The sequence below is a fragment of the Dasypus novemcinctus genome, chromosome 14, assembly GCF_030445035.2.
Source record: "Dasypus novemcinctus isolate mDasNov1 chromosome 14, mDasNov1.1.hap2, whole genome shotgun sequence".
Taxonomy (NCBI): domain Eukaryota; kingdom Metazoa; phylum Chordata; class Mammalia; order Cingulata; family Dasypodidae; genus Dasypus; species Dasypus novemcinctus.
Window position 1 is genome coordinate 5,546,415 of NC_080686.1, and position 72,089 is coordinate 5,618,503.

General features: G+C 42.6%; 1 protein-coding gene across 1 annotated transcript; it reads right to left on the minus strand.

The window, feature by feature from the left end:
• Positions 1 to 34,460: 34,460 nt before the first annotated feature.
• Positions 34,461 to 37,176, minus strand: LOC101446380 (olfactory receptor 13A1-like). The gene is made up of 3 exons (XM_004479171.2): positions 37,118 to 37,176; positions 36,024 to 36,096; positions 34,461 to 35,420 (listed from the first exon to the last, which is right to left on the minus strand). Exons 1-3 carry the CDS (start codon positions 37,174 to 37,176, stop codon positions 34,461 to 34,463), a joined length of 1,092 nt encoding a protein of 363 aa, XP_004479228.2.
• Between the last annotated feature and the right edge of the window lie 34,913 nt (positions 37,177 to 72,089).

Here is a 72,089-nt window from a genome sequence, read left to right on the forward strand (position 1 = left end):
TTGGGGATTAATTAGTTGTTGTTCATGCGTAAGTGTTATGTCTTCTTTTTGTCACTTTGTTCTTCTTACTCTATTTTCTTGTTGCTGGCTAAATTCACTTTGAAGGAAAATATTAGGACCAGGGAAAGCAAAATGAGTAAGAAAAGAAAATGTATAAAGTAGTGTTGGTAATAAATGTTAACACAGCAACAATGTGAGATCTGGGAGAATGGATATTAGACTCATGTAAGTTGTGTAGAGTTGTAACATTAAGTACAGTACCTATAATGATACAGCCAACTGAATATGGGGAGGAATATAGTATGAATTAAAAAGCCAGTGTTTTCATGAGAGAGGGAAAGAGAAAAGAAAGACAATAATATCAAGAGTGGATAATAGAGAGAAAACAGAACAAAGGTATTAGAAATAAGATGTCAGACAATTTGGGGGCCAAGGAAAAGGAGGTGGAATATAAGAGAAACAGTAGATGATGGAGGATAGAAAGATGTAGGGGAAAGGGAATACTGTAGGTGGCCCAAATCAATACACACACAATAGAGGAAATTGAGGATGAGAAAACACAGCAAATGTGAAGTATTCCCTGCAGCATCTATTATATAAGAAAAATAAAATAATAAAGTAGAAAAAGAGAGAAAAGGGAAAAAAGAGAAGAGAAAAGGTGGGCAAAGAAAAAGGAGAAAACAAGCAAGAAAAAGGGACAAAAACTATATAAATGAAAAAGGACCTTGGGGGAGAAAATGAGAGAAAAGACCAGGAGACAATGCAATATTAGTAACCACGATGTAAAAAAAGAACCAACGTTTCAACCTAGGGATCCTCTTTGCAGTTAAATAAAACGCTAAGGGATCTGACCTCTTCCCTTTCTCCCTTCCTCACTTCTCTCTCCCAGGGCAGCAGGAAAGCTGCCTGAGAGGTCCGGTAGGAGATTCAAGTGGGTCCTTATTGAACCAATTCAACACAGAAGACTATGACTCTTTATTTCCAGCATGAGAGCATTTAAACCTCACCAGAAACCCCAAATACGCTATTGGAAGCTTGGATAGCACCTCCTATAGCCCTCCCCCTTAGGTGTGCTAGGGCAGGTCTAATTGATTTTCTGACTCCACCTTCTCCCAGACCAAGTTTCCTATCCCAGGACGTTTAGGTAAATTGGGCTTCTTCAGCAGATTTGCCTCTCCTTTCTTCCAGACTCTCCCCAAGTCAGCTGGTACACTCCTCCAAGCTCAGGGAGAGAAAAAAACAACAACACAAAATGCAGAGGACTAGGGTAATCAAGGACCTCAGGAGGACTTCAGGGCACAGTGGATTCAGGGTTGGGAATTCTGTGATTTGCATACTCAAGATGTGTGTGTCTCTGGAGCATGGGTCTCCAGGGTTTAGGGGACATAGACCTGGGAACCACACATCCGGTCAACACAGGGTCTGGGAACACCACAGCACAACAAAGCCTTCAGGAATCACAGTGGCTGGGCCACCAGCCCTAGGAGGAGGGGTCCCACCCACAACTTCTAACCTCCATGTCAGAAACCCAAAATTTCACCTCTCACAAGAATCTCTTCTGTCACTGTCTCACCAAATCAACATCCAGACACCTCCTGCCCTGCAAGCCCTGGAAACAGCCCACTCAGGGTTTGGGAACACCTCAGCAAAACAAAGTTTTCAGGAATTGCCACAGGTGGGCCACCAGCTCTAGGGGGAAGGGTCCCCCCCACAACTTCTGACCTCTGTGTAAGAGACCCAAAATTCTACCTCTTACAAAAATCTCTTCTGTCACTGTCTCACCAAATCAATGTCCGGACACCTCCTGCCCTGTAAGCATCTGAAACAGCCCAGTCCAGCAGTACTCTCACCCTACTCAGCCACTTCTTCGCAGGAGAGATAATGAGGTGTACTCACTTAAGTGCCATCTTGCCCCACCTCTCCATTAAGCTTTTATTTAGCAGTTTAGACAAACAGTTAATACACATTTTTTGGATTACTACTCTTGAAGATTACAATGAGACTTGACTTCAGGAGTAAGCTATTAATTCAAAACTGAAAATTCCTTGTAACAACCTGATAAAATTTTGTATTAATTTTATTAATTTGGCTAAAGAGACCCAATCAAAATCAGTATGGAAACAAACAGAACACCAGTGTTGCCACATTTTCCTCCTCTTCCAGGCGCTTAATTCTATTAGCCCACAGCCACATTTCATGTAGGTAGCAGGGAGTTTGTATAGTTGCTGCCCAGACATTTTCTTTTTCTTAGTCAACACTTTAACAGAGAATTTTCTTACAAGCATGATTTCACTAACAAGGGCCTTATTTAGCACTTTTGCCTGTATGGGACATTATATTTGTGACGTAACCTCTCCTTGCACAAGCAGTTTAACATGATTTCCCTTTGTTCTAGCTTTCAAGGTGCCCTGTTGTAAAGCTGACAACTTTGGCTGTCGTTATTTGAGTACAGGAGGAGGAGGAGGTGTTGGCAGAGTGGAAAGTGACTTTCTGAAGACAATTAATGGAGGAGGTGAAGGCAAAACTTTAGATTTAGTATCAAAACATGTTTAATAATAGTCCAAATGGGCCAAATAATAAGAGGGAGCAAGACACCTTGTACATTTAATTTTTAAACTTTTTTCTACTCTTTCCTAATCTTCTAATTCTAAACTTCCTATTGCTGGGAACTATGAACAATATTTTTCTATACTCTGTAACAGTTCTAAAATAGGAGACTCACTGGTCTTGGCTCCTCTTGCCTTGAGGAGCTGTTTTAGGAGACAAACATATGGGTGAACTGTCTCCATTTCCCATTGTAACGCTGCTAATTTATCCAAGAGTGTCCTTATTCACTGAGGACTTGGAAGGCCTTCTAAACCAGTCAGGGCTCTGCACTGTGACAACACCTTTAGTTTCACACAAAACAATTCTTCTTCCCCTCAAGTCCCTGTTCAGGCACTAATTGCTGAGACCAACTCAGCAATAGGTTTGCATAAAGGGAAGGTGATGCAGAACTGAAGAAATAAAAGGACAGAAAGAAAAACACGAGAGAAAATAAAGATGGGACCAGGGGACTCAACTTCTAGAACTGAGAGCCTCAACCCTAGTTTCCATGTCATATTTATTAGAAATTACAAAGCAGTAGTTATCTATGTTTATTTTCAAGGCTGCTTGTTATTAAAGTTGTAAGACCAGCAATGCTAGGGAGCAGGCCACAACAAAGTTCAAACGTCTCCACATGCAAACAGTTTTCGTGCTGATCAGACAGCACTCCGTCTAGTTAGGGCCAGTGTTCCTAAGCCCACACTTCTTATCTGCGTTATGGAAATGTTTCAACTTCAAGCCAGCTTCTCACATTCAAATTCAAGCTATTTTCCCACATTGTTTCTTTGACAATGACTATTGTAAGTTTTGCTGTTATGTATCAATCCTTATGACATGTGCATTATCTGTCACTAATTCTTGGAGCTTACTATATTATCACTGAAATTGATACAGGTACTGAAGAAATGAGGCTGGAAGCAGAATCTTTCTTTCCCAAAAGCAGGGGAGGGGATGTGGCCTGTCAACAATTACTGCTGCCGATTGGCACATTCAGTACCTGGATTCCAGTCTTGAGCACAACTGAAATTTAAACCTGCCCAAGTCACCAAGAAGGCAGCAGCATTTGTGCTGTCTCCATCCCTGGCAGGAGTGGAATCAGAGGAGACTGAAAACATACCAGTCACCTGGAACAGTAGGGATTAGGCCCAGCATACCCTGTTTGAAAAGCCACTGCTTAGGGGCCCACACCCAACAGGACTAGAAATTGGGTACAATTTGAACACTTTCTTGGGGAAGAGCAGGCAGATTCACCTTAGGCCTCAACGCCCCCCAGAGGAAGGGAAGGACACTCTCTCTTGTGGGCAGTGCAAGCAGATACACCCCATACCTTGAAGGGCTGCTGCACACTGGGCTCCAACTTGCTCCTGGATGTAGAGGAAGAGCACACTCTAGCGGACAGATTCACTATGCCCCCTTGAAGGGCTGTTGCACACTCTGTGCCCCTGGACAGAGAAGAAGCTCACACTCTCTTAAGGTAGTGCAGGCATATGTACCCCATCCACCTTAAAAGAGCTGCTGCACACTAGGCCCCAATGTCCCCTGGAAGGAGGGGGAAATTAAGCATATGGTGATACTAGGTTAAATTACAACTAGCATAACTTATGTATTATAGTTAACTATAATACTGTAATATTTTGCAGCAAAAGCAAAGAAGATATATCAGGTCTAATGCACAATAACAGGAGGGTATAAGTGGGTATGGAATATTTCCTTTTGGAGTAATGAAAACTTTCTAAAGTCAACTGAGAGGATGACAGCACAACTCTGTGATGAGTATGAGTGCCACTGAGTGTACACCTTGATTGGATTGTATAAAACATGGGGCTGTATAACACAGTGAATCCTGTGGTGAAAGATGGACTGAGGTCAACAGAACAAATCTGAGAACATTCTTTCATGAACTATAACATTTTTTAATTAATCAATTTTCATAGGTGTGAGACCCTTTGATTGCATAAGATACTCTTACATGACTTTGCTTATATCTCTTTTAATTAAATAACTTTTGACTGTTCTGCATCAGTGAGGTTGGGTCTCTGCACTCTTGTTGGGTCGTCTATAAACAGAGTAACAGAGCAATGAAGCTGCCATAATGATCCTGTCATCTGAGAGAGCAGACTGCAGGAAAACAGAATCCTCAAGAAGCTGACAGATGTCTGGGAGTTCAGAATTAGTACATAACAGAAGTACAGAAAGACCCCAGAGGGACCAGACCATGAAACAGCTCAAGGCTGAGATGTCAAGCCCAACCATATGCCTGATCTCCCAGTTAGGCTCCAGAAGAAATTAAGCCCAGAGGGGAAGACAGAGACCTAGGAAGAGATCAGCTGACATCTTGCTTTACCATTGGCAGGAACCCAGGATCACCAGTAACTGACTTTGGCAAAAAAGTATCTCTGTTGATGCCTTGATTTGGACATTTCATGACCTCAGAACTGCAAACTTTTACCCTAAACAAAATTCCCATTTTGGGTATTTTGCCAAAGCAGCCCTCAGCAAAATCGTTGCTCCTTTGAATGTCATCTTTTTTTATCTACAAGTTTCTAAGATATAGTCTTTGGCCTTCTGAGGATTTCCTCTTCTTGTCCTACTTATGTTGTTTTTAGCCTTATGGAGTGCAAAGAGCTCATTGAAAAGTGGATTGAAGTCATCTGCAAATTTTGGAGTTTGCAAATATTGTTCCTGATACTGTCAAACTATTTTTTTCTTACAGTATCCAAATTTCACATATATTCAGTGAAATTACTGTATACCTTATGCATTTACTTGCTCTTCATGTATTTCTCTCTGTCCAACTCATACTTCTGTGGAGTTGGTGTCCTATATTCCAGTCTGCTAATTCTTTCCACAGTCATGTCTCATTGTTTTTCTACCCATCTTTTGAGTTCTTTATCTAGGTGAATCCAAAATTCCATTTGGATTATTTTCCTTCTACAAGGGTCTGTATTCTCTGCTGAAAGTGAAAGCTCTTTTATTTCATTGGCATACAAATTATAATAAGTTTGAGATCCAATGAGTAGCTTTTTTTAGTATATCTTTTTCTAGAGAAGTTGAAGGTTTATATAAAAATCTTTAGGAAACACAGAGTTCTCAAATACCTCCTTATGAGCAACACCTTTCATTAGTGTGGTACTTTTGCTACTACTGATAATAGAATATTCATGTTTTAGCTTGCTGAAAGCTTCTGAGAGCAATATACCAGAAATGGGTTGGCTTTTATAATGGGAATTAATAAGTTAAAAGCTTACGGTTCTGAGGCTTTTGGAAGTGTCCAAATCAAGGCATCATCAAGAGATGCTGTCTCACCAAGTTGCAGCTGTGGGAGATCAGGCACACAGCATCATCTAAAGATGCTTTCTCTATGAGCTCAGTTGTGAGTGATCAGGGACATGGAAGAACATTATTGTGGCTCTGTTGTTCTCTGCCTTCTCCACACTTAACTTCTCTCTGAGATCAGATGCTGTGAGTAATCAAGCATATGGTTCATCTCTCCTGTTTCCACTCTTTTAACCTCTTTCTGTGCCTCTGGACCCCACTCATTCTGGCCTCTGGCCACCAAGACCTCTTTCTTAGCCTCTTTGGTTTTCCTTGTCTCTGCAGCTTTTTTTCAGTGTCTGTAGCTTTATTTCTCCATTTATAAAGGACTCCAGTAAAAGGAATAAGACCCACCCTGGGCCATGCCATTCTGAAGTGATCTAATCAAAAGGTCCCATCTACAATGATTTCACATGCACAGGAATGTATTATCTCTGAGGACATGATATTCTAGGGTCTACCCAGCTTCAAACTGCTGCAAATAGTATAATTGTACTATTAACTGAGAAGCTGTTTTAGGTTGATGTTTATTACCCATAGTTTACATTAGGATTCACTGTTTGTATTGTATAGTCCTGTTTTTTAATATTGTACATATATATACAACCTAAAATTTCCCCAACTAATCATATTCAAATGTATAATTCATTGCTGTTAATTGTGTACACAATGTTGTATTGCCATCACTACCATCCATTACCAAAACATTTCCCTCACCCAGAACAGAAATTCTATACCAATTAAGCATTAACTCCACATTCCCTAACTTACCCATCCCTTGTTAAGCTGTATTCTAGTTTCTGGTTCTATGAATTTGTGTGTTCTAAGGATTTCATATCAGATTCTACAGTATCTGTCCTTTGTGCTTGCTTATTTCACTCAACATAATTCAGCCTATTTCACTCATCCATGTTGTCATATATGTCAGACCTTTATTGATTTTTATGCTAAATAATATTCCATTACATGGAAATACTACATTTGGAATATTCATTCATCTGCTGATGGATACTGTGTTGCTTCTATCTTTGGGCAATTGTGAATAATGTTGCTGTAAACATTGGTGTGTAAATATTATTTCATGTCCCTGCTTTCAATTATTTTTTTGTCCTAAGTTTGCAACTAAGCCAACTACATACCAGACAAGGTAAGCTTCCCCAGGCATTTATTTCTCCACCTTGAGAAGCCAGGAGCTGTCAGTCCCCAGGGCAGGTCTCTGCCAATATTACAAATGCCCTAGGAATTGGAAAAATGAATTTCCAAAAAGGCCCATGTTACAAACCCCTTATGCACCCACACTACTGTCAAAATTACAAAGACATACCTCTTCCTAATAACCCTAACCATGCTGCATGAAGTTGCTATGGGGAAATAGGGGTCTACCAAGTCAGAAGAGTCTCAGTTATATCAATAACTGTCTGTGGCTGCCCCTTTCTATCCTCATAGACTCCAGGGCTACTATATCCCTACTAAACCTCACTCTGTTGCCCCATGAGCCCCTTAGAGTATCTAAACATTTACTATAGTGTGAATTGCCAAATGCCCTTTCTCTGAACCTGTTTCCCAGTCCCTAACCTTTGTACTTGGAGGACTTAAAGGAACTAATTTTCTATAATCACCTAATTCTGGCACCTACCTCCTAAGCTGTGAATTTCTGCCCTAGTATCATGCATCCACTGGGTTTCAATCTAAAGGCCAAATTGTCCTTACTGTCTTTAATAACATGCACAGAGCTCGCTCTCATATACTCTCATGTATGTGCAAGCATCAACCCAAACATCACCACCTAATGCTCTCCTTTCTGTCCCACCTAAACTATAGGCTTTCAAGTCTACTGATAGAGTAGTATCCAGTTCCGCCCATCATGCTCATGTTAACCCTGAGAAATCCCTCCCCTCCTTTCCCCAATATCGTATCAGCTCATCAGCCATTGAAGGGGTCCAGCCTATCATTCAAAATCTCCTATCCATAGGTCTTATAATTTCATCTACTAATCCCTATAATACCCCTATTTTCCCTGTTCCAAAGACTAATGGCTGTGGGTGGTTTGTCCATGATCTCCAAGCTGTTCAAGACTTTAATTCCATTGAGAATGTTCAAGCTATTAATTCCATTGAAATTCCCCCAAATACCTGTTGTGCACAACCCACACACCCTTCTTAACATTGTTCCCCCTGAATCTCAGTTTTTCACTTGCATATATATCTGCAGTGTGTTCTTCTCCATCAAAACCTTTCTAAAAGTAAATACTTTTTTACCTTCACCTGGAATAATTGTCAATATACCTGGACTGTACTCCCTCAAGGATACACTAAATCTTCCTCTTATTTTTCCCAAATTCTTCATCATGACTTATCTGACCTCTTTCTCATGGGAGTCATTCTTTTACAATGTGTGGATGACCTGCTACTCTGCCTTTCTTCCCATGATATTTGTCTAAAAAACTCTACATCTGCGAACTGCTTTAGCCAACAAAGGTCACAAGCCTCCCAAGAAATGCTACAATATATCAAAATTTATGCCAAATTCCTAGGACATCTATCTGCTGCAGGCTTTCTTCAGACCAAGCACATCTCAAAGGAATATTTTCTTCCCCCACCCACACCTAAATGGCAAATTAGAGCACTTTAACTGGCTTCATCAACCACCTTCCCTTGGACTTCCAAATTATTTCTTTTTTCCTATTTATAACTGTAAAAGAGGGAATGCATTGGAATCTTAACCCAAAAGTATGCAGTACATTTTTGGCCCATTGGATACTACAGTAAAATCCTAGGTGCTGTTGCAAAAGGCCTTCTCCTTGTCTTTGAGCAATACGTGCCAGCGCAAAATGGTGAATACATTATCTGAGGTCATCCTGTACTCTCAATTAGTATGTTTTCTCCATGCTATAGAAACCTTGCTCAACAGCCACCACTCTCCATATTTTCTGCCAATCATTTCACAAACCTGGAAAGAAGTCTTCTCAGCAACCCATATCTCAACTGAGCACTCAACACTGCCACTTTCCTCCACAAAACTGTCTGTGCAACATGACTACCAAATCTGGGTGTGGTTCTTCCCATAACCCCAAGGAGAGACAGGATCCTGGCAGTGTGCCCAGCCTGCTCTCCCTCCTCCAGTGTGCAATGACTGCGAATGGGAGAAGAGACACAAGTGCCCCTACAGTGGCTTTGGGAAAGTCTATGGAAAATCCTCCCATCTCAAAACCCGTTAAAGAGTGCATACAGGTGAATGACCCTTTCCCTGACCTGAAAATTGCTCATGCTCAAAGGAGCTGACCGGCTACTACAGGACCCATACGGAGAAGAAGCTGTTCCTCTGCCCACTGTGAGAAGGACTTCATGAGTGACCACCCAAGGAAGCATGCGTGGCACCACACGAATTCCACCCCAACATGATTGAGGGATCAATAAAGTCACTGGCCAACCCTTGTGAGGTGCTACCCAGAAATGTCAGGGAGGGTGGACCCCACAAAGACAAAACTACACCCAGCAAATAGACACGCAGAAACTAAGTGCCAGAGGTGGCACACTTACAGCACAGGGATTTGCAGCTCTTTGATCTAAGCCCGTTCTAAATATAGAGGTGAAGGGGCCATCACCGACCCAGGGGTCACAGGATGGAGGAATAAAATATGGATTAAAGTGAACTTACTTACATTCTATTATATAACTCTTATGACTAGTAATGGAAGAAACTGTAGCAAAAAGTGGTCACGGTTGTTGCTGAGGGCAGGGAGAGGAAAGAAGAGATGAGATGTGAGGACATTTTCAGGACTTGGAGTTGTCCTAAATGATATTGCAGAGACAGATGCGGGATGTTATATATCCTGCCATAAACCACCCAGTGTGTTGGGGAAGAGTGTAAACAACATTGTAAACTATAATCCATTCAATGGAGCAGTGCTCCAAAATGTATTCAGCAAATGCAGTGAATGTGCCACAATGATGAAATAGGTTGTTGATGTGGGAGGAGTGGGGGGAGGGTGGGAACCTCTTTTATTTTTTAATGTAACATTTTTTGTGTGATTTATGCATCTTTTAAAAAAAGACAATTTAATAAAAAACTTTATAAAAAGAAATATTTAAAAGCAAAAAAAAAGAAGAAATGCAGTATTAACACATGGGATAACATAGATGAATCTTGAGAACATCATGTTGAGTGAGGCAGTTAAGGAAATTATTACATGACCTCACTGATATAAATTATGCAAATTGAGCAGACTCTCAGAGCTAGACTCTTGAAAATAGGTTTATAGGAAACAGAAAGGGAGAACATGTTTGTGAGTCAATGCCCATATGGACAAAATCTATGATAAGGGGGAAGTGTGTAGTTGTGCATTGGAGGGACATGACAGTGATGCAATGATGCTATTGGTTTGGGAAGTGTTGGTATGTCAGGGAAGGAAGGTGGGGAGCATGGGTTGGTCAGTCCATGGAAACGGGAGGATGATTGAGGGCAGGAGCAGGGGAACACTGGAGATTGGCAGCTGCCAGGATGAAACTACAATTTGGGGCATGCTCTTTTGGCAATAAGGCAAGTAAGGGTTACTGGTTTAAAGTGTTGGATGTGGGGACATTCAAGACAGGTGCACCTGGGGCAGGCTTCTAAGGAGTGTGTGAGTGTTCATCTTGCCATGGTGTTTTATATCAGTGGGGGGAGACCCATATAATAAGTGGCAAGGAGGACTCCCATCCTGGGTAGGCTCACTATGTTCTTAAATAGAAAGGCAAGAGTCTCTCAAGAAAATGTGCTGTGCCCATTAGGGGCAGACAGACAAGTGTGTCAAGCCCTTAGTTTTATAGCAAGCAAGGATGAATCTTGTTCTTCAAGGAGTGAAGCCTGATGGTTGCCATGGGTCATGAGGAATAGAATAGATAGAAAAGGGGACATTTTGTGTGATGGAAGTGTTCAACATGATCTTGCTATTGTGAATACAGGTCATATTAAATTGCATCTAAATTTATAAAAGTGTTTTGTCCAAAATGTAAACCACAATGTAAGCCATTGACCATGGCTAGTAGGTATGTTACAATATTTGTATATAAGTTGTAACAAACATACCATCCACATATAAAATATTATTAATAGGGGAAGGTGGAAAAGGGAGAGGTGTTGGGTATATGGGAGGCCCCTGTATTCAGTACATGTCACTTTTCTGTAATCTAAAACTTCTTTGAAGACAAATTTAAAAAGTAAGATACTGGGGGAATAAATTGAAGAAAATGTCACTGTACATACAAGCAAGAGATATTAAAGTAATTAAAGGCAAAATTTCAAAAATATTAATATTTTTTCATTAGTTTTATTATTCCAAAATTTTTATTTAAAGATTTTTGGTTTTTTATTTTTAAAACTATCATTATTATTTCCTTTTTAAAAAATATGTTTGGCTATTTTATTGCCTTCATTTTTTAGAAAATTTTGGATCACAGAAGGGTTACAGCTATGGCAGGGGAGGATTATTGATGTGGGGTGTCAGTAATGAGGAATACATGGGAGGAAGGTCACCTGGTCATTAATATATGACATATAAATATGTTCAGATGTTCATGGGCAGTGTCATGGTCAGTGGAGATTCACACAATAACTGAAAGAATATTAAATTCCCATCCTGCAGATTTCTGCCACATTCTCTATTGGAGCACCAAGAAACCACCCCCCCTCATTACAGGGTAATGACTAGTGAAGGAGGTGGTCCATTGATGGGCCCTTGATGTTGATGACTGTGCTTATAAAACTTTATTCTTGAAATGGAAATTTAGCCTAGTGTTAGAGGGCGCCTAAGAGTTGCCTCCTGGGAGCCTCATTGTTGCTAAATGTCACCTCTTTTTAAGCCAAACTCAGCATATAAATATATTACCTTCCCCCCAGCATGGAGAATGACCCATGGTGATGAACAACCCTGGCACTGAGGGATTACTACAAAGCACCAACTAACAATGCAACTGGAAAAAACAAAAGACCTTGACCAAAAGGGGGAAAAGGTAAAGTCAAATGAATTTATTTGTCAGAGACTTCAAAGTGAGACAGGAGTTCATTCCAGAGGTTACACTTATGCACATCTCAATAGGATCTCCTTGACAGCCAAAGTAAATACTATCACAAATAGCAAAGCTCCTTAAGGGTATGGAGACATCAGTCACTATAGTCAGGGCAGAGAGATCAGGAATTTGGCCCCTTGCCAGTGGACCTTAATCTGGTATTTATGCTTCCCAGTGTGACAAAGTTAGACTCAACAGGGTTTACCTACACATGGCTCTTCTGTTGCATTTGAGCCTTTAATTAGTACTAGAATTGGTAAGTATATGTCCAAGAGACTTAAATCTTTGGGTTTTCCATATGCCAGCTGGGCAGTGAATCTCAATGGAGTTGCAACTTATATCCAGTTCATTGCTCTCACCCAGAACAACTAACAAAGAGGTAATGATGGACAACTACCATAATAAGGGAACTGGGAATGCCTACAACCGTAAGCAAGAAAGACCCATCCATTGGTCCTAATGGATCACACCCCCTCTCAATTAGAGGTGGAGTGGCCATCACATCACAGTATCCTTAGGATTAGAGAATGAACTATGGACTAATGTGGACTTACTGGTATTCTACTATAGTCATATTGTGTTTCTAGCAATGGAAGAAATTATATCTTTTATGTGGTAACAGTGGCCACTGGAGGTTTTGAAAGCAGAGAGAGGGAGAAACAGGTGTATTACAGGGACATTTTGGGGACTTGGGAATAGTCCTGAATGATATTGCAATGAGAGATACAGGCCATTATTTATCTTGCCATAACCTACAGAATTGGGTGGGAGAGAGTGTAAACTACAATGTAAACTTTATTCCATGTTTTTTGGCAATGCTCCAAAATGTGTTCATCAATTGCAATGAATATAGCAAGCTAATGAAGGATGCTGTTAATGTTGGAACATATGGAAGGTGTGGGGAACAGGGCGAATGGGAATCCCCTATTTTTCAATGTAACACTTATGTAGCCTAGGTATCTTTTAAAAAATAGTTGTAATATGATGGAATTTTTGGGACATTGGAATTGTCTTGAATGATGTTGCAGTGACAGATACAGGCCATCATATATATTGTCATAACTAACAAAAATGTGTGGAAAAGAGTGTAAACTATAATCCACACTTAGTGACCATGCACCAATATGTGTTCATCAATTGTAACAAATGAACCACACTAATGAAGGATGTTGTTAATGTGGGGAAGTGTGGGAGAAGTTTGGAGTGGGGATATGGGAAGCTCCTACATGTTTTATGTAACATTTATGTAATTTAAGGATCTTTTAAAAATAAATAAAATAAAGGAGAAAAATAAAAATTAAAAAAGAAGAAAAGGTTAAAATTGAAGACCTAACAGCACAACAGGAAGAATCAGTAAAAGAACAGCAGACTAATCCCAACTAAGTCAAAGGAAAGAAATAGTAAATACTAGGGCAGAAGTCAATGAAATTAAGAACAAAGAAACCTTATAGAATCAACAAAACCTAAAGTTGGTTCTTGAGAAGATCAACAAATTTGACAAATCCTTGGCTAGACTGACAAAGAAAAAAAGAAAGAAGACACAAATAAATAAAATCAGAAATAAGAGGGAGACATTACCACTGACTCTGTAGAAATAAGAGGGATCATAAGAACATACTATGAACAGCTGTATGCCAGAAAACTGGAAAATATAGACAAGATGGACAAATTCCTGAAACACATGAACCACCTTCACTGAATTTAGAAGAAATAGAAGACCTCAACAAAGCAATCACTATTGATGAGATTGAAACACTCATCAAAACCTCCCAAAGATGAGAAGCCTGGGACCAGATGTTTTCCAGGTGAATTCTACCAATCATTCAAAGATGAACTAATAATAATCTTACTGAAGCTCTTCCAAAAAATTGAACAGGAAAGAATGCTACCAAACTCATTCTATGAAGCCAATATCACCCTAATATCAAAATCCAGATAAAGATTCTACAAAAATAGAAAACTACAGATCAATATCTCTAATGAATAGAGACACAAAAATCCTCATTAAAATTCTTGCAAACAGATTTATACACCATGATCAAGTGGGTTTTATCCCAGGTATACAAGGGTGGTTCAACACATGGAAATCAATATAGTATAATAAACCTCATTGATAAATTGAAGAAGAAAAATTACACAATCTTCTTGACTGATTCAGAAAAGGCATTTGACAAAATACAACATCCTTTCTTGATATAAACACTCTAAAAGATAGTAATAGAAGGAAGCTTTCTTAATATTGTAAAGTAATATATGTAAAACCTACAGCTAGCATTGTACTCAATGGTGAAAGACTGAAAGCTTGCCTACTGAGATCAGAAACTGGACAAGAATGCCCACCATCACCATTATTATTCAATATTGTGCTACAAATTCTAGGTAGAGCAATTAGGCTAGACAAAGAAATAAAAGTCACCAAATAGGAAAGGAAGTAAAACTTTCACTATTTGCTGATGACATGATCCTATATCTAGAACATCCTGAAAAATCCACAGCAAAACTACTAGAATTAATAAATGAGTTCAATAAGCTGAGGGGAAACAAGGTTAATAAATAAAAATCAATAGCATTTCTAATGAGAAATCTGAGGAGAAAATCAGAAAAAAATCATTTATAATAGCAAATAAAACAATCAAATATTTAGGAATAAACTTAGCCAATCACATAAAGGGCCTGAATTCAGAAAACTATGAAACATTTCTCAAAGAAACTGAAGAAGACTTAAATAAATGGAAGAATATTTCATGTTCATGGATTGGAAGACTGAATATTGTTAAGATGTTAATTCTACCAAAACTGAATTACAGATTCAATGCAATCCCAATAAAAATCCCAACAACCTTTTTGGCAGAAATCAAAAAGCCAATAATCAAATTTATTTAGAGGAATCTGGGACCCTGAATAGCAAAAAAATAAAATAAAATAAAAAGCCTTAAAAATGAAGAATGAAGTTGAAGGATTCTTACTTCCTGACTTTAAAGCATATTGTCTAGCTTTAGTGATTAAAAACGCATGGTACTGGCAAAAGGGCAGATAGATTGACCAATGGAATTGAATGGAGAACTCAGAAATTGACCCTCACATCTACAGACAAGCAATTTTTGATAAGGCTCTAAAGCCCACCCAGCTGGGCCAGAACAGTCTATTCAAAAATGGTGCTGGGAGAAATGTATAGCCATACCCAAAAGAAAGAGGACCCCTATCTTACACCTTATACAAAAATTAACTGAAAATGGATCAAAGACATATATAAAAACAACCATAAAATTCATGGAAGAAAATGTAGGAAAACATTTCAAGATCTTCTGGTAAGTGGTATTTTCTTAAAACTCAAGCCCAAAGTTTGAGCAACAACAACAAAACAGATAAATGGGACCTTCTCAAAATTAAACACTTTTCCACTTCATAGGACTTTGTCAAAAGGATGAAAAGGTAGTCGACTCAATGGAAGAAAATATTTGGCAAATGCATATCTGATAAGGGTTTAATAACCATCATCTATTAGGAGATCATACAACTCAACAATAAAACAAAGTATTCAATCAAAAAAATGGGTAAAAGACTGGAAAAGATAATGGTCCAAAGAAAAAATACAAATGTCAGAGGAAGGAATACTAAGGGATGTTGAGTCTCTCTTTTTGGAGTACTGAAATTGTTTTAAACTTTTTGAGATGATGAATGTAGAATATTGTGATTATACAAAAAGCCATTGATTATACACTTAGGATAGAATAGTCAGAAACAGCAGCTTTGTACAGTGGGGGAAAAATAGATTTAGAGGTGAGGAACTTTCTTGTTTGTTTTTGTTTATTATTGTTGAAATAATGTAAATGTTTTAATAATGACTGAAGTGATGAATGCACAACTATGTATTTATAGCAAATACCATTGTTTATACACTTTGGATGAATTGTATGTATATTAATATGTATCAGTGAAATTGGTTTGTTTAATACAAGGACAAAAGATTTAAACGTACATTTCTCAAATTTCTCAAAGAGGAAATAAAAATGGTGAAAATGCACATTAAAAAATGTTCTGTATCACTAGCTATTAGGGAAATGTAAATCAAAACAACAATGAGATATCATCTCACACCACATAGAATGACTGTTATTGAAAAAATAATAATATAACAAGTGCTGGAGAGAATGTGGAGTAATAGGAACACTCCTCACTTTTGTTGAAGAATAAAATGGTACAATGTCTGTGGAAGAGTTTGGTTGCTCCTCAGGAAGCTAAATATAGAACTGCCATATGATCCAGAAATTCTACTAGGAATATATATAGAAAAACGGAAAACTGTGATATGAACAGACATCTGCACAACAATGTTCATAGTGGTGGTACTCACAATTGCCAAAAGATAGAAACCCAAGTGCCCATCAACCAATGAATGGAGAAGCAAATATTGTATATACATATGATAGAATACTATGGTGTACTAAGGAGAAATGGAATTGGTACACATATTATAACAGGGATGGATCTTGAAGACATTATGCTAAGTGAGGTAAGCCAGACACAAAAAGATAAATATTGTATTATCTCATTAATATGAGCTAAACATTAATAATAAACACATGGAATTAGACCCTAGAATATAGGTTATTAGGAAATAGGAGGAGAGCTGAGAAGGGCTACTGATGCTTAATGTACTTAATGTATGTAGAAGTTGTAATTAACATTACTGTAAAAGTGTGGAAATGAATGGAGTTGATGGTAATACATTACACTAAGTAGCAACTGGTTTATAAATGGGAATGTGACTGGCAATGGTAGTCTGTGGATGTAAATGTTAATGGAAAGAAAGCAATAGAATAACTTGAGGGCTGAATAACAGAGAATCCAGAGGTAGTTGAGAATTTTGGTTGATGATACAGATGCAAGACTGTCCTGTGAGCTAGAGCAGATGTATGTCACTATCACAGAGTAGTAGGAATGTAGAGAAGCATGGGAGAAATGCAATTGGTGGGACCTGTGCATTGTGATTAATAGCAATACTGCAATAGCCATTCACCTATGCAAAAGATGTAGTGTGTTGATAATGAGGGAGTATGGAAAAAGAGTGCCAAATATATGCTTTGGACCATGGTTTGTGGTAATAGTTTGATGTTATTATCTCATAATCTGTAGCAAATGTTCCACCACAATGTGTACATTGGTGAAGGGTATTGTATGGGAATTCTACACATATGCATGATTGTTTTGTAAGTTCACAACTTCTGTAATAAAAACATGTTAAAAATAATAATAGAGTCTGTTGGGGAAAAATATACCAAATGTAAGATATGGGCTATAGTTAGTAGTAAGATTTTGATGAATTCTTATATAAATTATAGCAAATATTTTACAACAATGCAAGATGTTGGTGTTGTGTTGATGTATGAGACCCCTTTATCATATTATGCATGCTTTATAAGTTCACAACTTTTGCTATACACTTATAGTTTTTGTGTTCCTGTATGAATGATATACTACAATAATTTTTTTTTTAATTGGAGATGTGTGGTCCAATTCTACAACCCTTACAAATATCACATTTTCACTCTGAAATCAAGCATCAACATTCTACCAATCACAGAGATACCACTCATTTAAGAGATGTTTATTAAACACAGAATATGCCAGGCACTTTTCTTCATGCTCACCTTAGGCCTACAAGTCATTGTACTCTCTGTACTTATATTTTACTGCAGGGAGACATTCATTCATTCAATTGGGACTTATTAGATGCCTACCATATATCAGTTACTTGCGGTCACCCCTCAGGCTGAAGTGTGGTTTGCTGGCCTGGCGGGGGAGCAGCCGCGGCAGGCCAAGCCGCTGCCCCCATAATAGGGTGGCTGGTCGGACTCACCGCCACCCCTGAAGGGAGCTCGGCATGGGCACAGAGTGCCCTTGGGTCTCCCCTTCTCGGCAGCCATGCTTCCGCGGCCACCCCTCCTCCCGGATGGTGCCACACGATGCCTGTGGGGCGGCACCCTTCTTCTTCTTTCTCCCTGCGCAGGCGCAGGGTGGAAAATTCCAGTCTGCCCTTTTCCCCTCCCCCGACAGCAGCAACAGCCAGGCGTGGGCAAAGAAATCCAGTCTGCCCTTTTCCCCTCCCCTGACAGCAGCAACAGCCAGGTGTGGGTGGAAAAATCCAGCCCACCCTTTTCCCTTCCCCCGACAGCAGCAACAGCCAGGTGTGGGCGGGAAACTCAAGTCTGCCCTCCACCCCAGCAACAGCAGCCACCAATGCCTAAACCCTGCCCCTTCCCCCAGCAACAGCGACAGCCAATCCCTAACCACCACCCCTCCCCCATCCAGTACCCGCCCACTGACCTTTTGCTGGCAACCAATCAGAACAGGGCATGGCTTTGACCGATCAGCCTTCCCCAGCCCCTATAAAACTGTTGCCTCTCCCTCAGTAAAGTGGACCTGCGTGTTTACCTTGTCTCCACGGTAGTTCTTCTGCCATGCGCCCTCCAGTCCTGAGAGCCCCCGACAAGGGCCTGGCCTCCCTTGTCCCCAGTTCGTCGCCTGCTTCTCCGGGCGACCCCTTCGTCGCCTGCTTCTCCGGGCGACCCCTTCATCGCCGGCTTCGCCGGGCGAACCCGTCAGCCGAACCGCACAACCCCTTGTGAGACCGATCCCTCGTCTGCTGCCGGACTGACCCCTCATCCCAAGTGGGACCGACCCTTCATCCCAAGTGGGACCGACCCCTCGTCCAGAGCTGGACCGACCCCTCGTCCGCAGCCAGACCCCACCTCTACCGACCGAGCAAGCTGCCGCAGCTGGTGCCCAACGTGGGGCTAAGCAACCCCACCACAGCACAACGTGGGGCTGAGCAACCCCACCTCTACCGACCGAGCAAGCCGTCGCAGTTGGCGCCCAACGTGGGGCAAGGCAACTCCACCACAGCCTCACTCCATAACCTGGCGGCCCCCCCCCCCTCTTCTCACCTTGGGACTTCTCTCGTGCAACATTGCTGCTCCCTGAGCCTTGGCTACCTCATATGATCCACGGCAGTCTGGGAGAATCGCTGGATGGCTTTCTCCTTCCATGTCGGGGGCTTATACCGACCCGCTATGATTAAGAGGAGCCTTGGATTTCTCGGGAGCGCACGCTTGCACGTCTGAAGTAATCCTACCACAGCCCTACGCCCTCCTCTCTTCTCACCTTGGGACTTCTCTCGTGCAACATTGCTGCTACCTGAGCCTTGGCTACCTCATACGATCCATGGCGGTCTGGGAGAATCGCTGGATGGCTTTCTCCTTCCATGTCGGGGGCTTATACCGACCCGCTATGATTAAGAGGAGCCTTGGATTTCTCGGGAGCACGCATTTGCACGTCTGAAGTAACCCTACCAAAGCCCTATGCCCTCCTCTCTTCTCACCCCTATCTTTTCGCTCTGCATTGCTGCTCCTGAACCTTGGTGACCTCATATGATCCACGGCGGTCTGGGAGAATCACTGGATGGCTTTCTCCTTCCATGTTGGGGGCTTATACTGACCCGCTATGATTAAGAGGCGCCAATAAAACTCTCAGGAGCGCGTGCCTGAGCACCTCCACCCCTGCCTTCACCTCTGCCTCCTCCCCTCCGTGCTTGCTCCCCTTTGCCTTGCTCCACTGCTCGTCGTCCTGCCCTCCCCTCGTCGGGGCCTTCTCTTGGCCCGCGACCACCGTCGGAGTCCCATCGGCTCCGACCCCTCGTCTCACCGCGCACCTCGGCTCCCATCGCCGCACTCTCAAGATTGGGCCGCCCCATGTTGGCCCGCCCCGTTAACTGCGGCGGCTTGCTCGGTCGGTAGAGGTGGGGTCTGGCTGCGGACGAGGGGTCGGTCCAGCTCTGGATGAGGGGTCGGTCCCGCTTGGGACGAGGGGTCGGTCCCACTTGGGATTGCGCGGTTCGGCTGACGGGGTCGCCCGGCGAAGCCGGCGATGAAGGGGTCGCCCGGAGAAGCAGGTGACGAAGGGGTCGCCCGGCGAAGCCGGCGACGAAGGGGTCGCCTGGAGAAGCAGGCGACGAACTGGGGACAAGGGAGGCCAGGCCCTTGTCGGGGGCTCTCAGGACTGGAGGGCGCACGGCAGAAGAACTACCGCGGAGACAAGGTAAACACGCAAGTCCACTCTACTGAGGGAGAGGCAACAGTTTCATAGGGGCTGGGTAAGGCTGATTGGTCGAAGCCACGCCCTGCTCTGATCGGTTGCCGGCGAAAGGTCAGTGGGTGGTACTGGACGGGGGAGGGGTGGTGGTTAGGGATTGGCTGTCGCTGTTGCTGGGGGAAGGGGCAGGGTTTCGGGATTGGTGGCTGCTGTTGCTGGGGTGGAGGGCAGACTTGAGTTTCCCGCCCACGCCTGGCTGTTGCTGCTGTCGGGGGAAGGGAAAAGGGCGGGCTGGATTTTTCCACCCACACCTGGCTGTTGCTGCTGTTGGGGGAGGGGAAAAGGGCGGGCTGGATTTTTCCGCCCACACCTGGCTGTTGCTGCTGTCGGGGGAGGGGAAAAGGGCAGACTGGAATTTTCTGCCCTGCGCCTGCGCAGGGAGAAGGAAGAAGAAGGGTGCCACCCCACAGGCATCGGGTGGCGCCATCTGGGAGGAGGGGCGGCCGCGGAAGCATGGCTGCCGAGAAGGGGAGACCCGAGGGCACTCTGCGCCCATGCCGAGCTTCCTTCAGGGGTGGCGGTGAGTCCGACCAGCCACCCTATTATGGGGGCAGCGGAATTAGGCCTACCGCGGCCGCTCCCCTGCCAGGCCAGCAAACCACACTTCAGCCCGAGGGGGGACCGCATTTCCCCCTTCTTTTCAAATAAGGGCCAGGATGGCAGCAGCAACAAGTAGCTGAGGCCCAAGAGGCAGTAAGCAATGAGGGAAGCGGGGCTGAAGAGGGAGGTGAGTATGACGGGGATACAAATGTACAATTTGGGGGGCAGTATCTTGCCATTGCAAGCAAGGGTAGCCAATGTCCAATTCTTGTTGATCTCGGTGGCTATAAGGTCCATCTGCTTGTTAAAAGTCCAGGATGACAGCGCGTTACAGGTAGTTGATCTCTTCTTGGCGGCGAAGAGCGGTAGATGCAGACTGTGTGATGGTCTGGAGGATCGCAGCGGTGAGGACAAGTTGCGTCAGGGCACCAGCGACGGTGGTGGCGGCAGCATCGGGAGTGGTGGAGACGTAGGCAAGGACAATAAGAAGGCCAAAGTCTTCACGGGTGCGAGAGAGGCTGATGTTAATGGGGCGGGCTGACATGGGGCGGCCCAATCTGCAACACAGTAGGGGTTCAAGCGAAAAAAGGAGGGGGGCGGGGGACGAGAAAGGACGCTTTGGATGGCTGAGAAGAGGAGTGAGGTCGAGACAGGAGGAAGCTCCGCAGAAGTATGGGGAGCTGTTAAAAGCAGAAACGTTATTAGATGCTAGAAAGCAGGCCGAGGGCCGGGGAAAGCGGGTTGCGGGCCGTTTCGCGGGGCTGGAGCTGCTTGAGAGCGATGGCGGCATGGGGGGCCGTGGTTACAATCTTCTGGGGTGGTAGTGGCTAGACAGATGGCGGAAAATATTATCAAGAAAGCAAAGGTTATGAGGAAGAAATAGAGTATTAAAGGCTGTGGGGGAAGTGAGAAGATCATTTAGAGGATAGGGTTGAGAATGGTATGTTTAAGACAGAAGCTTTGTGGTTTGTAGGAGACTGCTTTATAAATGAAGGAGAATGAGGGCAGTAAATATAGTAACGATAGATAGGAAGATGACAGTGAGGAGGAGTCTTTGTTTAAGGTTCCAATCGTCCGGCGCAACAGTGGCTAGGCCGATAGCGAGGGGTGTTGCTAAATAGACAATGGCTGCAAAGACAAAATCATCTTCTGTTTCCTCAAAAATAACTTTTCTTTAAATACTTAGTAGCATGCAATATTAGAAACCGTTTCCTACAAGCAAGTTGGTAGGGAAGCTTGGTTGCTGTTAATCTTTCCTGTTATAAAATTACCTTTTATTATTATTATCATCAATTCAGTTTTATATATATATATTTAAGAATGACCTTTTGGAATTAGCCATTTAATACCTTAATGTAAACAATGCTTTATTAAACCTTTTATTATTATTTATAACCATATAGACTATTGAAGATAAATTTTATCTTTACAGAACACATTCCCTTACGTAAAGTTATCACAATACCTTTTACACTTGCCGCATGCAAATTAAGTTTCAAGAGTTTATGAAAAATTAGCCATCCTACTTTAGGACAAAATACGTCTTTTTGCAAAACTTATTACATTTCCATTAGCATTTTTACAAACTTTTAACCTTTTTAATATTCATATAAGTTTTACATTCTTTATATTATCCTGTGAAGAAAAATAAGTTATTCATTTTAATCTAGGCAAGAACAACTTTTTATGAAGACGTACAGTTAATTTTGTTAATTAAGACTTACAATTTTTTTAAATTGTAGATATCTTATTAACATTTAAACTTATGTATTAATATAATAAACTTAAGTATTAATATAAGCGCTTATTTAATTTTTGGCCATTTGAATAGAGCTCTTTTAAAGATTTCTAGTAATTTATATTTACCATCCGGAGGTATCACAATATACGTTGACATTGAACGAACAGACAGACAAACACAGAACAATTACAACACATTAACAGAAATATATAATTTATTTACAGTTGACTCATAATTCTTACTTTCTTGGTATAGCTGCTTTTAAATCTTTTTTTATATAGCATATCATAGATTATACCCTTCAAGATTTTTTCTGGACTTTATGTTGCCTGTAATAAGCCAGGAGGGAATCTTTTACCTTCCTGCTCCACAGCAAAAGTGACCCTATCTATAAGGCGAGTATAGGTGTCTGGGTCCCAAAGCTGACACGTGGTAAGCCACGGATTAAAGGGGAGAAGAAGGTCCCAATATACTTGAAGCTGTTTGAAAGAGATCTTACACCGGTGAGTGTCTAGGAGACCGGCGAGGGCCCGAACTTGTGGGGCTTGCTTAGCAGATAGGATGTTACCCATTGCTAATGGCCTTTTGGAGCCGATAAGAAAAGGGGCCCTTACCTTGAGAGCGCGGCGATGGGAGCCGAGGTGCGCGGTGAGATGAGGGGTCGGAGCCGGTGGGGCTCTGACGGTGGTCGCGGGCCAAGAGAAGGCCCCGACGAGGGGAGGGCGGGACGACGAGCAGTGGAGCAAGGCAAAGGGGAGCAAGCGCGGAGGGGAGGAGGCAGAGGTGAAGGCAGGAGAGGAGGTGCTCAGGCACGCGCTCCTGAGAGTTTTATTGGTGCCTCTTAATCATAGCGGGTCGGTATAAGCCCCCGACATGGAAGGAGAAAGCCATCCAGCGATTCTCCCAGACCGCCGTGGATCATATGAGGTCACCAAGGTTCAGGAGCAGCAATGCAGAGCGAAAAGATAGGGGTGAGAAGAGAGGAGGGCATAGGGCTGTGGTAGGATTACTTCAGACGTGCAAGCGCGTGCTCCCGAGAAATCCAAGGCTCCTCTTAATCATAGCGGGTCGGTATAAGCCCCCAACATGGAAGGAGAAAGCCATCCAGCAATTCTCCCAGACCGCCATGGATCATATGAGGTAGCCAAGGCTCAGGTAGCAGCAATGTTGCATGAGAGAAGTCCCACGGTGAGAAGAATGGAGGGGGGGGCTGCCAGGTTATGGAGTGAGGCTGTAGTGGGGTTGCCTTGCCCCACGTTGTGCTGTGGTGGGGTTGCTTTGCCCCACGTTGGGCGCCAACTGCGGCGGCTTGCTCGGTCGGTAGAGGTGGGGTCTGGCTGCGGACGAGGGGTCGGTCCAGCTCTGGACGAGGGGTCGGTCCCGCTTGGGACGAGGGGTCGGTCCCACTTGGGATTGCGCGGTTCGGCTGACGGGGTCGCCCGGCGAAGCCGGCGATGAAGGGGTCGCCCGGAGAAGCAGGTGACGAAGGGGTCGCCCGGCGAAGCCGGCGACGAAGGGGTCACCTGGAGAAGCAGGCGACGAACTGGGGACAAGGAGGCCAGGCCCTTGTCGGAGGCTCTCAGGACTGGAGGGCGCACGGCAGAAGAACTACCGCGGAGACAAGGTAAACACGCAAGTCCACTCTACTGAGGGAGAGGCAACAGTTTCATAGGGGCTGGGTAAGGCTGATTGGTCGAAGCCACGCCCTGCTCTGATCGGTTGCCGGCGAAAGGTCAGTGGGTGGTACTGGACGGGGGAGGGGTGGTGGTTAGGGATTGGCTGTCGCTGTTGCTGGGGGAAGGGGCAGGGTTTCGGGATTGGTGGCTGCTGTTGCTGGGGTGGAGGGCAGACTTGAGTTTCCCGCCCACGCCTGGCTGTTGCTGCTGTCGGGGGAAGGGAAAAGGGCGGGCTGGATTTTTCCACCCACACCTGGCTGTTGCTGCTGTTGGGGGAGGGGAAAAGGGCGGGCTGGATTTTTCCGCCCACACCTGGCTGTTGCTGCTGTCGGGGGAGGGGAAAAGGGCAGACTGGAATTTTCTGCCCTGCGCCTGCGCAGGGAGAAGAAAGAAGAAGGGTGCCACCCCACAGGCATCGGGTGGCGCCATCTGGGAGGAGGGGCGGCCGCGGAAGCATGGCTGCCGAGAAGGGGAGACCCGAGGGCACTCTGCGCCCATGCCGAGCTTCCTTCAGGGGTGGCGGTGAGTCCGACCAGCCACCCTATTATGGGGGCAGCGGAATTAGGCCTACCGCGGCCGCTCCCCTGCCAGGCCAGCAAACCACACTTCAGCCCGAGGGGGGACCGCAGTTGACATCGGCCTCTCTCACGCCCATGGAGACTTTGGCCTTCTTGTTGCCCTCGCCTACGTCTCCACCACTCCCGACGCTGCCGCCACCACCGTCGCTGGTGCCCTGACGCGACTTGTCCTCACCGCTGCGATCCTCCAGACCATCACACAGTCTGCCTCTACCGCTCTTCGCCGCCAAGAAGAGATCAACTACCTGTAACGCGCTGCAATGGCAAGGTACCGCCCCCCAAATTGTACATTTATATCCCCGGCATACTCACCTCCCTCTTCAGCCCCGCTTTCATTGCTTACTGCCTCTTGGGCCTCGGCTACTTGTTGCTGCTGCCATCCTGGCCCTTATTTGAAAAGAAGGGGGAAATGCAGTCACCCCTCAGGCTGAAGTGTGGTTTGCTGGCCTGGCGGGGGAGCAGCCGCGGCAGGCCAAGCCGCTGCCCCCATAATAGGGTGGCTGGTCGGACTCACCGCCACCCCTGAAGGGAGCTCGGCATGGGCACAGAGTGCCCTTGGGTCTCCCCTTCTCGGCAGCCATGCTTCCGCGGCCACCCCTCCTCCCGGATGGTGCCACACGATGCCTGTGGGGCGGCACCCTTCTTCTTCTTTCTCCCTGCACAGGCGCAGGGTGGAAAATTCCAGTCTGCCCTTTTCCCCTCCCCCGACAGCAGCAACAGCCAGGCGTGGGCAAAGAAATCCAGTCTGCCCTTTTCCCCTCCCCTGACAGCAGCAACAGCCAGGTGTGGGCGGAAAAATCCAGCCCACCCTTTTCCCTTCCCCCGACAGCAGCAACAGCCAGGTGTGGGCGGGAAACTCAAGTCTGCCCTCCACCCCAGCAACAGCAACCACCAATGCCTAAACCCTGCCCCTTCCCCCAGCAACAGCGACAGCCAATCCCTAACCACCACCCCTCCCCCATCCAGTACCGCCCACTGACCTTTTGCTGGCAACCAATCAGAACAGGGCATGGCTTTGACCGATCAGCCTTCCCCAGCCCCTATAAAACTGTTGCCTCTCCCTCAGTAAAGTGGACCTGCGTGTTTACCTTGTCTCCACGGTAGTTCTTCTGCCATGCGCCCTCCAGTCCTGAGAGCCCCCGACAAGGGCCTGGCCTCCCTTGTCCCCAGTTCGTCGCCTGCTTCTCCGGGCGACCCCTTCGTCGCCTGCTTCTCCGGGCGACCCCTTCATCGCCGGCTTCGCCGGGCGAACCCGTCAGCCGAACCGCACAACCCCTTGTGAGACCGATCCCTCGTCTGCTGCCGGACTGACCCCTCATCCCAAGTGGGACCGACCCTTCATCCCAAGTGGGACCGACCCCTCGTCCAGAGCTGGACCGACCCCTCGTCCGCAGCCAGACCCCACCTCTACCGACCGAGCAAGCTGCCGCAGCTGGTGCCCAACGTGGGGCTAAGCAACTCCACCACAGCACAACGTGGGGCTGAGCAACCCCACCTCTACCGACCGAGCAAGCCGTCGCAGTTGGCGCCCAACGTGGGGCAAGGCAACTCCACCACAGCCTCACTCCATAACCTGGCGGCCCCCCCCCCTCTTCTCACCTTGGGACTTCTCTCGTGCAACATTGCTGCTCCCTGAGCCTTGGCTACCTCATATGATCCACGGCAGTCTGGGAGAATCGCTGGATGGCTTTCTCCTTCCATGTCGGGGGCTTATACCGACCCGCTATGATTAAGAGGAGCCTTGGATTTCTCGGGAGCGCACGCTTGCACGTCTGAAGTAATCCTACCACAGCCCTACGCCCTCCTCTCTTCTCACCTTGGGACTTCTCTCGTGCAACATTGCTGCTACCTGAGCCTTGGCTACCTCATACGATCCATGGCGGTCTGGGAGAATCGCTGGATGGCTTTCTCCTTCCATGTCGGGGGCTTATACCGACCCGCTATGATTAAGAGGAGCCTTGGATTTCTCGGGAGCACGCATTTGCACGTCTGAAGTAACCCTACCAAAGCCCTATGCCCTCCTCTCTTCTCACCCCTATCTTTTCGCTCTGCATTGCTGCTCCTGAACCTTGGTGACCTCATATGATCCACGGCGGTCTGGGAGAATCACTGGATGGCTTTCTCCTTCCATGTTGGGGGCTTATACTGACCCGCTATGATTAAGAGGCGCCAATAAAACTCTCAGGAGCGTGTGCCTGAGCACCTCCACCCCTGCCTTCACCTCTGCCTCCTCCCCTCCGTGCTTGCTCCCCTTTGCCTTGCTCCACTGCTCGTCGTCCTGCCCTCCCCTCGTCGGGGCCTTCTCTTGGCCCGCGACCACCGTCGGAGTCCCATCGGCTCCGACCCCTCGTCTCACCGCGCACCTCGGCTCCCATCGCCGCACTCTCAAGATTGGGCCGCCCCATGTTGGCCCGCCCCGTTAACATCGGCCTCTCTCACGCCCATGGAGACTTTGGCCTTCTTGTTGCCCTCGCCTACGTCTCCACCACTCCCGACGCTGCCGCCACCACCGTCGCTCGTGCCCTGACGCGACTTGTCCTCACCGCTGCGATCCTCCAGACCATCACACAGTCTGCCTCTACCGCTCTTCGCCGCCAAGAAGAGATCAACTACCTGTAACGCGCTGCAATGGCAAGATACCGCCCCCCAAATTGTACATTTATATCCCCGGCATACTCACCTCCCTCTTCAGCCCCGCTTCCCTCATTGCTTACTGCCTCTTGGGCCTCGGCTACTTGTTGCTGCTGCCATCCTGGCCCTTATTTGAAAAGAAGGGGGAAATGCGGTCACCCCTCAGGCTGAAGTGTGGTTTGCTGGCCTGGCGGGGGAGCAGCTGCGGCAGGCCAAGCCGCTGCCCCCATAATAGGGTGGCTGGTCGGACTCACCGCCACCCCTGAAGGGAGCTTAGCATGGGCACAGAGTGCCCTTGGGTCTCCCCTTCTCGGCAGCCATGCTTCCGCGGCCACCCCTCCTCCCGGATGGTGCCACACGATGCCTGTGGGGCGGCACCCTTCTTCTTCTTTCTCCCTGCGCAGGCGCAGGGTGGAAAATTCCAGTCTGCCCTTTTCCCCTCCCCCGACAGCAGCAACAGCCAGGCGTGGGCAAAGAAATCCAGTCTGCCCTTTTCCCCTCCCCCGACAGCAGCAACAGCCAGGTGTGGGCGGAAAAATCCAGCCCACCCTTTTCCCTTCCCCCGACAGCAAGCAACAGCCAGGCGTGGGCGAGAAACTCAAGTCTGCCCTCCACCCCAGCAACAGCAGCCACCAATCCCTAAACCCTGCCCCTTCCCCCAGCAACAGCGACAGCCAATCCCTAACCACCACCCCTCCCCCGTCCAGTACCGCCCACTGACCTTTCGCCGGCAACCAATCAGAACAGGGCGTGGCTTCGACCAATCAGCCTTCCCCAGCCCCTATAAAACTGTTGCCTCTCCCTCAGTAAAGTGGACTTGCGTGTTTACCTTGTCTCCGCGGTAGTTCTTCTGCCGTGCGCCCTCCAGTCCTGAGAGCCCCCGACAAGGGCCTGGCCTCCCTTGTCCCCAGTTCGTCGCCTGCTTCTCCGGGCGACCCCTTCGTCGCCTGCTTCTCCGGGCGACCCCTTCGTCGCCGGCTTCGCCGGGCGACCCCGTCAGCCGAACCGCGCAACCCCTTGTGAGACCGATCCCTCGTCTGCTGCCGGACCGACCCCTCGTCCCAAGTGGGACCGACCCTTCGTCCCAAGCGGGACCGACCCATCGTCCAGAGCTGGACCGACCCCTCGTCCGCAGCCAGACCCCACCTGTACCGACCGAGCAAGCCGCCGCAGTTACTGTCTTTTTTTTTATTGATTTTGTAAAAATATTACATTAAAAAAAATTATGAGGTCCCATTCAACCCCACCACCCCCACCCCACCACTCCCCCGCCAGCAACCCTCACTCCCATCATCATGACACATCCATTGCATTTGGTAAGCTCATCTCTGGGCATCTCTGCACCTCATGGTCAATGGTCCACATCATAGCCCATACTCTCCCCCCATTCCATCCAGTGGGCCCTGGGAGGATTTACAATGTCCGGTGATTGCCCCTGAAGCACCATCCAGGGCAACTCCAAGTCCCAAAGGCGCCTCCACCTCTCATCTCTTCCTGCCATTCCCCATACCCGTCAGCCACCATGTCCACTTTTCCCACTCCAATGCCACCTTTTCTCTGTGTACCTTGGATTGGTTGTGTCCGTTGCACCTCTATGTCAAGAGGAGGCTCAGATTCCACATAGATACTGGATACAATCCTCCTGCTTTCAGTTGTAGGCACTCTAGGCTCCATGGTGTGGTGGTTGTCCTTCTTCAACTCCATCTTAGCTGAGTGAGGTGAGTCCAATAAATCAGATTGTAGGAGCTGGAGTCTGTTGAGGCTCAGGGCCTGGCTATCATATTGTCAGTCCAGAGATTCAAATCCCCTAAATATATATTAAATCCCAACACCAACTACAATTCCAGTAAAGTAGCATGAAAGTCTTATGAAAAGAGATCCCATCTGAGTCCAGTTTCATCAGACAGAAACACCAGCTCCAAAGAAGGGCCACCTGACATGGCAGTGAACCCCATCTGCCATGACCATAGAACCCGTGGATCTCTTCAGCCCTCAAAGGAACCAATACCTGGGGATTGTATCTACTTTATCTGTCTCATTAGACTCTGCTCAGTTGTGCATAAGGGCAATCCTTCTGACAGCCTCCAGACTCTTTTTAGAGTCTCGTAGCCATATAAATACAGCATGGAACAAGCAGTCAAACCACCATGCGCTCAAAGAACTTATATTTTAATAAAGCATTAATGAGTAAATAAAAAACAAAATGCTTTCACATAGTGTCAATGTTTTTAAAAGAAATAAACAGAATAATATAGTGTGTCTATATAGGGGAAATGTGGCAAAAAGAGTTCTATGTAGTGGCATTTATCTGAGTCCTGCATTTTGTAAAGCTTGAGACAGTTGAAGCAATGTAAGGCATAGGAAGGGAGCTGGCAGACACATTGACAAATGGAGAACTAGACATTGAGACTAGAACCAGTGTGAAGGGATGGGGAAAAGATTAGAAAGGGTGGAGCCAGGACACACAGGAACTTTGAGACTTTTAAAGGAGTGTGATGTAAAACAATCACACAATCTTGTGTAACAATTCCTTTGCCCCTCAGTTACCCTGCTGTGTTCCACAAGATTGTGTAATGATGGATATAGGACATGTTAAATCTCACCAAAAATATATAAAAGTCTATAGGCTAAAATGTAAACCATAATATAAAACATAAGGTAACTAAAAATTTAGAACATTTTACAGTCTGAAATATAAACCATAATGTAAGCCAAAATGGAACCATATTTGATAGCTATGTTTCAATATCTGTACATCAGCTGCAGCAAATATAACATGAACATGTAAGAAGATCATTGCTGGAGAAGAGGGAAAAGGGTTTGATGTTGGATATATGGGAATCCTGTACATTGCATATGTGACTTTACTGTGATCTATAACTTTTTTTAAGACAAAATTAAAAATTAGAAAGAAAGAGAGAAAGGATGTAGACATTGAGGAAGAAATGAAAGAAATTTCTTTGCCACTGTATATAAAGGGCAGCACTTACGACAGCGATGAAAGGCAAAACGTCATAAAAAGTTGTATGATATTTTTCATTCTTCAATTATTTTTACTTTTAGTTTTTCTAAATTAGTATGTATTCTATGTCTAATCTTAAAACCTATCACTACTATTTCTTTGTCCTATTAAATTGAATTTGGCAATTTATTAGGCTTCATTTTTGAAGAAGTTTTGGAACACAGATGGGTTCAACTATGGGAGGGGAGGAAAACCAGTGTGGTCAGTTATTAATGGGGGACACATGGTTGGGAGGAAGTTCTTCAGGGCATGTATATAGGGTACAAAAAATATTCAGATATATTTTGGGTATTTTCATAATAGTTACAGTTATAAATGACAACTGAGGAAGTGCTGAGTTCCGTCAGTGGAGCTCTGTGACTTTCCCCAAAGGAACAGCAACAATCCCCCAAGTTTAAAGGCAAAGACCAGTGAAGAAGGATGCTCCAATGATGAGCCCTTGATACTGAAAACTATGCTTGTGAGCCTGTGTGCCTGAAATTTGAATTAGGCATAGAGCTGCAAGGTGCCTAAGAGTTACCACCTGAGAACCTCCACGTTGCTCAGATATGACCCCTCTCTAAGCCAAACTCAGCATGTAAATGCATTATCTTCCTCCCAGTGTGGGACATGATTCCAGGGGATGAGCCTTCCTGGCACCAAAGGATTACTACCATTCACTAACTGGTGATGCAACTAGAAAGAGACCTTGAATTAAAGGGGAAAATGGTAAAGACAAATGAGTTTATATGGCTAAAAGTCTTCAAAAAAGTCAGGATACAATGTGGACCACCACGTGGTACAGAAGTGCTCCAAAATGTATTCGCCAGATGCAGTGAATGTGCCACGATAATGAAAAAGTTGTTGATGTGGGAGGGGTGGGTGGGTGGGGTGGGGGTATATGGGGACCTCATATTTTTTAATGTAACAATTAAAAGAAAATAAAGGAAAAAAGAGTCAGAAGGTCATCAGAGGGCTTGTGCTTACACACACCTCAGCAGGATCCCAGGAAAAACCAAAGTAGATATAATCCCAGGTACAGATACTCCTGATGGCAATGGAGATACTCATGTTCTACAATCAAGGAATTTGGCTCTGGAGTTTGGTGCCTTGTAAGTGGGCCCTACCTGGGAATTTGTTTTCCTGGGTGTGATGGAGTTGGAGTCAGATGTGATCTTTTTACACATGCCTTTTCTATCATTGTTACTAAGCCTGTGGTTGGTGGTGGGGTTGGTGTAGACCCATGAGACTTCAGTTTCTGGACTGGCCATGTGCCAGCTGGGCCCTGAGTCTCAGCAGAGTTTCAGCTCCTACTCTCCAGTTTGTTGGACTTGCAAAGGTCAGCTAAAAGGGAGGGAAAAATGGTCAACCACCACACCAGGGAACCAAGAGTGCCCACAACTCCAAGCAGAAGAATCACATCCATCAACCAGCGCTCTAAGTCTCCTCTCAATATAGAGGTGGAGCAGACATCACAAATCCAGGGTCCGCAGGATGGAGGAATAAAATATGGATTAGAGTGAACTTACTGGTATTCTGCTACAGAACTATTATGACTAGTAATGGAAGAGACTGTAGCATTGATCTAGAGAATGTGGCCAAGGAAGTTGCTGAGAGCAGGAAGAGGGAATTAGAGGTGAGATGTCGGGGCATTTTGGGGACTTGGAGTTATCCTAAATGATATTGCAGGGACAGATACTGGAATTTATATATCCTGTCATAACCCACTGAATGTACTGGGGGAGAGTGCAAACTACAATGTAAACTATAATCCATGCAGTGCAGCAGTGCTTCCAAAATGTATTCAGCAAATGCAATGAATGTGCCACAATGATTTAAGAGTTTGTTGTGGGAAGACTGGGGACCTGGGGGATGGGGTATGTGGGAACCTCTTATTTTTTCAATGTAACATTTTTCATGATTTATGTATCTTTAAAAGAGACAATTTAACAAAAAATTTTTAAAAAAGAAAAAAGCAGTCTGTAGTTTGAATAAAGATCAATGGAAAAGGATAGACATTACTGGGCAGCAATTTGCTGAACTCCAACCTATTTTTTATTATTGGAGGTCATGAATTCCTCTTTCCCATTCAACATTTCTGTAGGTAACACCAATTGTTCATGAGGATGTAGAGAAACAGAATGCTCATTCCTTGTTGACAGGACTCTAAAATTGTACAACCATTTTGGAAAACTCATTGATCACTTATACAATGAAAAAAAAAACACCTTAAGACCCAGCAGTTACACTCCTAGTCATTTACAAAAGAGAAAGAAAAACACATCTTCAGAAGAACAGTTAAGGAAATGTACATAGCAGCTTTATTCATAATAGTCAAACATTATAAAAATACACAAATGTCCATCATCAAAAGAATGGAGGAAAAAATAGGGTATATTCATACAATGGAATTCTAATAAAAATTAAAAGAAAAAGAACAAGCTAATGATAACATGGAATAAAATAAATGAATCTCAAAAAAGTATGCTAAGTGAAAATAGCCTCATATACTCTCTAATTCCATTTATATGAAGTCCTAGAACATACAAACCTGACCTACAGTGAACAAAATCCAAACAGTGATGAAGTCATCAGGGAGGAATGAGGATTGACAGAACAAGGATGGGAGAGAACCACCTGGGAATAGGAGGTAGAGTCTACATCTTGATAGGGTTCTGTATTGTGTAATTATATACAGTTATCACAAATCAGGAAATTTTCCATCTTTTTTATACAATTCATTGAAAATTTTACCTCAAAAAGAAAAGAAACTGTAGACTAGTGTTGAGGGGCAAGCACTAATTAATGATAATTGCAATGAACTATTTAATAAGAAGCATATGGATGCTTGGAAATTGCTTTGAAATTCATAAAAAGCAAGGTGAATTGCAATATATCTCAGTGGATAGATAAGTAATATAACAAATGTAGCAACATGTTAAAAATAGAATTAAAATAATGAGCAAATGAATGTTCAGTGTAAAATTTTTTCAACTATTTTATTCTTGAAACCTTTCATTATGAAATACTGTGAAATCTCTAACTCTGGATGCAGGGGAGGAAGCTAACCTTGGTAGGTCAAGAATACACATAGGCAGACCAGATGGAAGTTGTGTCATCCAGTAAGGATGCTCTAGCATCTTGAAGTGAGTGTTAGAGATGGCAGAAATGGCAGGCATGAGAGGTGTTCAGATTCAATCCATAGGATTTGAAGATCTTTGGATACAGAAGGTAGGAAGAGGAGAAATGATTTTTCAATAATTGTGACTCTTGGAACCAGATGGGATTGAAGACAATAAAGACTGTGAATTTAGACTGTGCAGTGGGATTCCCAGACATCTTCCAAGTACTATGATAGATAGACATTTATATTAATCAGTCTGGGACTTGGAGATAAGGATTGATCTCTAGCTATATATTTGTGTATCACTGTCAAATAATGATATATGTAGATGTAAGCATGAATGCATTTATCAAGAGAAGAGAGTTTGAAGTAGCGAAGGACAAACATTTAGAAGATAGCAGCAGAGTACAAGACTTAATAATGTCAATGATGGAAAAAAGGAGGAGAAGGAAGATGAATAGGAGAAGAATAAGAAAGGAGGAGATTGAGTAGAACTGAGTATATAAAATAATTGTTGAAAACTTTAAACAAGTGGGAAATACTTGTTTAAAGAATGATGCTGCCCTTTCAAGGTAGAAAAAATATTAAATTAAAATTATCCTCAATTCTGCATGTTGCTAAAATGTAAGAGTGGATTACAGTACCTCTCATCCTCTTCAGAGTGCCAAGGTGACTGCAGCTTACAGAAATGGTGAGAAGCATTACCTCTTGACTCTTCCACAAACTCATGTCAGGAGAATTTGGATAAAAGAATTAGGGTCTAGGAGTGGTTAACCAAAGAAGGATAACCCCCTTGTCAAAATGTTCAAAGTGTTGTGCACTATAAGGAGGAAGCAAGCAAGTCCCATCCTATTGTCATCTAGGTTACTCACACTCTTTATTTTTCTCCTTCACTTCCTGCTCCTCTGAAACCCTGAGAGCATCCCCAGTTCTTTCCAAGGTTTAGTTTAAGTCCCCATTGAAATTTGAACAATTCCCATATAAGCAAGTATATTGTTCCTAAATCTATCACATGAAATATATTCTACTCATTTATATTTTTGATTAGAAAAATTCAACGTTATTTCCTTTCATTTACTGAATGTGTTAAACATCCTCCTGAGTGCCACTTTTACATCCTTGTTCCGCAGAGTGTAGATGAGTGGGTTCAGGGTGGGGCCAACTGCTGTGTACATAATGGCAACTACTTTGCTATTTTCCATGGAAGAGCCAGACCCTGGGAGGAAGTAGGTGTAGATGACAGTGGAATAGTACATGCAGACCACCAGGAGGTGGGAAGAGCAAGTGGAGAACGCCCGGCGTTTGCCCTCAGCTGAGCGGATGCGCAGGATGCTGGCGATGATGAAGCCATAGGATGCCATAGTGAACAGAAAGTTGACCACTCCAAAGTAAGCATCTGCAATCATGATCATGACATTGTTTAGGTATTTAGAGCCACAGGCAAGAAGCAGTAGTGTAGGGACGTCACACAGAAAGTGATGGAGCTGATTGGAGCCACAGAAAGTTAGCCTTGCCATTAGGCAGGTATGCACAGAAGTGTTGGTCCCACTGATCATCCACATACTGCCTGCCAACAGGACACAGATGTGCTTGCTCATCAGTGTGTGATAGTGCAGGGGCTGGCAGATGGCAACATAGCGGTCATAAGCCATTATGGTGAGCAGCTGCAGCTCAGCCCCCAGAACCCATGTCAGGGAGAAGAGCTGGGTCATGCAACCTCCATAGGAGATGGTGCTGCCCTTGCCCACCAAGTACTCCAGCAACTTGGGGAGAACGGTGGATGTGCAGATGATGTCTAAAATGGCCAGGTTGGTGAGAAAGAAGTACATAGGTGTGTGGAGGGCTGGATTCAGGCAGATGGCCATGAAGATGAGGCAGTTTCCTGCAAAAGCCATCAGATAAAAGACGAGGAAGAGAGCTGAGAAATAAGCCTGGAACTGGGGGTTTTCTGAGAATCCCTGCAGGACAAACTCCACCACAAGTGTATAGTTGATTGCAGCCACTGGGTGGGTGAACCTCTCCCAGGAGTCCTAGAAATCAAAAAGCACATGGGCAGAGGGAGGTATAAGAACTGGATGGGTGATACTTCCTCTCTCTGCACCCGCCCTGCTAAGACTCTACATGGTTGTTTGTGGTGGTGCCTTTGTCCTGGAAAACATATGGCTAATATATTAATGTATGTCTCTGCACTAAGGGAAGCAAACAGAGAATTAAATCTTCCCTTTGGATCTCCCTCTGTAACCCCTGTTAGCCCCATGGAGCATTTCCCCTTACCAGTTTCCTCCTTCATATATGTGGTTGGGCTCTCACTGCTCGGTAATTACCACAGAAAGTGAAGCCTGTTTTTCATTTAATTGTGAACATTTCCCACATTATCTTGACAAGTGAAAATACTGGGAGATGGGGCATGGAGTACATGGTGTTGTGATCACCTGTGCGTGTGACATGGAAGACCCACATGTTCAACCAAGAAGAGAAGCAAGCTCCAGGCCTCTAAACTCCCAAAGGGGAAAAACCAACTTGGCTGGTGATTAGGTGAGCTACATGAATATTTCTCCAAGTAGGATGGATTTCTAACCTGCAGAATAGGTGAGATAGACAGATGGATGGACCCAGATGTGAAGTTTGGGTACCCTGAGGGAACCATCAGCCTGCAAAGGGTCTGGGACACCAGATCTGTCTGAGTCTTGGAGGGCAGCCAACAGCCTATGAGCAAGCAGGGGACACTCTCATACTACAGCTATGCAGTAACCTGGAGGCAGGTCCTTCAGTCAAAACCACAACTATACAACCCAGCCTTGTACTGTCCAGGATGCTCACCAGTGTGTCAGTGGGGTATCCAGGACTGCTCTTTGATCAGCTGGAACTTGCCACTGGCAGGAGTCTGAATCCTAGCTATAATTCAATCCAAGGTGTCTTGGGATAAGTGGGAAATTTATTTTGACATTAACTGTCAGTGTGCAAGAACCAGGGAATGCAGTGAAGCAAGGCACAGATCAAGCCTCTGCACCACCTGGGAACTCCTGCTGATGCATCCACCCTGATCCCAGGACTGTAAGACTCCCTAACCTTGTACAACTGCCTGGCAAATCATCCCTGATCCAGGGTGGGTCCCAGCTCAGATAACATTTTGTCCTTGAGCTCCACAACCTGGGCCCCAGGAACCACTTATCCATCAATCACAAATAAACACTTCCTTCCTGCCCTGCCTACTATTGCCCATGAAGCTTAGGCCAGCAGGAGGATCTAAGAACATACTCTGGATCTTCCCCATGGATCAGGACTGCCTGAAAATAAGGAACTGCCAATATGTGCACATCCTATCCAGGGGACTGGTATCTCCCTAGTGTCTCCCATGGACAGAGATGACCAGATTTGCAGAAATTTGTTCCTGGCCCTGAGCACCAAGTAGGTAGTATGCAGGAGCATTAAATTGGGGTTTCTATGACAGTCCTGACTGTGGCCTACTCACTCTCCTCACTGTTTTTGCCCCAACATTAACAAGGGCTAACAAGTGCTTAGGCTGCTGACCAGTGCACAAGCTTTGTCACTGGAGAACTGGGGTGCTAAGTGTGCAGGTGTATGAAATGGAAGGTTTCTTACTCCCAGGGTACTTACATCCAAGGGTCACATACAGGAATGCTCATGCACACACCCTTCTACAAAAGGCACAGGACTATGCCCATGCAGACACAAATAACTAAAGCCCTCTTCTGACTCCTGCTACCTGGTTTTGACCACTAACCCCCAGGGCACACATTGCCTGCACATCTGCACCTTCACCATGGTACCTCCTCACCAGATTCACAGGGAGTTGAGTCAGCCAACTTCAGCTCCTTGGATAGCAGTTTATTTTAAAGATCTTGACCTATTCTAGAGTCAAAACCACAGGTGATGTTTTCCCATTTTACCATTACCAATCAGCTGCACAGATAAGGCCAGAGGAAGCAGAGACACAGGGTTCAGAGAGTCTCAGGGAACTTCACAATTTCAAAGGAATTTGTAAAAGACAAGAGCAAAACAAATGCAGGGGCATGTTTTTCATGATAAAACTGGTCAGCACTAAACCAAATCTCTTTTTTTCAGAAACATTCAAAGTAAAATTAGGAAAGAATCAAAAAACAAAGGAATAAAAAAGATGAGCATCAAATACTTTCTTCTCTAAATTAAATAAATTCACATATTCATGAAAGATAGGCAATATCCTTACCATGATTTAAAGGGGAAATAGAACCTTGATTAAAAGACCTGATTCCTCCATTTGGTTCCTTTGTTTGCTGCTGAACTTTGAGTGGAGTTATTCTACTCTGGTTAGAGGTCACTAGGGAACAAGGAGTGGCCTAGGTGCAAGAGTGGCCCTCTGGGAGCAATTAACTCCAATCAGGAGCAAACATGGACCATGCAGATGCTGTCTCCTGGCAGGAGCAGAGGCAGGACCTGAGGTAGGGACAGGTGGATGTCAATACTCTGAGACCATAGGGAGGGTCTCTGAGACCTCTTGCCCAACTTACCTAATAATTCTCAAACGGGAACTCCTGGGGATTCTCAGCCCATATCCCTGGATCATACATTCTAGCTATGATGAACCAGAATATTTGTCAAAATTAAGAACAAATATTGATACATTTAGGTTTATTCAGAATTCCTCAGTTTTTCTGAATGCCTCAATTCTGTGTCCCCATCTGTCCCACACACAACATGAGATTTAAGTTTCATGTCTCCTTGGGCTGTTTTGGCAGTGAAGGTTTTTCAGATTGTCCTTATTTGGTGACCTTGAATGGCTGAGGAGGATTGGTCAGGGACTTTGTAGGAGGCCCCTCTATAGGAATTTGTCTGATATTCTTGTGACTAAGCTGGGGGTATGGGTTTGGGTGGAAGAACCCAGAGGTAAAATGTTCTACTCATCACATCCGATCAAGGGTGCTTGCTGTCAACATGACTTAACACTGAAAATGTTAACCTTGCTAAGATGGGATTTTTTAATCATTCAGGTTTGAAGGGTCAGCATTATGCCATAGTCTCTGGGAGACACACTGATCTAAACTTGAGGGCCAAATCAGATGCAGCATCAGGTATCAAAAGAGGAGTGATTGTTTGCATATGCAAGCTAGACCCAGCTCCTAATACCTCAGCAGGGTAGGTCCCAGCTCTGGGCCATGGAGTTTGCAGCTTCTCAGGAAGTCTGGAGGAGAAATGTGCAGTCATATCTTTACTGTTAGCCTAGATAACAGAACGGCGTGTTCATCATAGCCAGCTGCTTCCCTCACATGATCAAAATGTTCACAAAAGATCAACTGTGTACCTATCTATTGGTGGTCTCTTTACAATGTGCCCGGTATGCACGCATACAGCAGTAATATAGTCAAGGAAAACCTAGAAATTCATCTTAGTAAAAACTTCAGAAAATATGGCAAAGCTTGTATTATAAAACAAGGAAAAAGTGAAGCATTATTAATTTAGAATTGTTTTTAACTTTACAAAACATAACCACTGGGTTCCCTACAATTCTCAAAATAACATAGAACCAATGAACCAGAGAGTAAGAGTTGCAACTATGCTGAGGCTCAGGGCCCAGCTGGCATATGGCCAGTCCAGAGATTCAAGTCTCCTGAGTATACACCAACACCAGCACCAACCATAGGTTCAGTAAAAGTGGCAGAAGAGGCTTGTTTAGAAAGGTCACATCTGAGTCCAACTCCATCACACTCTGGAACACAAACGCCAGATAAGGCACTGAACTCCACAGCCATCTGCCATGACCATCAAATCTATGTCTCCATAACCCTCAGGAGCACCAGTACCTGGGGTTGTATTTACTTTGGCTGTCTCTGGGATCCTGCTGAGGTGTGTATAAGCATGACCCATCTGATGACATTCGACTCTTTTTTGAAGTCTTTAGCTATATAAACTCATTCGTCTTTACCATTTCCCCCTTTCTGGTCAACCACCACACCAAGAAAACGAGAGTACCTACAACTGCAAGCAGGAGAATTGCATCCATCAACTATGTGGGATTTAAGGTCCTTTTTGATATAGAGGTGGAATGGAGATCACCTTCTCAAGGTCCACAGGATGGAGAAATAAAATGTGGATTAGAGTGGACTTATTGGTATTCTACTATAGAACTATTGTGACTAGTAATGGAATAAATTTAGGATTGATGAGGAGACAGTGGCCATGGTAATTGCTGAGGGCAGGGAAAGGGAAGAAGAGATGTGATGTGGGGGAATTTTTGGGACTTGGAGTTGTCCAAAATGATATTGCAGGGTCAGATGCTGGATCTTGTATATCCTGCCATAACCCACTGAATTGCCTGGGGGAGAGTGTAAACTACAATGTGAACTATCCATGTGGTGCAGCAGTGCTCCAAAATGTATTCACCAAAGGCAATGTATGTGTCACAATGATGAAAGAGGTTGTTGATGTGGGAGGAGTGGTTGTGGGGTATATGGGAACCTCATATTTTTTAATGTAACATTTTTCTGTGATTTATATATCTTCAACAAAATACAATTAAATAATAAATAAATAAATAAACAAAATAGCATAGAACCCATCAACCCTACCAATCAGTGCATATTTCAATTTTTAAATGACATTTATTTCACATGGTAGGAAATAGAATGTAATTGCAATGACTGAAGAATTTAATTAATTTTAAAAATTTGTTTAGATGATATATAATCTTCTACTATGACTCTTCTCTGACTGACCAACTACTTTTCTATAGGATGATAATGATGTATGAAAATAATCAATAATCAAGGTCCCACTCACTCTAACTTCAAGTCCCGAGACATCCAACATGTAATCAATATGTATACCCTATAAGACTCATTGTCCATAAGAATTGGTTAACAAAATATTTCTGAGTATCTAATACATGCATAGATATTTCCTGTGTCCTGGAGGATCCTCACTACAGTCCTGGGTCTCTGTCAAGTTTAGCATGCAGCTGTCCACATCAGATTTTGACCACACAACTGTACCATACAGCAGCATTTCTCAAAGGAGTTATATGTGGACAACATATCTGTGTTCAAATGTGTAGGAGGCAAACTCCACCTCTGAGGTTCTGGTTCACAACACAGAGTGTGGGGCCTGAGAATGCTCTGGAATCATCACCTGGTGGTGGATGATTGGGATAACTTAATCCATCATTAAAGTCTGCCCAGCTCCATTAGCAGATTGGCCCTTGTCCTGAATTCTGCTGTCTGCTTCCTTTGAGTCTGTTACTCCATGTACCATGGAGGACCAGAGGACAGGCAGAAAGAACTTCTCAGGTCTGAGGCCCTCCCTTCAGGCACCTTTACTACAAAGGGGCAGAAGGATGTCCAGATTCTGGGCTGTCCCAGGAGATCCTGCTGCTTCCTGCTCCCTCTCCCTCTCCATATGGTTACATTGGCATTTTGAGTGTTAATCCATACCCCTTAGATTTTTTAGCCACTTCCAAGGTTCCTTCATACCTCCCCAACCCCTACTCCTGAAATATACAGAATTAATCTGTGTCCACTAAGGTATTGAACAAGCTTGAAGTCCTTTGGTTCACTTGTTTTGTCACCCTAGGGAAATATAGAATGCAAACTGACATAAAAAGAGCTAATTTTATTCATTTCCAGCTGATTCTACATTTTGTTAGTACCACTTTAACCAGGGCTGAGAAACTGCCTCCATACAACAAAACCTTGTGGCATCCCTACTATGTGTCATGCAGTATGCATAAACCTAGTTGGACAGTGGTGAAGAGAGTTTGAAACTTCCAGTCCAGCAGGACTAAGGCACCAAAGGTCCCAACTAGAGCTATATGGCAAACAACATGTTCAGCTGCTTAAAATGGACCTGGTGTGTGCCAGGACATGATGCAAATTATATCACTATTCTCTACTTACTAGATGGAGAAATTGATGGGAAGGGAAGTCACAGGTTTTCACAGTCCTCACAGTTGGGAAGTGTCATTACCAGTTTCTGTTTTAGAACCAGAGCTTTAACCATGAGATTCCTCTTCTGTCAAATCCAAAGGCATTCAGAGAGAAATAGATAATGCAAAATAACAGTTGGAGACTTCCATACTCCACTGCCAAAATTGATACAAAGGATTAGGGAATATGTCTGAGTTGGAAGCTCCATTGATAATCCAATAAAACAACTATTGAACTGGCAGGAAACATGTGAGTTAACTATCTCCCCCAAGACAGCTCCCTCATCTGTTTGCTCATTGTCTGCTGGTTGTCTGTTTTTCTTTAAGATGCATTGGAAACTGAAATTATGATATCTTGTGTGGAAGGCAAGTGCTCAAATGCTAGATCCACATCCACTCTCTGCTTATTTGTTTTTGCTCATTGCTAATTATTGTTTGCTCATTGCCTGATTGTTGTTTTAGCTTATTGTATGCTCATTGTTTTTGCTTTATGTCTGCTTCTTTTCTGCTCGTTGTTTGTCTTCTTTAGGAAGCACCAGGAACCAAATCTGGGACCTCTCTTGTGGAAGGTGGGTACTCAACTGCTTGAGCTACATCTGATCCTTGAGTCAAATATTTTGAATCTCTGGACTCTAGCAGAAAACTATGCAGCATACAAGGAAGAGCTGGAAGAAGAGTATGGTAAATTGCAGTGAATATCAGTGAATTTTCCTCTTTATGCAGAACTACATAGTTCTATTCCCTCATTTTTAAAAAAGATTTATTTATTTCCTCTCCCCTCCACCCCAGTTGTCTGTTGTGTCTATTTGCTGTGTCTTCTTTGTCTGCTTCTGTTGTTGTCAGTGACACAGGAATCTGTGTTTCTTTTTGTTGCATCATCTTGTTGTGTCAGCTCTCCATGTGTGTGGCACCATTCCTGGGCAGGTTGCACTTTCTTTCGTGCTGGGTGGCTCTCCTTACGTGGTGCACTCCTTGTGCATGGGGCTCCCCTACATGGGGGATGCCCCTGCATGGCAAGGCACTCCTTGCACGCATCAGCACTATGCATGGGCCAGCTCCACACGGGTCAAGGAGGCCCGGGGTTTGAACCACAAACCTCCCAAGTGGTTGACGGATGCCCTAACCACTGGGCTAAGTCTGCCGCCTCTTCCCTCATTTTTGTGGCAGGCAGCAGTCGGAATTTCATTCCTGTCTGCTGGTGCAACTTGCCTGGGCCAAGATGGGTATCCAGACCTAGTCCTCAAACTCAGGGGAGATGTGGCCTGACCAACAATCATTGTTTTAATCATCCACTTCAGAATCTTTAGAATCATATTTATTGAGTGAAATTATCTTTCAAAATGAAGGAGAAATTAAAACATTTAAAAAACACACATAAAAAGGTCTCTCCAGTGAAGAGGTGGATGATTGGGGTTGGAGTCTTGCTGGAGCAGGGTCTCTTGGGGGCTTGCAGGGCAGAGGGTGTGTGGACATCAATTTGGAGAGAGAGTGGCAGAGGTGGTACTTGCTAAAGGTAGAATTGTGGCTTACAAGTTCAGAGGTTGGAAGCTGTGGGCTGGCAGGAACTTTCCCCCTGGGGCTGGTGGCTGCGGTGTTTCCTGAGATCTGTTGGTTGTGTGGTGGTGTTCCTGGGCCCTGTGGTCCCCGGGTGTGTGATCCCCAGGTCAGAGTCTCCTGAGCCACCATAGCCCATCTTCCACTGACCTCCACCTGGGTCTGCAGAGTCCCAGACTTCCCTTTCCCAAGCCCAGCATTCCTGGAGTTCTGAGATTGCCTTGGCCCTCCGGTTTTGGACTGATTCCATGGGTGGGAGGGATTGGGTGGGTGTGCAGTAGGGGGGTCTGGCTAGTTTGGGTTTGACTTTCTGGTGTTCCCCTCCCCCCTTTTTTTTTCCTTTTTTTCTTCTCTTTTCTTGTGCTTGGAGGAACATACTGGCTGGCTTGGCAAATCTGCTGAGGAGGAAATCTCAAAAGAAATTAATAGCTACCTTGAAACTAAAGAAAATGATAACACAACATATCCAACTTATGAGATGCAGCAAAAGCAGTACTGAGAGGGAAATTTATAGCCATAAATTCATACATCAAAAAAGAAAAAGAGCTAAAGTTGAAGAACTAGATACCCACTTGGAAGAATTAGTTAAAAAACAACAAAATAACCTCAAAGGGAGAAGAAAAAAAGAAATAAAAAAGATCAGGGCAAAACTAAATGAAATAGAAAATAAAAAAGCACTTGAAAAAATAAAATCAAGAGCTGGTTCTTTGAGAAGATCAATAAAATTGACAAATCCTTAGCTAGACTAACAAATAAAAAAAGAGAGAAGATGCAAATACACAAAATAAGAAATGAGAAAGGAGATATCACCACTGACCCCACAGAAATAAAGACTATCGTAAGAGGATACTTTGAAAAACTATATTCCAACAAAAATTACAATTCAAAGGAAATGGACAAATTCCTAGAAGCACATAAGCAGCTTACATTAACAAAAGAAGAAGTTGACAATCTCAACAAACCAATCACAAGTAAAGACATAGAATCAGTCATTAAAAACCACCCAACTAAAAAAAACCCTGGGCCAGATGGCTTCGCAGGTGAATTCCACAAAACATTCCAGAAAGAACGAATACCAGTCTTGCTTAAACTCTTCCAAAAAATTGAAACAGAAGGAACATTGCCTAACTCAATCTATGATGCCAACATTACTGTACTATCAAAACCAAAGACACCACAAGAAAGGAAAATTACAGACCAATCTCTCTAATGAAACTTGATGTGAAAATCCTCAACAAAATACTTGTTAATCATATTCAACAACACATTAAACAAATTATACACCATGACCAAGAGGGGTTCATTGCTGGTATGCAAGGACATAAGAAAATCAATTAATGTAATACATGACATAAACAGATTGAAGGTAAAAAAATCACATGATCATATCTATAGATGCAGAAAAAGCATTTGACAAAATACAGCACCCTTTCTTGATAAAAACACTGCAAAAGATCAGAATAGAAGGAAACTTTGTGAACATGCTAAAGAGTATATATGAAAAACCCACAGTTAAAATCATTTACAATGGTGAAATCATAAAATCATTCCCTCTAAGATCAGGAACAAGACAAGGATGCCCACTATCACCCCTCCTATTTAACATATTCTTAGAATTACTTGCTTGAGCACTGAGCAAATTGGAAAGGAAGAAGTCAAAATTTCACTATTTGCAGAGGATATGATCCTATACCTAGAAAACACTGAGAAGTCTACAACAAAGCTTCGAGAACTTATAAATAAGTTCAGTATAGTTACAGGTTACAAGATGAATGCCCCAAAAAAAAAAATGTAGCATTTCTGTACACCAGTAATGAGCAATCTGAGGAGGAAGTCAGGAACCAAACACCATTCACAATAGTCAATAAAAAATCAAATACCTAGGAATAAATTTAACTAAAGAGGTAAAAGACTTTTACACAGAAAACTACACAACATTGTTGAAGGAAATCAAAGAAGACGTAAATAAATGGAAGAATATTCCCTGTTCATGGATAGGAAGACTAAATATTATTAAGATGTCTATCGTATCAAAACTGATCTACAGTGATTACAAATGAAAGTGGGAGGATTGCATCCAACATCCATGTGGAATCTGAGCCTCCTCTTGACATAGAGGTACAATGGACACAACCAATCCAATGTCCACATAGAAGAGGTGGCATTGGATTGGGAAAAGTGGACATGGTGGCTGATGGGTATGGGGAAAGGCAGGAAGAGATGAGAGGTGGAGGCGTCTTTGGGACATGGAGCTGCCCTGGATGGTGCTTCAGAGGCAATCAGCAGACATTGTAAATCCTCACAGGGCCCACTGGATGGAATGGAGGAGAGTATGGGCCATGATGTGGACCATTGACTATGAGGTGCAGAGGTGACCAAAGATGTACTTACCAAATCCAATGGATGTGTCATGATGATGGGAACGAGTGTTGCTGGGGGGGGGGGGAGAGGTGGGGTGGGGGAGTGAGGTTGAATGGGACCTCACATATATATTTTTAATGTAATATTATTACAAAATCAATAAAAAAAATGCCTATGTGCAACAGGTAAAAAAAAAAATTGAAAACAAGAGTAGCAAGGTAAAAAAAAAAAAAAAAAACTGATCTACAGATTCACTGCAATCCCAATAAAAATCAACACATCATTCTTTAATGAACTAGAGAAACTAACTATGAAATTTATTTGGAAAGGAAAGAGGCCCCAAATAGCCAAAGACATATTGAAAAAGAAAAAAGAAATTTGAGGAATCACAAATATACTACAAAGCTACAGTATTGAAAACAGCATGATACTGGCACAAGGAGAGACACATTGATCAATGGAACCTAATTTAGAGTTCTGATATAGATCCTCATGTATACAGCCATATGAGATTTGACAAGGACACCAAACCCTCTCAAATGGGAAAGAATGGCCTCTTCAACAAATGGTGCCTCGAGAGCTGGATATCCATATGTAAAAGAATGAAAGAGTATTACCAACTTACATCTTATACAAAAATCAACTCAAGATGAATCAAAGACCTAAATATAAGAGCCAAGGCCATAAATACCTTGGAAAGCAATGTAGGGAAGCATCTACAGGACCTTGTAACAGGAAACAGCTTCATGGACTCCACACCAAAAGCACAAGCAACAAAAGAACAAATAGACAAATGGGACTTCCTCAAAACTGAAGCCTTCTGCACCTCAAAGGACTTTGTCAGGAAAGTGAAAAGAGAATCTATACAATGGGAGAAAATATTTGGTAGCCATATATATGATAGGAGACATATCTTTGCATATATAAATAACTCTCATTTATTGAAAATAAAAAGACAAACAGCCCATTTTAAAAATGGGAAAAAGATTTGAACAGACACTTCTCCAAAGATGATATACAAATGGCTAAAAAACACATGAAAAAATGCTCAAAATCCCTTGCTATTAGGAAAATGCAAATCAAAACAACAATGAGATACCATCCTACTCCCATAAGACTGGCAGCTATCAAAAAGTCAGAAGACTACAAGTGCTGGAGAGGATGTGGAGGAATGGAAACACTCATCCACTGCTGGTGGCAATGCAGAAGGATTCAGCCATTCTGGAGTGCAGTTTGGTGGTTTCTCAAAAAATTAGCTATAGATTTGCCATATGACTGAGAAATTCCACTGCTGCGTATATATACCCAGAAGATCTGAAAACAAGGACACAAACTGATACATGCACACCAATGTTCATAGCAGCACTATTCACTATTGCCAAAATTTGGATTCAACCCAAATGCCCATCAACAGATTAGTGGATAAATAAAATGTGGTATATATGTACAATGGAATACTACTCAGCTATAGGAGCAAATACAGTATAAACACATGTGATAACATGAATGAATCATGAGAACCTTATGTTGAGTGAAGCAACCCAGGCATTGAAGGACAAATACTACATGACCTCTATGATATAACACAAGTAAACCAAGCTGTCTCAGAGAGCTAGGGACCGGATGATAAACTTTAAGGTATTTGGAGGGTAGAGGAAGGTTGTGAGCTGACAGCTACTTGAGTGAAATCTATGGTAAGCTGGAGATAAGTGTTTGTACAGGAAAGGAATAAATTGGGGGCATGGGATTAACTTTGAGGGGGGCTGTGTGGGCTTTAGGGGTGCTAGGGATGGGAGGATGGGTCAGATTGCCCATGAATTTGAGGAGGGGGTGAAGGGAACATTTGAGAATGGGAGATTGTCAGGTATGTGGTTGAAATTGTGGTGCAGAGAAAACGCTTTAGAAAATGTAATATGGAAGGTTGCATGTTTGTGATGCTTAAGGGAGGTATCTGACACAAGGCAAGCTTCTGGGGAGTATGTGAGTGCTCATTTTGTCATAGTGGATTATATCATTGGGTGGAGGCCCATACAATGGGGGTGAAGGTTTACTCACATCCTGGGAGGACTGATGTTCTCAAACAGAGGGTATTGTATCTCTTGAGAGAATCGGTGGCTCCCAGTGGGTTAGGAAGTCAAGTATGTCAGGCTCTCAACATTTTTGCAAGTATCTCTGAATATGGTCCCTCATGTAATGGAGATTGATTGTCATGGTGGGCCCTGAGGGAAGGAGGAAAAGGTGTTAAATACATGGAATCAGGGTAACAGTGGGGCAATGGAAGTGTTCCACAGGATCATGCCATGATGGATATAGGTCATGTTAAATTACACCAAAAATATATAAAAGTCTGTAGGCTAAAATGTAAACCATAATGTAAAACATAAGATAACTAAAAATTTAGAAAAGTGTATAGTCTAAAATATAAACTGCGGCTGGGGTGGCTTGCACCCCGATGCTGACGGGGGGGTTTGGAGGGGTCAGACTAGACCACAGTGGCGTCTGATGCTACGGCAGACAGCATCAGAGGGGCTCTCAGGAGTGGAGGACGCACGGCGAGGGGAGGAAGAATGCCGCGGAGACCAGGTCTGGTACGCAAGTCCAGTTTATTGCGGAAGGGGACATAGCTTTATAGGGTTAGGGACTGCGTGGAGGGATTTGATAGGTGCGGGCGGGTACTGCTTCCTGATAGGTGATTGTAAGTGGTTGCTAAGCAGAGGGCTGGCGGAGAGGTTTGGAATAGGGGAGGGGAAAGAGGGAGTGAGAGCTGGCCGGATGTTGGGCTAGGCGGGAGATAAAAAGGGGGAGGGCAGCGCCAGCCAGCCGTTAGCAGCAAAGGCCTAGCCAGGCGTGGTCACTTTATCCAGGCCCAGTGGGCAGTGGTGGTATCACTTCTTGCCGCACCGTTTGCTACTGTGGCAAGCCGGGCGCCCTTCCTCCCACATTTCCCCCTTTGTTTTTATTAAGCTCCTCCGAAAAGCTTGATTTGAGGAGGGAGGGGGACTGTGCCTGTCTTAGGTCGGGATTGCGCCCAGCCGGGCAATGCCCGTGCCACACAGGTGGCCAGTCTTACCCGTCATGGGGAAGCACGGCAGCAAAAGGCCGTGTCCCTGCCTTAGGTTGACTGGCGGGCCGATCCCGTTGCCCGTCATTGGCTAACCAGTCCAGCGCCTCGATGGAATGTTGGCGGCCTTAGATAAACAGGGCGGGGGAGGGGAAAGGGTAAGTGTAAGGGGTTAGGATGGGCGGTGAGAAGGGGTAAGGGCAGGGGAGCTGGGGCTTGGGTGTGTTGAGAGGCGGCTGGCCATTTGGGGAGGACGGCAATTAATGGAGACTCCTGGTGCGTCTTTGTCGGTGGTGCGGATTCGCTGGTACCGGACCTGGATGGGCTTACTAAGGACAAAGTTAACTTGACTTTTGACAAGCCGGACAACTCACCTGATGATCCAGGGTCCTAGGGCTAATAGGAGGACAAGGGTGAGGAGTGGGCCTAGAAAGGGGAGAAAGTAAGAAAGGATTCCATTGGGCAGCCCCCAAGAGAAAGACCATCCGGCTTCACGTTCCTGCTTTCTCTTGCGGAGGCCCTCCCTAACTTGTGCGAGGTTATCTCGAATGAGGCCAGAGTGGTTAGCATAGAAGCAGCATTTTTCTCCTAACGCTGCGCAGAGCCCCCCTCTTTTAGGAGGAGGAGGTCTAGGCCCCTGTGGTTTTGGAGAACGACCTCGGACAGGGAGTTGAGAGATGTTTCAAGGTGGGCCATGGAAGTCTCAAGGCGGGCGATGTCTGCATCGACAGCTTGCCTAAGGGTTGAAAAGGAATTATCTTGGAGGCTGAGAGCTGCAGCTCCAGTGGCTGCGCCGGCAAGACCTAGAAGGGTGGCAATTGTGATGGCGGTGAAGACTTCCTGTTTCTGCTCATGCTGCGGGGAGCTGAAGTGCTGCCAGGAGTCAAAGAATTGGTTATCAGTATAAAAGAGAACGTGGGGGGCAAAGAGTATGAGCACACAGGTGTCGCTGGTGGAGTTAAGGGTTTGAACATTGAGACATGGAGTGAGGCCGGAGGAAGAACATAGCCATTTGGTGTTATTAGGGGGAATTAGGAACTTGGCGGCTGCATTAGGGGTGTGAGTTAGGCTGCAGAGGGACCGCATGGAGGGGAGAACTTTGCCGCTGATTTTTATTATACAGAGTCCAGTCTGGGAAACTGATCGGAGGGTGAGTCCTCTTTTTTTTTGGTTCCAATTGCAAGAGGTACCGGTGGAGTCTGGGGAGGCGCGATAGGCGCCGTTGGTAGCTATGGCTTCATAGAAGGGAGCCACGGCGGAGAAGCAGAGCCAGCAACGTTGTGTAAGGTTGGGCTGGGATAAGTTTAAGGAGATAAATGATGCGTTGAGGAGGGCTACAAGAGGGTTGGGGGGTGGCAGGGTTTGGCGGTGGGGAGGATACCTAGTGATGGAAGGATTTAAGGTGGTAGCGGGAGGAGAAGGAGAAACAGAGGGAGGAGGGGGAGGCCGTGTGTGGGGAGGATTGAGAACTTGATTTGGGCCCACGGCGGCAGATTGTGTGCGGATTGAATTTTTCTTTATAATGAAAAAGGCACCGTAATCATAGTTGCTCATGTAAAGTCGGGCTCCCCAGGTGCGGCCCTGTAGCCAGCCTGCATTTTTAGGGTTTTTGACAGTGAGTGTAATGCTGCTCCAGTAGGGCTTAATGCTGCTCCTGTGACTTTTATCCTTAAAAGAAAGGGAGAGGTAGGGGTCCCTATTGGGAGCTCCCGACCATCCGTGGGCCATGGTTTTGCACCCCCAGGAAGGGCAGTAATAGTGCGCTGGGTCATAGCAGCCTCTGGCCGTGGAAGGACAAATATAGAAGCCTGAGACTTCCTGATTATAGGGGCCATCAAGGCCTGTAAGTGAGCTGTACCAACACCGGTGAGTCTTGTGTGTAACGTCTACGAGGGAACTGATGACAGGAAGGTTGGCAAGATTACATATGTGCACTGTGAAGGAGGGAGCACCCGCAGTAATGTTATTAGTGAGGAGCTTTTCCTGCTGCTAAAGAGAGAGTGTCCAGTTAAAGGGCTGATGGCTTATACTAGCCTGGTCCGTAGTGGAGGGGAGCAGAGCCCACATGAAAAGCAGGAGAGAGTGTAGATTTTTAGGTTTTTTGTTTGAAGCTAAGGCGCGGACAGCAAGCTGTACTAGCTGTCCAAGGAGGAGGGTGTCATGAGCTGGATTCGCAGCCATATTTAGTCTCTCCATCCGATGGGCGAGTGCTCTCATCATCCGTCGTTGGAACCTGCTGCTGGCCGGTGGCGGGTTTGACATTTTTCCCGGGGATCCAGAGCGGCTGGGAGGCATTTTCTGGAAAGACACGAGCAAACCCTCTGCCTTGGGTGAGAAGGGGACTGGGTCCCTGCCAATTGTTTGTTTCTGGGTCCTTCCAAAACACCATCGGGGCAACTGTTGGTGCGTAGGAGGGGCCCCAATGCCTATGGAGGGGGGAAAGACCGTTTTTATCAAAGGAGAGGAGGTTTATGTGAATGAGGCAGGCAGTGATAATGTCGCCTGGTTGACTATGTGGGCGTAGATCCTTCTCTTATTGAATTTGCACTTTGAGCTGGCGGTGGATGCATTCTACTATAGCCTGCCCCTGGGGGTTGTATGGAATGCCGAAGTGGTGAGTAATGTTGTAGAGCTGGAGAAATGCAGCGAATGAGCTGCGATACCTAGGCCTATTATTGGTTTTAACATCCCAAGGAACCTCCATGAATAAGATGGCTTGCTGCAATGCTTTAATGCAATGCTTGGCTGTTTCCCCTGGTAAGGGGACAGCGTAGCAAAGGTGAGAAAAGGTGTCGACTGTGACATGGACATACTTGAGGCGCCCAAATGATGGCACATGGGTGACGTCTATTTGCCATCGGGAGTTTGGCTTGAGGCCGCGGGAGTTGACCCCTTGTGGCTGCAACGGTCCAAGCAGCAAGAAGGGGGCGCATGTTTTACAGGCGTGCACCAAATGCTTGCACGTTTCCTTGGGGAGGCCCAGCAAAAGACGTTGAAGTGAGGCCGCTGAAAAGTGGAACTTAGAATGGAGAAGTTTGGCTTGATTGACCAAGTCTCCGACAGTGGCTATTGTATGGGTGGAGATGGTTTGGTCGGCAGCAGAATTACCCATGGCTAGAGGCCCGGGCAGCCCTGAATGGCTGCGAATATGAGAAATGTACCATGGCTGTGTGCGGAGCTTGAGCTCTCGCTGCAAGGCACGGAGTGCTTGATCAATGGGCGTGTCACGTGGAAAGAAAACAGCGTGGGCAATAACTGAACAAACTTGCAGGGCGTACTATCAGTGAAGATGTTGACGGGCTCATTGCCGTGGTGTTGGAAGGCAGTGAGGATGGCTAGTAGCTCGCCAACCTGAACCGATCCGGGATGGGTTTGGCAGTAAACAGTTGGCAAGTCACGGCTGGGAGAGTAGGCAATATAAGTAAACTTGGTCTTAGAGGCGTCCGTGAAGACAGTAGTGGAGTTGGAGAGAGGCTTGGAGCCAGGGAAAGGGTGGTATAGTGGGGAGAGGGGGAGCCTTGTGAGGCCCTGGAGCAACTTGTGTGTGGGGGGGTAGTGGCAGTCAAAGGTCCCGTGGAAGATTTTTAGAAGAATTTGAGCACGGGGGTTTTCGGAGAAAAGGGCAGTGGTGTGCTTGTCAGTAAGGCATACATATTCAGAATCAGAGACAATATTCAAGGACTCTTAAAACATTTGTAAAACTTTAATGATGGCTCAAAGCTCTGTGCATTGAGCAGATGAATAAGGGAGTTGGCTAAACCTGTTCTTTTTGGAAAGTAACACATGCTGTTTTTTTTTTTTATGCTGCATTTTCATTACTATTACTATCAGTAAATACTGTACAAGATGGTTGGGCTATGCACATAGCCTTGAAAAGCACTGCAAAAGTTTATTGTTGGGTTCTTTACAGATAAAGGAATGCAGTTGGCTTGATTTGTGTAAGACACTAAAGAGAGTCTCAGCAAGTTTTAAAACAAAGTGATAGCAATACAGCTGGACTTTAACTTTTTGCAACAAACTAGCAGTATTTGGGATTGCTGCACACTAGTGTTGTTACTTTAATCTATGGTAAGGGGTTGTTTTTGTGACATATCTCTTTTATAATAATTAAAACTATAATTAACCATATTGTACTTTTCTTTAATATTATGCTGAAATATTGGTAACTTTATACACTTTTAAACATTCATAGAAACCTTTTATCCATACGACTTTAATTAATAGAGGGTTTAAGGGAAGAAAAAGTTGTTAATTTTATAACACTGTAAAACACCTTTATTTAGCTTATAACATATTAAATGAACTTAATTATTACTTTAATTTTTCTTTCAAGGTAAAAGAACAAATCTCTTATAATTAGTTTGGAACAAAAGGCCACTGTTCAGGATTAGGTCTTGAGAAAGCAGTTTTGAACGTTATGTTCCTTTAAGAGATAAGGCTTTCTTTCTTGGAACACCGAGGAAAGGAAACGATAAGCACAAGAAACATTAGATAGACTTTCTTTGTATACTGACTGAGGATAAGAACTTTTATCAAAACAGATTAATGGTGAGAGGCCTTGAGAAAGAACAAAAATTTTCAACTTTGCATCAGCATACTACCCGACACCAAAGCCTGTAAAATTTTATAGATAGACCCATTAAATTTCATTTAACTTTAACTGTAAAAATTCTTTGTCCATTAATCTTCTGCAGTTTTAGCATTCACTCAGGTTTCGTCCTATACTCTACTTTTTCCAATAGTCAATTATTTTATTTCAGGACAAAATTATTTTCTGTTTCCTTAATAATAAAAACACATTCCATATAGCCTACATCAAAGTTATCAAGCAAACCTCTTATAACAATACTGTGAACATTAAACAAGCTTGTTAAAATAATGAACTTTTCTTTAAATACTTAGTAGCATGCAATATTAGAAACAGTTTCCTAGAAGTAAGTTGGCAGGGGAGGCTGGTTGCTGCCAATCTTTCCTGTTATAAAATTACCTTTTATTATTATCATCATCAATTCAGTTTTATATATATTTAGAATGACCTTTTGGAATTAGCCATTTAATACTTTAATGTAAACAATGCTTCATTAAACCTCTTATAATTATTTATAACCATATAGACTATTGAAGACAAATTTTATTTTTATAGAACACATTCCCTTACTTAAAGTTATCACAATACCTTTTACAGCTTGCCATCTGCAAATTAAGTTTCAAGAGTTCATGAAAAATTAGGTATTTTACTTTAGGACATAATACGCCTTTTTGCAAAACTTATTACATTTCAGTTAGCATTTTCACAAACTTTTAACCTTTTTTAATATTCATTTAAGCTTTACATTCTTTATATTATCCTGTGAAGAAAAATAAGTTATTCATTTTAATCTGGGCAAGAACAACCTTTTATGAAGACGTACAGTTAATCTTGTCAATCAAGACTTACGATTTCTATTATTGTAGATATTTTATTAACATTTAAGTTCATGTATTGATATAATAAACTTAAGTATTAATATAAGCGCTTATTTAATTTTTGGCCATTTGTATAGAGCTCTTTTAAAAATTTTTATTAATTTATATTTACCATCCGGAGGTATCAAACTATACACTGACATTGAATGAACAGACAAACACAGAACAATCACAACACAGTAACAGAAACATACAGTTTACAATTAACTCATAATTTTTAGTTTCTTAGTATAGCTGCTTTTAAATCCTCTGTTATATAGCACATTTTAGATTGTACCTTTCAAGATTTTCTCTGGAATCCATGCTGCCTGCAACACGAAAGCCTGTGCTCGGAAACATTCCTATCAGTTATCAGCAATCAGCTAAAATAACTTGAGAAGCAGTTAGGCAGACCATTAGCACACATTTTTGGATAATTACTGTAAGACTATAGTGAGACTTGAAGTTCAGGAGTAAACTATTGATTTAAAACTGAAAATTTCTTTTTAAACCTTGATAAAATTTTTGTACTAATTTTAATATCTTGGTTAAAGAATTCCAATTAGATTTAGCATGGAAATAAAACAGAACACCAATGTTGCCATGTTTTTCTCTCATACCAGTGGATTAATTATATCAGCCTTCACTAGCCCAGAGATACATTGTCATGTAGATAGTAGGGAGCCCAAAGAGTTGTGAAAGGGGGTGGGCATTTGCTGGAACAGAGTTGATTGCCTTATAAGCTTGTCTGGATTTTCCGGCTTGTGGCTGGCCTTGTTGATAGGCGGGGCTAATTTCAGATAGGTATCAGGGCCCGAGAGATTGGCAGTGGAAAGCTAGGGGTTGAAGGGGACCAGTAGATCCCAGTAAGCCTGGAGTTGCCTGCCCGAAACTTTGCATTGGTGGCAGGCTAGTATGCCAGCAAGCGCTCTGACTTGCGGCGCTTGGCGGGAAGATAGACGCCCGCCCATTTTTCTGCCAGGGGCCGATAACGGGGGTCCTTACCTTGAGAGCGCGGCGAAGGGGTGGGAGCGAGGTCCCACGGGGGTGAGGCAGTGGTCACGTCGGACCGGACTTGAACTGCCACCACGTTGGGGCGCCAGTTGCGGCTGGGGCGGCTTGCACCCCGATGCTGATGGGGGGGTTTGGAGGGGTCAGACTAGACCACAGTGGCGTCTGATGCTACGGCAGACAGCATCAGAGGGGCTCTCAGGAGTGGAGGACGCACGGCGAGGGGAGGAAGAATGCCGCGGAGACCAGGTCTGGTACGCAAGTCCAGTTTATTGCGGAAGGGGACATAGCTTTATAGGGTTAGGGACTGCGTGGAGGGATTTGATAGGTGCGGGCGGGTACTGCTTCCTGATAGGTGATTGTAAGTGGTTGCTAAGCAGAGGGCTGGCGGAGAGGTTTGGAATAGGGGAGGGGAAAGGGGGAGTGAGAGCTGGCCGGATGTTGGGCTAGGCGGGAGATAAAAAGGGGGAGGGCAGCGCCGGCCAGCCGTTAGCAGCAAAGGCCTAGCCAGGCGTGGTCACTTTATCCAGGCCCAGTGGGCAGTGGTGGTATCACTTCTTGCCGCACTGTTTGCTACTGTGGCAAGCCGGGCGCCCTTCCTCCCACAATAAACTATGATGCAAACCCAAATGGAACCATGTTTGAAAGCTATCATTTCAATATCTGTACATTGGCTGCAGCAAATATAATATGAACATGTAAAAAGATCACTGTTGGGGAAGGGACTAAAGGTTTGATATTGGATATGTGGGTGTACCATATATTGTATATGTGATTTACTGTAACATAAAACTTATGTCAAGAGAAACTTAATAATCAGAGGTAAAAAAAAAGAAAGAAATGAGTTAGACACTGAGGAAGAAATTGCCTTGCCACTGTACATACAGGGCAACACCTCTAGCTTTTTCATTTTTTCATTTCTTTGATACTCCAATTTATTTTTCCTTTATTTAATTTTTCTAAATTTCTATGTATTCTGTATCTAACTTTTAAACCCATTACTATATTCCATTTTTCTATTAATGGAAACCTGGGTTTCCTTTTTGAAGATGTTCTGGACTACAGAGAGGTTCAACTATAGTGACGGATGAGCACTTGTGTGTGGTGTCTCTAGTGGGGAGGGAGTTCTCCAGGGCCTGTATACAGGGTACATAGAAAGATTTGGATATTTTCATAGTGGTTTCAGTTGGAAATGACAGATGAGAGTGCTGAATTCCTGACCAGGGGAGCTCTATCACATTTCCCGATGGAACAACAATACTGCAAGTGCAATGGCAAAGACCAATAAAGATAGATGGTCCAGTGATGAGCCCTTGATACTGCTGGTTCCAATTATAAGCCTGTGTGCCTTAAATTTGAACTAGGCCTATAGCTGTGGGGTGCCTAAATTTTACCTCCTGAGAGCCTCCATGTTGCTCAAATTTGGCCACTCTCTAAGCCAGACTCAGCATGTAGATGTATTGCGTTCCCCCCAGTGTGGGACATGACTCCTGGGGATGAGCCTCCCTGGCACTGAGGGATTACTACCAAGCACCAGCTGATGATGTAACTAGAAAAAGACGTGAACAAAGAGATCAACTCAGACCAGCAGAATATCTTAGTCTACATGTGATATCAGGTGTTAAAAACTGCATCTTGACCTTCAATAAAAGGGGGAAATGGAAAGGACAAATGAATTTATATGACTATAAGTCTCCAAAAAAGAGCTGGGAGGTCATCAAGGGGTGATGCTTATGCATGCCTCAGCAGGGTACCAGAAACAGCCATGGTAGATGGAAACCCAGGTGCTGGTTCTCCTGAGGGCTGCAGTGACCCACAGGTTCTATAGTCAAGGCAGATGGCACTGGAGTTCAGGGCCATGTCAGTTGGCCCTACCTTGGAATTTGTGTTCCTGAGTGTGATGGAGTTGGACTCAGATATAACCTTTCTACACATGCCTCTTCTGTTACTTTTACCAGACCTGTGGTTGGTGTTTGGGTTGGTGTATACTCAGGAGACCTGAATCTCTGAACTGTCCATGTGATGGCCAGGCCCTGGGTCTCAGTAGAATTGCAGCTCCTACCTTCTGGTTTCTTGGATTTCTGGCCAGCTGACAGGGAGGTGAAGAGGGTCAACCACCACACCAGGGAGCCAAGAGTGCCTACAGCTGCAAGCAGGAGAATTGCATCCATCATCCGTGTGGAATCTAAACCCCTCTTGGTTTAGAGGGTGACTGGACATAGCCATCTCAGGTCCACAAGATGGAGGAATAGAGTATGGATTAGAGTGGACTTACTGGTGTTCTGCTGGGGAAATAATGTGCTTAGTAAGGGAAGAAATTGTAGTAGTGATGTGGAGAGAGTGGCCACGGTGGCTGCTGATGGTTGGGAGAGGGAAGAAGAGATATGTTGTGAGGGCATTTTCAGGGTTTGGAGTTGTCCTAGGTGGTGCTGCAGGGCCGGATGCTGGACGTTGTGTGTCCTGTCATGGCCCACTGGCTGGACTGGGGGAGAGTGTGGACTACAATGTGGACCACTGTCCATGTGCTGCAGCAGTTCTCCAGAATGTATTCACCAGGTGCAGTGGATGTGCCACAATGATGGAAGAGTTTGTTGATGTGGGAGGGTTGGCATGGGTGGGGTGGCATGGGTGGGGTGGGCTGGGGGTTATATGGGGACCTCATATTTTTTTTAATATAACATTTAAAAGAAAATAAAGAAAAAAATGAAAAATAAATAAATACAAAGAATAAATGCATAGAGTTAAAACTGAAAGTGTAGGTTATTAGGAGGTAACAGAAGGGCTGTGAAGGACTACTGATGGTTAATGTACACATCAATTGATTTTGAACAAGGGCTTCAAGTCCACTCAGTGGGAACAGAATAATCTCTTCACAAATGGTGCTGGAAAAATGATATCCACATGTAAGAGAATGAAAGTGGACTTTTATCTCACACTATATTCATAAGTTGACTCAAATTGGATAAAAGACCTAAATATAAGAACCAATATTATAAAACTACTATAACTTAGGGAAACATCTTCAGGACCTGGTGTTTGTCTATAGTTTCTTAGACTTTATACCAAAAGCGAAAACAACAAAGGAAAAAAAAATAGAAAAATGGGATCTCATGAAAATTAAAAGCTTTTGTGCCTCAAAGGACTTTATCATGACTGGAAAAAAATAACTTACAAATTTGGAGAAAATATTTGGAAACCAATACCCGAAAAGGGTTTAATATCCAGAATATAAAAGAAATCATACAACTCAGCAACACAAAAACAAAAACAAAATCATGTAAAAATGGGCAAAAGACTGTAACAGACAATCCTCCAAAAATATATACATATGACCCAAAAGTATGTGAAAAGATACTCAACATCATTAGCCATTAGAAAAATGAAAATCAAAACCAAAACAAGATACCATTTCATACCCACTAGAATGGCTAGTGCTTTAAAAAACAACAATTATTGGAGAGGATATGGAGAAATAGGAACAATTTAACATTGTTGGTGGGAATACAAAATGGTGCAGCCTCTGTGGAAAACAGGCAGTTTTGCAGAATGTTAAATATAGAATTACCATATGACTCTGCAATCCCACTTCTAGGTAACATCCTAAAGAATTGAAAGTAGGGACACAAACAGATATTAACACACCGATTTTCATAGCAGCATTATTTACAATTTCCAAAAGATGGAAGGAACTCAAATGTCCATCCACAGAGGAGTAGGTGAACAAATGTGCTATACAGGCAATGGAATCTTATTCAATCATAAAAAAGAATGAAGTTCTGATATATATAAGACAACATAGAGGAACATTGAATACATTGTGTTGAGTGAAATAAGTCAGACAAAAGTTCAAATATTGCATGATTTCACTGATATGAAAAAATTAGACAATGCACATTCACAGAGTCAAAAACTATAATCCTTGTTACTAGGGCCTCCGATTGGAGTAGGAAATGGGAAGTTAATCTTCAATTGGTACTGAGTTTCTGTTTGAGATAGTGGAAAAGTTTTGGTAATGGATGCTGGTGGCGGTAGCACGATGTTAATATAATTATCACTGCATTTTATTTTTAAATGTGGTTAAAAGAGGAAATTTTAGGACGCATACATGTTACAAGAATAAAAATTAAAATAGGCCTGTACAAAACAAATAGTGAACCCTAATTTAAACTATGGACTATAGTTAATAGTGTAGTTATAATACTATTGAGTTATCAATTTTGACAAAACTACCACACTATTGCAAATTGTTAAAAAATAGGGACAAATGAATGTGACTGGAGACATCTAGGAATTCTGCATTTTATGTATAATTTTTCTGTAAATGTTTTAATGTTGTACATTTAAAAAATAAAAAGCTTGCTATGCTTAAAAAAAAACTCACACAGAAAAATGTAAAGGGTTCATTACCAGAAGACCTGCCCTACTGGATTATATAAAATGACATTACACAGTAACTCAAAGTCATAAGAACAAATAAAGTACACAGCTAGCTACATAAGTAAATATAAAATGCTATATTAATCTAGTTTAATTAAATGCTCTATTAATTTAGTTTGTAACTGCATTTCCCCTTCATCATTTAGACAAATATATTAAAAAACATTTAAAATCTATGCTAATGAACAATAATTTAAAAAGATATTGTCTGAGACAATAGCAAACAATAGGGAACAGATGGAGATATATAGATGGAAAGTTTGCATATCATGCAAAGTAGATTAGTAATAGGTGAACAAAGTTGGTATTAATGCATGTCAATTTAATTACAAAGGTAAACACTATGAAAATCTAAAACTATAAAGAAAAGGAAGGAAGAAGGTAGTCTAGTGGTAGACCACAAAAACTAAATAAATAATAAAGAAATCAGAATATTTGGGGAAGAAAATAAATTCAAGACATACAGAAAACAAATGGCTGTATGGCAGAAGCAACTCATTTCTTCTCAGTTATTCCTGAAATGTCAGTGGGTTAAATATCTAATTAAATGGCAGATATTGGCATATTTTATGAAAAAGCATGATCTATCTATATGCTGTCTATAAGAGATTCATTTTAAGTATAAATACACAAAATGAGTGAAAGAAAAATGGTGGAAAATTATGTTTATTAAAAACAGTAAACACATTTACTGTGTTATTGCCAGGGAAAATGAAATTTGTCAAAAAATATTATGAGACAAGCAAGGATATTTTACATTGATAATGGCTCAATCCAGCAAAAATATGTAATTATTATAAACATGCATGTTCCTCACAACAGATCCCTAAAATATATGAAGAAAATTTGACAGAAATTAAGAGAAAGATACAGTAATAATTGGAAATTTAAACCTAAATCTTACAACATTTTATAGAACATCTAAAAAGAAGATCAGAAGAGTTCCAGGAAGATGGTGTCAGAGGAGGTTAGCAGTCATCAACTCCCTTCCAAAAACTGCAGAAGAAAGAAAAACTGTCCAAAGGAGCTGCTTTGGGGATCTTCGGAAGTAGGAGAGTGCCACATGCATACTTCAGAAGGGAGTGGAGACAGAGAGCAATAGAGGCCAAAATGAAAACTACGAATTACTTGCCCCCACACCTGAGAACAGTGTCCATTCCAAAACCTTTGAGATGAACAGATTTGGTAAAATCCATGGCTGATGGCAGTCAACCGAGAGGGAAAAGGACAATTTTGTCCCTGGGAAGAAGGAAGATGCAGTGGAGGACTGAGTGTGGTTCCTCTTCTGTGAGTTTATAAAGCTGGTTCCTGCTATAACTATGACTAACCTGCACAAACACCATCCAGTCCACTTGAGAGTGCCATCTTCTGGCAATCTGGAGATTGGCAGTACAGGAAAAAAGTTCTTTGGAGTTTTCATCACATTTCCTCTGACTCCTTGGATCTGGTCTGCACCCCATCAGTATGTCCCTGGATGTGTTTTGATAAATTATACAGGGAAATTTTAAGTATCTATGATAAGTTGAATCTAATGTCAAAGAAGAGTCATGAAACAAAAACACTAGGCAAAGAGAGAGAAATTGACAGAATTAACTCACCAAAATAATCAGATGCCTAGACATCAGCAAAAAATTATACTGCATACAAAGAAATATGAATATAAAGCACAGCCAAAGAAATAAATTAAAAATCCTGATAAGACACAGGATTTCAAACAGCAATTCATAATATTCACACAAATGTCCCAAGTCAATTCAAGGAGCTGAAGGAAAATATGGCTAAAAGATAAACTATATAAGAAGAAACTGGGTAACAATAAAGATTAATTTGAAAGCTTGTAAAGAAAATTTCAGAGCTTATGGGAATGAGAGACACAATTGTTGAGATTAAAAATACATTAGAACAAAGGAGGCAAGATGAATTGGAGTAAGTGCACCCACTTCTTCTCTCTTACAAAAAAAAAAAAAAAAACCATTCAGGGACAAAATCCTACCTGAGTTGGTCATTTTGGGAACCTGCAAAGCAGGAGGCTTCTAGACACTGATCTGAACAGAGTGTGACAAAAAGTGTGATTGCTCAAGATAAAACCATGGGTTTCTGATGCTTGTGGCTGGAGCTGTGGGAAGGTTAAGTCCATCCCTTAGGTGAAGTAACCATGGCATTCCCCAAACCCCTCCCATCACACAATGGCATTCCCCAAACCTTGCATTCCTCAAACCCTTGATCTGTGAACCTGCATTCTTCAAACCCCACATTCCATGAACCCACGTTCCCTGAACCCAAGTTCCCTGAACCTGGCATTCCCCAAAGCCCAAACCCTGGTGTTCCCCAAATCCCACCAGTCTTGGACAAATTCTGAAAGTGAGAGGGTTCTTGTGAAGTGTGCAGGGGGGTCCAACAAGTGCAAGTTCAATTGTCTGGAGCCCCTTTTTTAGCTTTGAGGAGCATACCAGCAGGCTTGAGGAGAAACTAGGAAAAGGTGAGAGGCAAATTTGCTGAGGCAGACTGATTTAACTAAACACCCTGAGATAGGGAAAATTGGTCTGGGAAAGGTGGATTCAGACAATTAACTAGTGCTGTGCAACACACCTAAGGGAAGGAGACTGTAGGAAGTGCTTGGTATAGGTTTCTGAGAGCACATTTAGGGTTCCCAGCAAGGTGTAGGTGCTCTCTCTCAAAGAGACTGAGAGTCATTATTTTATGTGGTGAGTTGGTTCACAAGAGTCCCATTTGAATTTCAAAGGGGAGCTCTTACATGGGTGTCCTGCTGCCCCGGGAGAGAGGGAAGTGAGGAAGGGAGAAAGGGAAAAGGACAGATTCCTAATCAGTTTATTCAATTGCAAAGTGTCAATCCTGCTGTGGAAAGGGGACTTTTTTGAGGAGCATGTTGACCCTTAAGGAGGATTTGGCTCAGTGGAGGAGTTTCAGCCTTAATTATGCAAGATCTCTGGTTGAGTTCCTGGTTTCTCTTAGTATAATGAACCACTGGGATATTAAACATCTAGCTGATACTTTGAGACAGGGAAAGCATAGATATTATCCTTGCATTAGCTATTCTTGGGTTTCTTATTTTTTCCTTAAAAAATTACTTTTTTAATATAATTTAACTTAGTTTACTCACTGAAATGCACTTCAAAACCTATAGTGAGAAAGCTGCAGGGTAATTGATTGACAAACACCATGACCTGACAAGCTCCACAGGGTTGTAAGATGAAAGTCTGTTTTTTCTTAATGTTTGGTTGACTCCTTGCTTGAGGGCTTGCCTGGTTTTTTTTGTTTCTTTATCTTTCCTTCCCCTTTATCCACACACCCTTTTTTTTTTTTTCAATTAGGTACTGCTGACTTGTTTCTTGTTTGCTGTGCTTCCTCACCCTTGATATCCTCTTTTCTGTGTGTACTGATTTTGGCTACCAATGCTATCTCTTTTCCTTTCTTCATCTTTCTATCTTCCAGCATCTGTTGTTGCTCTTACAGACCACCTCTCTTTGTTCAGCCCCCAATTTTTTCGGCTTTTTCTTTCTAACACTTATATTCCATTTTCTATCATTTATTAACTCTTTATGTTATTGTCATTTTTTTCTTTTTCCCTCTCTCCTGACCATGCTGGACTTTTAATAATACTATATTCTTTTTCATATTCAGTTTCCCCTCTCATTGTAGGTACTCTAATTTTTAATCCTATAATACCACACAGCATGCATGAGTTTAATATTCATTCTCCTAGGTCTTATATGGTTCTTCTGATAATACTTACAATCAATATTATTATTATACTTCTTCTTTTCTTACCTTCTTTGCTTTCCTTGGTCCTAATCTTTTGCCTTGAAGGGAACTTACACAACAACAAGGAAATAGAAGAAGAAGAAAGTGTAAAGAGAAAACAACACACACAAACAGCAACAATACAAAACCTGAGACTAGGAGAAGCTAATCAACTGAACAAACCCATCAAGATAAAATGATGACCAGAAAGCAAAAAAAAAAAAAAAAAAAAAATTACACGCCATACCAATAATTACGAAAAGATGGCCTATTACAATGAAAACACTAAAAACCAGGAAGAGGAGCAGAACATAGAACAACTAATAAAAGCTCTCCAAACAAATATCATGGATCAACTTAATGAAGTGAAGGGTTTAAGTATTTTAAGAAAACACTTGGAGAGCATACTGAAGAAATTGAAAACATACTCAAAAGATAATGGATATGATGGTCATGAATGGCACAATCCAAGAAATAAAAAATACTCTTTCAGCAAATAACAGCACATTTGAAGAGGCAGAAGAATTAGTGATGTGGAAGAGAGTACATCTGAAATCAAACTGATAGTAGAGCTGGTAGATTAAAAAGATAGGAAAAATCAAGCAGGGACTTAGGGATGTTACTGACAATTCAAAAGGCAATAACATAAAAATCATACGCATCCCAGAAGGAGAAGAGAAGGGAAAGGGGACAGAAGATCTCTTGGAAGAAATAATGGCTGAAAATTTCCCAAACCTCTTGAGGGAGATAGATGTTCATGTCCAGGAAGCACAGCACACCCGAAAGAGTACAAATCCCAACAGGCCTACTCCAAGATATATACTTGTCAAATTATCCAATGCTCAATACAAAGAGGAAATACTGAAGGCAGCAAGAGAAAAGAGATTTATCACATACAAGGGAAGTTCAGTAAGATTAAGTGCTGATTTCTCATCTAAAACCATGGAGGCAGGAAGGCAGTAGTATGACATAGGCAACGTACTAAAAGAAAAAAATATTCTTCCTATAACACTCTATATAGCAAAGATGGCATACAAAAATCATGGAGAGTTAAAAATATTCACAGATAAACAGAAACTAAGAGAGTATGCCAATAAGAAACCTGCCCTTCAAGAAATACTAAAGAGAGTTCTGCAAGAGGAAAAACAAAAGGAGAGAGAGATGCAGGAGAGTGTAAGAACAACAAAAAGACAAAAAGAAAAAGAAAAACAACATATGACATACACACACAAAAATGCATATGGCTAATATAATGAATTCCTTGAGAGTAATAACATCAAATGTCAAGAGATTAGACTCACCTCTCAAGTGACGCAGTTGGCAAAATTGAAAAGGAAATATGACCCATTTATATGTCTTCTTCAAGAACCCACTTAAACACAGGGATTCAAGGAGGTCAAAAGTGAACAACTGGAAAGCAATCTTACAAGCATGCAATAACCAAAAAAGGGCAGGAGTGGGTATACTAATATCAGACAAATTAGACTTAAATGCAAAACTATTGTGAGTGATAAAGATGCACAATGCATATTATTAAAATAAGTAATCTTTCAAGAAGAGAGAAGAGTCATAAACATTTATCACCTAACCAGGGTGCCTCCAAATATATGAGACAAAAACAAGATAAACTAAGAGGAGGAATTGATGCCTCTACAATTATAGTGGGAGATTTTAATACACAATTATCACCATTGTACAGGACATCTCAACAGAGAATCAATAAAGAAGCAAAGACTTTGAATAATATGTTAGAGGATCTAGACCCAATAGACATATACAGAATATTACACCCAAATACAGCATGATGTATATTCTTCTCAAACACACATGGATCATTCTCCAATATAGACCACATGCTATGCCACAGAGAAAGTCTTAATAAATTCAGAAAGGTTGAAATCATACAATATAATTTCTCTGACCACAGTGTAATGAAGCTAGCAATCTGCAAGGGCCAGAGAACCAGATTAGGCATTAAGATACAGAAGTTAAGGAACATACTCTTAGACAAACAGTAAGTCAAGAAGTAACTACATAGAAACTAATTAAAATGACAGCATAACAATCAAAACTTATAGGATGGAGCAAAAGCTGTACTGAGAGGGAAATTCATAATGATAAATTCATACACCAAAAAAGAAGAGCTAAAATTGAAGGCCTAAGTGCACACTTGTAGGAATTTGTAAAAACAACAACAAAAGAAATACCACATAATAACCCCAGAGGAAGAGGAAAGAAAGAAAAAAATAACAAAGGTCAGAGCAGAACTAAATGAAATAGAAAATAAGAAAGCACTAGAAAAAATAAATAAAACAAAGAGCTGATTCTTTGAGAAGATCAATAAAATTGACAAAACCTTAGCTAGACTAACAAAGAAAAAAGAAAGAAGGAAATACACAAAATAAGAAATAAGAAATGGGATATCACCACTGACCCCACAGAAATGAAGAGTATTATAAGAGGATAGTTTGAAAAACTATATGACAAGAAGAAAGACAATTTAGAGGAAATGGACAAATTCCTAGAAACACATAAGAAGCCAACATTGACAAAAGAAGAAAACTGATGATCTCAACAAACCAATCACAAGTAAATAAATAGAACCAGTCATTAAACTCCTATCAACTAAGAAGAGCTATGGGCCAGACACCTTCACAGGTGAGTTCTATCAAACATTCCACAAAGAACTAATATCAATCTTGTTTAAGCTCTTCCAAAATATCAAAATAGAAGGAACATCACCTAACTTATTCTATGATGCCAACATTACCTTTATACCAAGTCAAGGAAAGACATCACATAAAGGACAATTACAGAATAATCTCTCTAATGAACCTAGATGCTAAAAACCTCAACAAAATACTTGCTAATCATATTCAATAAAACATCAAATGAATTATACACCACGGCCAAGGGAATTTTATCCCTGGTATGAAAGGATGGTTCAACATTTAAAAAATCAATCAATGTAATACATCACATTAACAGATCAAAGGATAAAATCACATGATCATATCTATAGATGCAGAGAAAGCATTTGACAAAATACAGCACCCTGTCTTGATAAAAACACTGCAAATGATAGGAATAGGAGGAAAATTTCTGAACGTGATAAAGGATGTATATGAAAAACTCACAGCTAGCATCATCTACAATGGTGAAATCCTAAAATCCTTCCCTCTAATATTAGGAATGAGACAAGGATGCCCACTATAACTGCTTCTATTTACTACTCTTTTAGAAGTACTTACTAAAGCATTGAGGCAAAAACCAGATATAAAAGGCATCCTAATTGGAAAGGAAGAAGTAAAAATTTTGCTTCTTGCAGATGACATGATCCTATACATAGAAAGCCCAGAGAAACCTACAACAAAGCATCTAGAAATTATAAATGAGTTCAGGAATGTCACAGGTTACAAGATCAATGTGCAAAAATTAGTAGTATTTCTGGACACCAATAATGAGTAATCTGAGGAGGAAATCAAGAAAAAAAACCATTTACAATAGTGTATTAAAAAATCAAATACCTAGAAATAAATTTAACTAAAGATGTAAAAGACTAATATACAGAAAACCATACAACACTGTTAATGGAAATAAAAAATATCTAAATAATGGAAGAATATTTCCTGTTCATGGATAGGAAGACTAAATATCACTAAGAAGTCTATCCCTCCCAAACTGATCTATGGATTTTATGCATTTCCAATAAAAATCAAAACAGCCTTTTTCAGTGAATGGCAAAAGCTAACTATGAATTTTATATGGAAAGAAAAGAGACCCTGAGTAGTCAAAGGCATGTTGCAAAAGAAAAATGAAATCGTAGGAATCACACTACCTGACTTTAAAACATACTACAAAGCTATAGTAGTCAAAATGGCATGCCATTGGCACAAGGATATACATACAGGACAATGGAACTGAATCAAAGGTTCTGATATAGATCCTCACATATACAGTCATTTGATATTAGACAAGGCCATCAAGCCCATTCGACTGAAAGAGAATGGCCTCTTCAACAAATGGTGCTTGGAGAATTGGATATCCATATGTAAATGAATGAGAGAGGATTACCATCTCATACCTTATCCCAAAATCAACTTAATATGGAACAAAAATTTAAATATTAGAGCCACAAACATAAAACCTTGGAAGACAATGTAGGGAAGCATCTACAGGACCTCACAATAGGATATGGCTTCATGAACTTCCCACCCAAAGCATGAGCAGCCAAAGAAAAAATAGACAAATGGGATGTCCTCAAAATTAAAATCTTTTGCAACTCAAATGAGTCAAGAAAGTGAAAGGCATTCTACACAATGGGAGAAATATTTGGTAGCTATATCTCTGATAGGAACCTAATATCCAGCATATATAAAGAAATCCTATATCTCAAAAATAAAAAGACAATCTGTTTTAAAAATGGGCAAGAGATTTGAACAGGCACTTCTCCAAAGAAGAGATACAAAATGACTAAAAAGCACATGGAAAGATGGTCAACATCACTAGCTATTAGGAAAGTGCAAATCAAAACTACAATGAGATACCATTTTACACCCATTAAACTGGCAGCTATTACAGAAAGGAGGAATACAAGTGTTGGAGAGGATGTGAAAGAATGGGAGCCCTCTTCTACTGCTGGTCAGATTGCAGAGGGATCCAGTCATTATGGAGGACAGTTTGGTGGTTCCTCAAAAAACTAGCAATAGATTTGCTATGATCCAGGTATTCCACTGCTAGGTATATACCCAGAAATACTGAAAACAAGGACACGAATCTATATATGCACACCAATGTTCTTAGCAGCATTATTCACTATTGTCAAAAGTAGGAATCAAACCAAATGTCTAACAATAGAAGAATGGATAAACAAAATGTGGTATATACATACAATGGAATACTACTTAGCTGTAAGAAGGAATACAGTACTAACACATAGGATAACATGGATGAATCTTGAGGATATTATGTTGAGTGAAGCAAGATAGAAATTGAAGGACAAATACTGTATGAGGGGTCTGAAATGAATTAACCAAATCATGCTTTCCCAAAGAGCTAGTGACTTGAAGGTAGACTTACAGGCAATGTGTAGAGGAAAGTTGTGAACCAATGCCCACATGGGTGAAATTTATGATAAGTGAAAATAAGTAGTTGTGCAGTGAAGGGATAAGACGGGGCCATAGGGACACTAATGGGTTGGGCTTTGCAAGTTTGAGGGGGGCCTGGGTTGGGAGGATGGGTCAGATTGTCTAAGGAAGTGAGGGGAAGTTTTGGGGGAGCCTGTGAACATGGGAGATTGTGGGGTATGTGGTTCAAAACTATTATTTTGAGAAAACACTTTAGAAAATATAATAAGGAAGCGCTACTGGTTTATGGAGTTTTGTGGGTGGCATCTGGCACAGAGTGCACCTTGGTTAGGGTTCTAGGGAGTCTGTGAGTGCCCATCATGTCATAGTGTGCTATATCAGTAGGTGGAGACCTATACAATGAGCAGGAAGTTGTTATGCCCCCTTCCTGGGGAGGCCTGATGTTCTCCAACAGAGGCGAGGGATCTCTTAAGAGCATGGATGGTTCCCAATAGGGGAGGACAGACTAGTGTGTCAAGCCGTGATCATTGTTCCAAATATCTATTAATTTTGTCCTTCAAGCAGTGAAGCTTGGTTGTCACTGTAGGAACGGAGGGGAAGGAGAGAGAGGAAAAATAGTTGGAAGAGGGGGTAACTGGAAGGCAATGGAAGTGTTCTGCATGATCATGCAATGATGGCCACAGGCAATATTAAATATCACGAGAATTTCATAAAATTATATAGTCTGAAATGTAAACCATAATGTAAACAAAAATTTTTACAAGTCTATAATCTAAAATGTAAACCATAATGTAAACAATTAATGGAACCATTGTTGGTAGTTATGTTTCAATATATGCACATCAGTTGCAGTAAATGTAACATCTATATGTAAAACAATCATTGCTGGGGAAGGGGAAAAAGGATTTGATGTTGGGTATATTGGTGTTACCTATATTCTATATGTGACCTAAAAGATTTTTGAAGACATAATTAAAAAAAAAAAAGACGTAATCACTGAGGAAGAAATGGAAGAGATTGCCTTGCCACTGTTCCTACAGGGCAACACCTATTATAGTGATGAAAGGCAAAACATCCAAACAAATTTTTTATGATATTTTTCATTTCTTAGTACCCTAATTTATTTTTTACCATATTTTAGTTTTTCTGAATTATTATGTATTCTATTTCTAATCTTCAAACCTATCATTACAACTTCATTTTCCAATTAATTGAATTTGGTAATATATTAGACTTCATTTTTGAAGAAGTTTTGGATCACAGATGGGTTCAACTATGGCAGGGAGGAGCACTGATGTGGGGTGTCATTGATGGGGGATGCATGGTGGGAGGAAGTTTCCCAGGGCATTCATATATGGTATATAGATATGTTCAGATGTTCACTGGGTATTGATATAGGGGATAGAGTTTCACATGACAACTGAGGGTGTGCTGACTTCCCATTCTGGGAAACTCTGTTCCCTTCCCCAATGGAGCAGCAACAATCTTCAAATACAAGGTCAAACATCAGTGAAGAAGGATGGTCCAATGATGAGCCTTTGATACTGATGACTATGCTTATGAGCCTGCGTGCTTGAAATTTCAACTTGTCCTAGAGCTGCAGGGTGCCTAAGAGTTACCTCCTGAAAACCACCATGTTGCCACTCTCTAAGCCAAACTCAGCATGTAAATGCATTACCTTCCCCCAGCATGAGACATGACTACGAGGGATGAGCTTCCTTGGTGTTGAGGGATTACTACCAAGCACCAGCTGGTGATGCAACTAGAAAAAGACCTTGGATAAAAGGGGGAAACGGTAAAGACAAATGAGTTTAAATGGCTAAAAGGCTTCATAATGAGCTGGAAAGTCATCAGAATGATGATGACTGTCTCATCTCTGCTGGATCTCAGAGACAGCCAAAATAGATACAACACGAGGTAAGGGTTTTCCTGAGGGTTATGGAGATACCCAGGTCCTACAGTCACGGCAGATGGCTCTGGAGCTCAGTGCCTTGCCATTGGGACCTTCATTGGAATTCATGCTTCTAAGTGTGATAGAGTTGGACTCAGATGTGACCTCTTTATGCAAGCTTCTACTGCCACTTTTCCTGAATCTGTGGTTGGCACTGGGGTTGGGTGTTTGCTTAGAAGACTTGAATCTCTGGACTGTCTATGTGTGAGCTGGGCCATGAGCCTCAGAAGAGTTGCAATTCATATTCTCTGGTTTGTTGGATTTTCCCAGGTCAGTCAACAGATAGGTGAGGATGGTCAACCAACACATCGGAAAACCAAGAGAGTCTTAGCTGCAAACATGAGAATTCCATCCATCAGCCATGTGGGATCTAAGTGTCCTCTTGATATAGATGTGGAGTGGATATCACTACCCCAGGGTCCTCAGAATGGAGGAATAAAACATATATTAGAGTGGACTTACTGGTATTCTACTATGAAAATAGTGTGACTCCAGCAACGGAAGAAATCATATCATTTATGTGGAGACAGTGGCCGTGGGAATTGCTGAAGTCAGGGAGAGGGAAAAAGATGTATGATATTGGGGCATTTTTGGGACATCGAGTTTCCCTCAATGATATTGCAGGACATTATATATCCTGCCATAACTCACTGAGTGAACTGGGGGAGAGTGTAAACTACAACATAAACTGTAATCCATACTATGTAGCAATGCTCCAAAATGTACTTGCCAAATGCAATGAAAATACCACACTAATGAAAGAAGTTGATGTGGGAGGAGTGGGGGTTGTGAAATATAGGGTATATGGGAACCTCTTATATTTTTTAGTGTAAGATTTTGTGTGATTTATATATCTTTAAAAATATAATAAAAATATATTAGGAGGAGGTGTGGAGAGTGGAGCATATGAGAATCTCCTATATTTTTTAAAGGGGCATTTTGTGTGATCAATGTATCTTTCAAAAATAAATAAAAATCATATTAAAATATATTAGAGGGAAGATGACCTCAGATTAGGCAGCTAAGATACAACTCTTTCACAAAAACAATAAAGAGAACAAGGTGTCTGAAGAACCTGCTTTAGGGGTCATCAGATGGAAAGTGCTACACATTTCCCAGAGGGTGAGGGACAGAGTGATGAAGAAGTGAAAAAACAAATCTGAATTAAAAAGCACCCACTGTGGTTGGGAAGGTCTCCCCCACACACACCCTAAAATATTAATATTAAGCTGGGGTAAAACCCTTGGCTCACTTCAGGTGACCAAGAGTGGAATAGACATCTTCCTGTCAGCTGTTACAAGGAAAATAGGAAGGGATATTGGGGGCTTTTCTTCAGTGAATTTGCCAGCAAAGCCTGTGTTGAATCTCGGCTCTGGTAAGACCAAAGCACAGTAGTACAGCTATGGACACCTGATGTGGAACTCACCCACATCCATGGAAAAGTACACCAAGGAGTGCTGTCTGCTGGTCTGACTAAAAATTCCAGGGATGAAAACTGCTTTTGGTTTTCTTGGTTGCCTAATGCCTGGGAGAAAATCTGCTCCATTAGTGAGTTCCTGGATTGATTTCGTTAATTTAGGATGGGCAATTTTAAAGACTTAGAATAAATTTAACTAAATATCAAAGAAAAGACATGAAACAAAACAATAGGAAAGAGAGGGAAATAGGCAATCAGTAAATTCATCAACATATTCAGATGCTAGATATTAACAAAAAATTACAAGACATACTAGAAAACAGGTAGACATGGCACAGGAACAAACCACATATCCCAAAGAGATACAGGATAAAAACATTTGATTTTTATGTTTGAAAAATGATTTTACATGCAAACAATAACCAAAAAAGTTGCGAATATCTATCCTAATATTGGACAAAATGGACTTTAAAAACAAAATTAAAGGAAAGACAATAAATCTTAACTGAAAAAAAAGCAAAACTACTTTAAGAGACAAAGAAGGAATCTACACATGAATATGAGGGGTTATCTAATAAGAAAGAACATAAACATTTATGCACCTAAACAGGGTAACTCAGAATATGTGAGGCAAAATTGGGAAAACTTAATATACCATTATCATCATTAGACAGAAACTCTCTTCAGAGGGTCAA

Bases quoted from the DNA above. Each gene is read 5' to 3' on its own strand.
- LOC101446380 (XM_004479171.2), bottom strand. From the start codon at position 37,176: ATGGTGAAGGTGCAGATGTGCAGGCAATGTGTGCCCTGGGGGTTAGTG. The intron at 36,097-37,117 runs GTAGCAGGAGTC...GCTTGCTCATAG, and splicing joins GGGTTAGTGGTCAAAACCAG to GCTGTTGGCTGCCCTCCAAG. The intron at 35,421-36,023 runs GTACCCAAACTT...TTTGATTTCTAG, and splicing joins AGGCTGATGGTTCCCTCAGG to GACTCCTGGGAGAGGTTCAC.